At 49.6% G+C, this 69511-nt stretch overlaps 3 protein-coding genes across 3 annotated transcripts in view; all 3 read left to right on the top strand.

Annotated features, from left to right (window-relative positions):
- The window catches only part of Ihh (Indian hedgehog signaling molecule), a 6311-nt gene extending 1333 nt beyond the window's left edge, over positions 1–4978 (top strand). Inside the window, exons 2-3 of the mRNA XM_046440007.2 lie at positions 1569–1830; positions 3491–4978. Coding sequence (XP_046295963.1) covers positions 1569–1830; positions 3491–4149 — 921 coding nt within the window. The 3' untranslated portion in view covers positions 4150–4978. The remainder of the gene's footprint in view (positions 1–1568; positions 1831–3490) is intronic.
- A 12585-nt stretch (positions 4979–17563) lies between these two features.
- On the top strand, positions 17564–50784 carry Cfap65 (cilia and flagella associated protein 65). The gene is made up of 34 exons (XM_058577567.1): positions 17564–17621; positions 17930–18107; positions 21056–21227; positions 23114–23298; positions 25387–25489; positions 26138–26304; positions 26482–26681; positions 26893–27038; positions 27507–27729; positions 28082–28347; positions 29204–29404; positions 29628–29987; positions 31420–31557; positions 32817–33062; positions 33551–33775; positions 34605–34763; positions 34966–35116; positions 35537–35668; positions 36670–36883; positions 37192–37320; positions 40900–41076; positions 41344–41410; positions 41587–41697; positions 43877–44068; positions 44171–44329; positions 45464–45607; positions 45883–45996; positions 46162–46269; positions 47502–47546; positions 47773–47975; positions 48364–48492; positions 48988–49545; positions 50350–50487; positions 50603–50784. Exons 1-34 carry the CDS (start codon positions 17564–17566, stop codon positions 50721–50723), a joined length of 5919 nt encoding a protein of 1972 aa, XP_058433550.1. The 3' UTR covers positions 50724–50784.
- Positions 50785–66136: 15352 nt separating this feature from the next.
- Cryba2 (crystallin beta A2) lies at positions 66137–68936 on the top strand. The gene is made up of 4 exons (XM_046439524.1): positions 66137–66297; positions 66974–67115; positions 68237–68379; positions 68789–68936. Exons 1-4 carry the CDS (start codon positions 66137–66139, stop codon positions 68934–68936), a joined length of 594 nt encoding a protein of 197 aa, XP_046295480.1.
- The last annotated feature ends 575 nt before the right edge of the window (positions 68937–69511 follow it).

Below are 69511 nucleotides of genomic sequence, written 5' to 3'. Positions count from 1 at the left end.
TCAGCGTCCTCGGAACAGGATCCACGCTCCAACCCAGTGCAGGGGTGCAAACTTCCCTTCCCTGCAGCAGGGTGAGGCCAAGGGAGAGACCTCCTCTAGGGTCCCGGGATCTTCCTCCGCTAGCAGGCACTGGCTTTCTAAATCCTTTAGGGAAAGCAGCTAAAGCACGGCTTTCAGCATGCACCCTGGCGCCGGGGCCGGTCGGCCGATGTCGGGGCCGAAGGTTGGCTGGTGGCCGGGACGGGCCGGGCGCCGAGGAATGCAGATAAGGATCCGGGCCACAGGCTGGGCAATCATTGACAGCGAGAGCCCAGGCTCTGCACCCGAGGGAGGGGGGACTGGGGGAAAGAGAGGCTGGGAGCTGTGTCCTCGGGTGGACATAGGTGGGGGGCTAAAAGCCAGGCGGCATGGGCCAGGAAGGGAACACTTAAAGCTACCTCTTCGAGCAGTGAGCGTCCCAAGCCAGGCTGCCTGCCGGGAAGGCTGGGTCTGACTTTGGTTTGTAGCCGTTGGCTCCTGGGAGGCCAAGTCCAAGGGTCTATGGGGCCCCTGGAGTGGGGATAGGTTGAGGCATGAGTGGCCCACACTTGGTGGGGGCCTCACAACTCTGATTCAAGGCCTGGTGGAAGGCCCTTTTCCCTACAGGTGGAGGCCTGGGCTCCTTTGCCCTCTTCCCTCAGTCAGCTGCATGGTCCCTTTTGCTCTAAGGACCCTAACAGGGAGGTAGCAACAGTGGAAGTTTTCTCCTGGTCTTTCCTCAGCGGGGCTTCACCCCATTTGAGGAGGATCCTGAAGATATGGAGCCAGATCCTTGAGAGCAATGGCTCAGTTTTTTTGGGTCCCTTTTCCAAACAGAAGCAGTGTACCAATGGGAAGATGCAGAGGAGTCAACCTCACTCGATGCTTGCAGAGCGAGACAGTCCCTATTGCCCCCTATCAGGCCAGGGGGGCACTAGCCCACCAGCTGCTAGTTCTCTGCCCCTCTGTCTTTTTGGAGGGTGCTGGTGGGCTTGAAATCTTAAGAGGGTCCCAGCAGGACTGCTCAGTGGTACTGGAGGGATCCAGGCAAGCTTGGGATTTCCCCTTCAACACATCCCCTGCCCTATGCCCACGGGGCGCTCTGCACCTGCTGTTCCTCCAGGCTAATCATCCCAAGACCTCAGCCCTGAGGCTGCGGTGACACCTACTGGGCACCTCAGGCTTTGCACGCCTAGCAGGCCAGCCTCAGGCAGTAGACTCCACTAGTACTTCTTCCTCTGGCACCTCTAGGGACCAAACCCAGAACAGGGGAGAGACAATACTGGAGGGAAGGGTAGCTCCACCTAACAGAGAAGGGCACCTTGAAGGCACATACATCCTGCATCCCCCATATTTGTGGTACCACAATGTGTCTCAGTTCCCTGGGGGCACCTGGATGCTAGACTGGGAGGGAGCACTTTAGGACCTTCTCTTCCTAAGGAGGACAGACATCTTTCTGGCTTTTCCAACTCCGGGTGTAGTAGGAGAGTATGGGACAAGGTTGGCCACCTCCTGCTCCTCCAGCTAACTCCTCTGCCTTCCTCTCTCAGCGCTGCAAGGACCGCCTGAACTCACTAGCCATCTCTGTTATGAACCAGTGGCCGGGTGTAAAGCTGCGTGTGACTGAAGGTTGGGATGAGGATGGCCACCACTCAGAGGAGTCCTTGCACTACGAGGGCCGTGCAGTGGACATAACCACCTCAGATCGTGACCGCAATAAGTACGGACTGTTGGCACGCTTGGCAGTGGAGGCTGGCTTCGACTGGGTGTATTACGAATCCAAGGCTCACGTGCATTGCTCTGTCAAGTCGGGTGAGCCAATGCCGGGGGGCTGGACCCGGGGCCGGGGCCGCAGGGCATGGGCAGACAGCACAGTACCCTCTGGGGCCAAGAAGGTGAAGATGCCCACCAGGGGATGGAGGCTGGGAACTGGGGGAAGAGGACGTCGGCGGCGCTCCCTGCAGCTGCTCATGACTGCCTGTCCCTTGTATGCCTGGTAGTGTCATGGCAGAAGCCTAGGTTGACAGGGCCTGTCCCAGTGTTGCTGGGTGCTGACCTGCTGGTCCACAGTCCAGAGCCTACCACAGGACGTACAAGACAGAGCAAACTGGACAGATGGAGGAAGCCAGGCTGGCATGTGCCCCCTCGGTGCAGGAGAAGTGGTGGGGCTTGGGGTCAGAAAGGGCCCAAACATTAAGTATGCCTGACCAGAAGCCCTAAGGTTCAGAACCCACCACCCAGCTACAGGTCAGGCCTCCCAGGGTGGAGGGTGCAGGCATCCCCAACCTCTCTCCCAGAGCCCCGAAGCTGGACATTTTGGGGCAAAGCCAGCTGTGAGTGCCAAAATAAACAAAGTAGACTCAATAAAGTGGATTTTCCCAGATTAGCCGCCTTGTTGATCAAAATTGGCATGCATTGGAGCCTTGCCCTCTCCCTCACCAGAGTCTCACCAGCGTCCCTGTTACCTACATTGAACCCAGTCATGGATGCTTCACATGGCTCCTGTGTGAGTCCCAGCCTGCACCCCCTGGCTGCAGGCTCCGCCCTCCACACCAGCACAATGTAGTGATTGCACTCACAGACCCGGCACACAGATGGAGCCTGCTTTTTTAGTATTCCTGACCCTACTGAGGCTAACAGCAGTGATCTCACTCTGACCCCAGCCACGGCCTGACTCTTCTGCTCTGCACCTCCCCGACCACCTGTGTCTACTTCAAGTCATATCCACCTTCACCTGCAAACACTGGCCCAGGGTCAGCTCCCCAAGTGGCCACTTCCATCATTACTCCTGACCCCCAGATACTATTCTTCATCCCACCTGCTGATGTTGCTAAGTCCTATGCCCTTACAAGCACCCTGTACATGAACTAAGGTGGTGATTTTGTTCTTGCCCATGACCATCCCTGACCATTTACTAAGAGGCTGCCCCAGGAGTCTGTGTTTGCCCTATGGGTGGCTCTCCTCTCCCTTCCATAGACTCAAAGAACCAACTCTGTCACAGGGGGGGCTATTTTTTGAAAGTATCTGAGCAAGGGGTGAGAATTAACAGGATATCTAGACCTCAGAGGAGCTAAGTGACTTTCCTTCTCTATGAGGCTACAGCTTTCCTAGGGTCAAGTCACAAATGACCAATGCCTGGCTCAGCTGACCTCTGTTCTCTGACTCCTTCACAGCATTGGCAAGCTGTCAATATGGACGATATCACCTGGGCTTTGGGAGGGCCCTTTTCCTCACCCATTGGATCTTGGAGCCCCAGTATGCTCCTCTCATTGGCAAAGGCTGGGGAGAAGGGGGTCTGAAGATCACATTGTGGGTTGGGGGTAGGCTCTTACCTGCAGGGGTTGGGATACAGATGGGGGCTCCCTGGGAACAAGAGGAGCTCTGACTGGGCTAGGGTGGCTAGGGGAGGGATGCTATGCATGGGAGTCCAAGTTCCCCTGCAGTAACACCTCCATGTCCCTTCTTCCCACAGAGCACTCGGCGGCAGCCAAGACAGGTGGCTGCTTTCCTGCTGGAGCCCAAGTGCGCCTAGAGAGTGGGGCACGTGTGGCCCTGTCAGCTGTGAAGCCAGGAGACCGGGTGCTGGCTATGGGGGAGGATGGGAACCCCATCTTCAGCGACGTGCTCATTTTCCTGGACCGTGAGCCAAACAGGCTGAGGGCTTTCCAGGTCATCGAGACCCAGGACCCCCCACGTCGCCTGGCACTCACTCCCGCCCACCTGCTCTTCACTGCTGACAACCACACAGAACCAGTAGCCCGGTTTCGGGCCACATTTGCCAGCCACGTGCAACCTGGCCAGTATGTGCTGGTAGCAGGGGTCCCTGGCCTTCAGCCTGCCCGGGTGGCAGCTGTCTCCACACATGTGGCCCTCGGGGCCTATGCTCCACTCACAAGGCATGGGACACTGGTGGTAGAGGATGTGGTAGCTTCCTGCTTTGCAGCTGTGGCTGACCACCGTCTGGCTCAATTGGCCTTCTGGCCCCTGCGACTGTTTCCCAGCTTGGCATGGGGCAGCTGGACCTCAGGCGAGGGTGTGCACTGGTACCCTCAGCTGCTTTACCGCTTGGGGCGTCTCTTGCTAGAAGAGGGTAGTTTCCACCCACTGGGTGTGTCTGGAGTAGGGAGCTGAAAAACCCCCACCACTGCCTTCCAGGAACTGCCATGCTGGACCCAAAGGTCTTCCTGCCAGGAGGGCTGTGGCTCTGGAAGGGACCTAAGCTGGAGGCACTAGTCCCTGCTATTTCCTCCACAGGAGACACACCATTGAGACTTGACTGGGCAATGCTAATGTCCGCCAAAGTCCCCCAATGTAGTGATAGAGCTGAATGCTGAGCTGGCAAGGTGCAGTGGGCTAGCCCTCTACCCTAGAGACCTTGACACCCAGCCAGCTCTCACTGTGATTTTTCACACCCTGCCTCTCTCCATCAGAGGACCATTCCATCTGTCTTTGGACGCTTACTCCAGTCCTTCTCCAGCCTGGTTTCCAACTTCATTGTTGGTAATAGACCACAGTATGAAAAGATTCTGCCCATAGGCGGGCTTGCACCTCAGTTGATGCTGCTAGATTCCCTGGGAGCCAGCAGGGAGCTGGTTGGACTCATTGCTACCCAGAACCTAAAGGGCCACAGGGGTGGGGCAGCCATCCTGGCCATCCTGAGGCGTGACCTTCCACTGGCCACACTCCTCCAGACAAATCCTGAAACTGTTGCTGTCAGTGGGCAGAGTTCTGTGTTCTGGCCAATGTGACCATAGTACCTGGGACTCAGGGAGAGGGGCTGGATGTCCTTGCTAACCCTGCCCAGGCTAAGCTCCTTTTTCTGCTGAACCATGACCCCACCCCCTTTCCGTCAAGTCTCCCCCATTTTATTTATTGGCAAGAGAGGGAAATCCACAGGAGAACTTGGGGGATGTTTTGGTCTTTTCTTTCTTTTGTAATAAAAATTATTTAAGTTGTTAGAGTCATGGAGTCCAGGATGCTGAATAGAGTCAATACACAGAGTTTGGAGTCACAGATGGATCTGTTTAGGGGTTTGCTTTCCTCCTCCAAGAACAGACATCCAAAGCTCCCACCCACTCTGCAAGCTCTTTCTCACCCAGTAACTCTGCAAAGTTCAGCAGAAAGCTGTGCTCCACACTGGGCAGGGCCTTTGCATACTGACCCCCAAATTTTGCCCTAAACATGGTTGGATCAGAGAAATAACAGGGGTATCTAATCCACGGTTACTTCACATCTAGATCTATTTCATTGCGCTCTGATCAAAGTCATTTTGTATGCGCTGCGGTCCTTCTTGGAACCTGGCTTTCTGACTCTGCTGTTGGTAATGGAGTGTAGAATTCACATTTATCTTGTGGCCCATTCTAACTTCTTGGACAAGCCAGAATTTGGGTGTTTTTTTTTTTTTTTTTACCAGGGATTAAACTCAAGCACTCAACTATTGAGCCACATCCCCAGCCCTATTTTGTATTTTATTTAGTGACAGGGTCTCACTGAGTTGCTTAGCATCTCACTATTGCTGAGACTGGCTTTGAACTTATGATCCTCCTGCCTCAGCCTCCCGAGCCGCTGGGATTACAGGCATGTGATACTGCACCTACCAGTAGATCTTTTAACCACGTCAGAGACCCTTTAACCAAGTAGTTGTCAAACCTAAGAATGAACTCGGCAGTTGATTCAAAGATATTCCTGACCTGGTCTTCCGGATTCTGCTTTACTACATCCATTGTGAGACCCAGGAACTTTATAAATATTTCAAACATGTATCACATTTTGAGAAGCACTGTTAAATCTAGAGATGACCCCCTTCATTTTCTCTACTCTATCCAAGGCAAAAAAAAAAAAAAAAAAAAAAAAAAAAAAAATATATATATATATATATATATATATATATATATATATACTACCATAGATCAGCTGACATCCTAGGTCCGGCCAGTAGAAATAGGTGATGGTGGCCATTGGAACACCATGGAAATTGGCAAATGCTGCAATCAAGGTTCCCCTATTGCAGAAAGCCAGTTGTTAGCAGGCCACTGCCCAGGTTCTGTCCTCTTACGGAGATTACTATGTTGGAAATGGTAGGGATGAATTCCTCAGAGGAAAGCTCCAGGAGAAAAAACATTTCCTTGGGAAACAGGTTCCCACAGGCTATAATGATAACTGCTCTCATTTAATGATGACTAATCACTGGGCTAGGGTGGCTAGGGGAGGGATGTATGCCTGGGAGTCCAAGTTCCCCTGCAGTAACACCTCCATGTCCCTTCTTCTGAACCATGACCCCACCCCCCCCTTTCCGTCAAGTCTCCCCCACCTTATTTATTGGCAAGATAAATAAATAAATAAATAAATTATTCTAGATCTATATCCTCAGTAGCCCATTTAACTCTATGTGGTGTATACTTTAATACTATAATTTTCCAGATGAGAACATACCCAAGATTATACAGCAAGTGACAGAAACAGGATTTGAAGCCTTCCATTTGTCTCCTGGGTCTGTTGTTTTGCTACAAGGCCATGATTTGGTATACTTGGTCCCTTTCTGGAAAGTCATTCCCAGCATTTCAGTTCTGGAAATCTGCTTTGTCAGCACATCTAGAGTGGGCCTATCTCTGCAGCAGATTTTCACTGACCATATCAAAATGCCTATGAACCCTTGTGGTGGGAAATACGAGGTGAAGATCAAGATGTTCTTGTCTGCTCATGTGTACATCTTCTCCATGTAGACATTCGGCTTGGGAGATTAGATTATGATGACAGGTGATGAGTACAGATGCATAGGGTGGATGGTTCTCAGGTCATGGAGCAAGGAAAGAGGGAGATAAGAAGGAGAGAGAGAGCAAATCTCTCCTCTATGGGAGTCCAGCAGACACAGGGTCATTCAGCATCCCTGGATCTTTCTGCAAAGGAGACCTCCTCAGGGAAAACATCCATTATTCAGACAGAGAAGGCTAAAAAGATTTGGTGTATGTGTGGGAGGTACTGTTTGAATTCAGACTTTCAAAAGAACAAACTTAGAAAAATTTTTTTAAAAGACCAAACTTATTTTAGGGGTGTGGGGCCTGGGCCTACATCTGTTTCAGGGATCCCAGGTCCTAATCTGAGGTGAGAGGGGAACAGAGGTACAAGGAGAGACAGCTTGGAAAGTCCTTCTTCACATCTGCTGTGTGATGGCTCCATTCCCTCCCATCCCAAAGGCACAAGCACAGCAGGTAGCCTGTCCTCTCCTCGTGGGCACAAGCCCAGCCCCAAGGCTGCTGCAACCACCACTATGGTCCTCACTCCCAGTCAATGTTTTCTGGCCACCTCTGTGTCAGGTCCCATGCAGGAAGAGGCAGTGCCTGCCCTCAGCGATGAAGCATGGGAGACAAGGATGGCCATACCCTGTGCTAAGTGCCATGAGTGGCATCTTCACAGGGGCTTCGGGAGTGCCATGAAGAAGCTGGAAGCTAAGAAGTCTTCCTGAAGGTGAGGAGGCTACAATTTGGGCAAGAAGGAGTTGGCTGTCAGGCGAGCGGAAAGAGGGGACAACTTCATAAGTCCAAGGCGTGGAGGCTGGAGTGAGCCTGGAGGCTTGGAGGAACCACCATCAGGCCAGTGTGGCCACACCATGGGGGCATGCACGGCTTGGCAAAAACTGAGGTAAAGCAGTGGCAGAAGTAAGGTGACCCAGAGCCTGGGTTCCACGGATTTGGCCTAGATCCCCAGGACCCAGGAGTACGAGGAAGGTTTGAAGGGGGGCAGGTTTGTGACCAGACGGATTCTGAAAGCTCCCCTGGCTACAGTGGAAGATAGATTAGAAGACACAATAGTGGAATGGGGAGTCCATTAATTGGGCAGAGAAGCAGGTGACCTGGATTGGGGAGATGGCCATGGGGTCAGAAACAAGGTGACAGATATTTACATCTAGGGAATAGAATGGCCAGCAGTGAAGCTCAGGTTGGATGAACAGCAGGGTAAAAAGGGTCCAATTCAACATCAGTGTTTTTTTTTTATTTTATTTTTTTCATGGCGTGGGAGGGTGGTATTGAGGATTGAACCCAAGGGCACTTTACCACTGAGCAACCTCCCCAGACCTTTTTATTTTTTTTTACTTTTATATTTTTGGTACTGGGGTTTGAACTCAGGGGCACTCAACCAATGAGCCACATCCACAGCCATATTTTGTATTTTATTTAGAGACAGGGTCTCACTGAGTTGCTTAGCACCTCATTTTTCTGAGATTGGCTTTGAACTCACGATCCTCCTGCTTCAGCCTCTCAAGCTGCTGGGATTGTAGGCGTGCACCACTGTGCCTGGCTTTTATTTTTTATTTTGATATAAAGTCTCCATAAGTTGCCCATGCTGGCCTCCAACTTGCAATCCTCCTGCCTCAGTTTCCCAAGTTGCTGAGATTATAGGTGTAATCTCAAGCCCGACAAACTTCAGGGTTTTAAAGTATGAGACTCCACTCTCTCATCCCCAGCTCCCACCTTTCAGCTCTCCCATCCCCAGTACACTTGACTTGGGTTCTGCTTTGGCCTTAGTAACTGCACCTGCAAGAGTGATGCCCAGGACTTTTCCATATAGATATCCTCTCTCATTGCTTAAGGCTGGTCTACCTGGGTTTATGGGACTCTCCAGCCTCCTGCTCTTTTTCTGTCGCCCCTCTTAGTCCATTTAGTGCTGCTTTAACATAATTGTATAGCCTGGGTCTTTTGTAAGAAAAATACATTTATTTCTCACAGTCCTGGAGGCTGAGGTATCCGACATCCTCATTTAAACATCAGATGAGGGCCTTTCTGCTGCCTCATCCCATGGTGGAAGGAAAAATGGCAAGAGAGCAGGAAATGGCAAAAGGAAGGGGGTCAAACTTGTCCTTTCATCAGAACCCACTCCTGCAACAAGCCCACTCCCAGGATACAGGCATTAATCCACTCCTGAGGACAGAGCCCTCGAGTCCTAATCACCTCTTAAAGTCCCACTGTTGCATTGGGGATGAAGTTTCTAACACATAAGCTTTGATAGACACATTCAAACCACAGCACCCCACCCCCACCACATATCTCACAATTGTGTAGAGAAAAAACTTAAAGAGTAGCCCCTGATGGCTGGGCCTAGGCAAATTACAAGACCTACACCTAAGGCCTCAGGTCCTGGAGAAGACTGGAAGATACTGATACTAGAGTTTTGGGTCCCAGATACAAAGTGGGGGAACTTCTTAGTTGTGAGGTCTCTGTAACAGCCTGGGTGCTCTGCCCTCCCAAGAGAGCCCCAGTTCACCTTCACTCCCCTACCTGATTGCACCAGGACCTCTGGCAGCTAACCTCCTCCAAGCTGTCCTTGGAGAGTCAGTCTCTCTCTCTCTCTCTCTCTCTCTCTCTCTCTCTCTCTCTCTCTCTCTCTCCCCTCCAGTCATGGCCAAGCACTGCTCTTTGCCAAAGAGCTATGTGAACCTGCACCCCTCTCCCCCAACATAAGCTCATTAGGGTGCTATTTGCTTGAGGGCTTCCGGAAGCAAGTGGAGGCCCTGGGTTGGAAAAAGCTGAACCCAGAGTGACTGTCCTTCAGCCTTCCTACCTCCTGCTAGGCACTTGCCACCCCTGTGAGGAAACTGGACATAGGAATCCATTGAAATATTTAGGGGTGGACTTTGAGGGGCTAAGTAACTTGAGCAAGGGTAGTTGAATGGATCATTAGGAGCAAATGCAGGGAGGGGAAGTTTAGGCCATGCTCAGGGACTGGAGCCCATGTAACTGGGGCTAGAAGTAGCAAAAGGGGAGGCTAAGACATGGAGACACTGAGGAGGAAGGACACTGCACTCAGTGCCAACTGGACTGAGGGCCTTGTAGGAAGTGCCTCCAACAGGAATTCTCTCAAAGAGATCAGACATCAACAATGGAGACCTTTAAAAGCAGAGTGAAGGCCCTGCTTCCTACCTCAGAGGGTGCCTCCTCTGGGCAAACCTTCCTGGCAGTGGTAGCTTTCCCACCTGGTGTCCTCTGGCTCCTGGGTGTCAGTACCTCTCCGGCTCAGCTGCAAGTCCCACACACCAGTCTGGTTCTCAAAGCCTCTTTGTTCAACAGGCCAGGCCTGAATCTGATAAGGCCGCATTGCACTGGGTAGACAGCAGCCCTGCCCTCACTGGTACCCTGAGCCATACCCCTTGGCCTCGCACGCAAGCAGCATCCACCCCAACTGATACAGACACAGGGCCTTCTCAACCAGGTGGGGGCAGGGTTTGGTCTCCAGAACAGGCCTCTCTGTGGCCCATTTAAGACCTCTTTCATCCCTTAGGGAAGTAGGATATAATTATTATTCCCATTTCAGAGATGATTAAACTGTGCTCCAAGAGGGGAGACAACTTGACCACGTTCACTTCTTGCACAGTCAGGAACTCCTTTTTAGTCCTAAAAAGTTGGAAAGTGGGGTTGCTTCTAATTTCTACTTTGCACATGAAGAAACTGAGGCCCAGAGAGATGAAGTCATTTTCCCCAAATTACATATTAGTGGAGTCCAGATCAGAACCTAGGTCTCCTGCAGCAGCAGACACAGTTCCCATTCCAGGGGAACTGCAGGAAGGCATGCAAGATCTGATGGGCTGAGAGAGGCCAGATCTCTGTTAGAGAAGGTGGTCCTGGAATAATGGTTCTAGGTGCTGTCAGGGAACCCAGAATTGGGTGTGAGGATAGTTAAAAAAGGCCCACAAATTCCTTGGTGACTCCTACTCTGGAGAGGCTGGGTGTGCCTTGAATTCAGTCTATGGCTAGGTCAGAAACAGCCATGCAGCTTCTGTCTGTTCTACCCAAGACTGCACTTGGCCTATATAGATAGGTGTTCTGGTTCCTGACCTAGTTGAGCCCCCAGTCAATAGGCAGCATCAATGTCAACCATAGGAGTACCATCTTGGACACCCAGATCAGTGGAGCCTTCGAACGGCTGAAGTTTTGGCCAAAGTCTGATTTGGAAAAGATCCTCCAGCTAGAACTGTCTGGCCATGCTCTGAATTCTAGATCCACAAAACCGTAAGCAAAATAAAATGGTTACTTAGAAACTTGACATTTTGGGGGAATGAATAACCAGACAAACAGTGAAGAGGGAATGGGGACTGAGGAGGTCATCTCCTGAGGCTCTCCAGAAGCCTTTAACACAATTTGACACAAAGACTTTTAGAAATGGAGGCTTCGTGAGGCTGGAGGATGTGTGATACCCTTCAACATCTAAAAGGGCAGCCTGAGAAAGCACTGCAATGGAAAAAAATGGGGCAGACAGAGATGGAGGCAAAGGGGAGAGCTGGATGAGCGCATCTCTCCACACTCAATAGATCGGAAAATATATTTGTGCTGGGCGTGGTGGCATATGCATGTAATCCCAGTGACTCGAGAGGCTGAAACAGGAGGATTACAAATTCAAAGCTAGCTTCATTAACTTAGACCCTGTCTCTAAATAAAAAATAAAAAGGGTTGGTATGTGGCTCAGTAGTTAAATACCCCTGAGTTCAATCCTTGGTACCAAAAAAAAACAAAAAAAAGAAAGAAATATAGATTTACAATGATCAATTTTTGAGCGGAAATGAAGAGCCTTCAGGTGGTTTTGGAAGCAAGGATATCATGGATGTGGATTAGTGGGTATTAAGGAGTTATCCATCACCAAAAGGAAATGAATGTAATTAGAGATTTTTTAAACCCAACAAGTGTTGAAGAAAGTGCTCAAAGTTTGGGGCTAGACCTGGGAAAGGGGATGGCCATTCCTTAGAACAATTGCTAGCCACATTTGCGCAGAGTGCCCTACAGGCAGAAAATGTAGGATCTCATTAAGAAGGTCTATGAAGATGACCCAGAAAGCACCTTGTTGCCCTAAGAAACTCCAGGTATTATAATCTTGGTGACTCAGGAGGCAGAGGCAGGAGGATTGTAAATTCAAGCCAGCCTTGGCAACTTACCAAGAACTTGCCTTAAAAAAAAGTGCTGGGGATATTGCTCAGCAGTGAAAGTTCAGTCCTCAGTACCCAAAACAAGCAAATAAACCTGCAAGTCCTTCTGCTTCTGTATCTAGCTTATGCACAAAACTCTGAATGCTAGATTTAGGAAAACTCAGAGGAAAGCAACCACGTAGATAATAGGGAATGAATGTGGCTTGGGAGAATATTTGGGAGTGTGATGAAGGAAAGTTTAGAGGAAAGGTTTCAAGATCTTAATCCTAGAAAAAGATGGGCATGATGAAAATCTATCACATAGAGGGAAATAACAATATAGTGGAGAATCGTGAAAGACACCACTTTAGCCAAGTGGTCAAGGTTAATATCACCAACAACACATGGTGACACTATGTGCTCTCATATGCGACACTCTGAAAAGGACTTATCAATTCTGTGTTATCCTTCCCAATATGCAAACCTTATCTTAATCATGTGGAGACAAATGCAGGCTGTGGAATATTCTAAGAAATTACTGACAGTACTGTTTAAAAGAGTCAAGGTGCTGATAGGTGAGAAAAGACTCAGGAAGTGCCCCAGAGTGGAGGATTCCAAGGAGGAATGACAACTAAGTGCCAGATACTTGGGAGAAAAAGGACATTAATGATAAAATTTGTCAAACTTTAAGTTCTGTAACTTTTGTTAATAGTATTTCAAGTACCAAGGTTAACTCCTTAGCCTTGGTAAACATTCTGTGATCATGTAAGAGATTAATGTAAGGGGAAGATGGGAGAAGGAAGAACACCATTTTTGTGACTTTTCTGTGCAGTTAAAATTAACTCATCAAGTTATTAATGATGGTGGAATGTGATGATCATTATTATCCAAAGTACATGTATGAAGACACGAATTAATGTGAATATACTTTGTATACAACCAGATATATGAAAAATTATGCTCTATATGTGTAATAAGAATTGTAATGCATCCTGCTGCCATATATAAATAAAAATAAATAAATAAAATTAACTAAAAATTTTAAAATGTGGGAAAAAATATCTGCTGAAGACAATCTCATGGAGTAGTCAAAGGTGGGCTCCCTTGCCATACCTGAGTCTAAGGTGACTTCTATGTCCAAAGAGGCCAGCTGTTCTAGCTGGTGACCATGCAACACCTTTACTTGAAAGAGAGCCTTGACCAGAAATGGAATGAAGAGGGTTGGAGGGATTGAGTAGGGTGAAAAGTCACAGAATACTGGTGTTCTTCTTTTATTCAAAATTTACAATGAGCCGCACATTATGCTAAGTTCTTTAAGTCTCTTATTTCACTTAAACCTCACAACTTTTGTGGTAGCTGTTAAAGTTTCCACTATTGACAGATGAGAAGAGTGGGTTTTTCTTTTGCTTTCATATTCTGGGGATTAAGCCCAGGGATGTTCTACCACTGAGCTATACTCCATCTTTTTTATTTTTTATTTTGAGACAGGGTCTTGCTAAATCATAAAGACTGGTCTTGAACTTACAATACACCTGCCTCAACCTTCTGAATAGCTGGAACAGAATCATGTAGCCAATGCGGGGGCTGGGATTCAAATCCAGTTTGATGGCTCCAGACTTCTTTCCTAACCACTTCACTCTACTGTCTTCTCAGGGACACCCTCAGTCAGTTTATATCTCAGGGTTTCCCATCTGGGCGGTGTTGGGGAAGAGGAGATTGCCAGCAAAAGGAAGGAGGAAGGGTATGGGCGAGGATGGGCTGGGCAGCTGGAGCTGTCCATGGTGCTGGTACCTCTCTGTCACGGGTGAGGCGGGAAGGCTGGAAGGAGGCGGTATAGGAGAAGCAGGGAGAGCTACTGGAGAGACAAAGCCCTGCTCAAATTAAAAGGAAATGAGCCTGAGCTGTCAGATGTGGTGGCACCAATGAGAAAAATCAAAAGGGTGAGACTTCAAGTTTGGAGGACTTCATATGGAAATAAATAATTGTGTGTACAGTAGCCAGTGAGGAAGGGATTTGTCTTCAAGTCTGACTTGCAACCAATATAGTATAGCTATATTGGTTGTTAATATCTGGAAATTCCTTGGCACCATTTGGTAAGCAGTCACTGGCTGAGACCTCCACTGCCATGGCTGCCTTCTCAGTCCCCTCCCTGCACCCAGGCTTTCCCATAGTCCAAGAAGTAAAGGGACAAAGCCTGAGAGGGCATCCAGCATAATGTAGACAGGACACTTCTCTGGCTCTAAGACCAGATGACATCATTCTCATAGGCTAGTTGTCAAGCATTTTGAATTCTGTCCCCCTTTATCCCCATTTTACAAATAAGGAAAGGGAGGGTTTAGGAGGTTGAACAATTTGTCTGACGTTGTTCAAATACTAAAAGTTGGAAGAAAAAAAAAAGATGGGGGAAATAAACGAGAACCAGAACTTGAACTTGAGTCTTCTGAGATCAAATTTCATGTCCTTTTCCCGTACCATTTTTTTCTCTCCGTTTTTATTCTTAATTTTTCATATGTTTAATCATAAACTTTTTTCATTATGATAAACTAAATATTTAAATCATCTTGAAGAATCAAAGTTTTAGTGAAGTCAAATTAATAATTTTCCAAAACTCAACGGCAAATTATATGAATGGTAGGAAGCTGTGTCTAAAGTACTCATCTGGACTTTATTAAAAAAAAATTCAAGGGCTGGGGATGTGGCTCAGGTGGTAGCGCGCTCGCCTGGCATGCGCGCGGCCCGGGTTCGATCCTCAGCACCACATACAAACAAAGATGTTGTGTCCACTGATAACTAAAAAATAAATATTAAAAAAAAAAATAAAAAAAAATAAAGCTAAAAAAAAAAATTCAAGAAGAATCTGTCAGTCCATTCTAAAGGAAAAACGCACCACCTTGGAGACAGATCCTTTCAATTTAGTTACTATGCTGAGATGATTCAAACAAAAACTAATTTGTACTAATCATGCAGAGATCATATGTAAAATGGTCACTAATTTATTCCAAACTATTCCCTTACTGTTGACCTGTGTCTTTCTACCCTGTTATAAGGACAATGGATAGAGGTGTAGAGTTATCTAGGGAGGCTGGGTTTGTTCAGAGAGTTAGAAAACCCTATGGTGGCCCCAGGCAGGTTGGAGCTCTTTCCTTTGAATTCTCTTGCCATATGGCAATCTATGTGCAAACTCCTGCTCATTTTGTGCCCCAAAAGTGCATTCAGGCTGGTGATGCTGCCAATCTCTCGATGCCTTCCTATTCCAACAGCTACAGGGACCTTGCCCCGTGCATGCTCCTAGATCCATCCCTGAATACGCTGATGGCCCTGTCACTTTCCACCTCCAAGGCTGGACTGAGAAGACACGCCCCACTCATTTCTGAGACCAGGAGCTTCTGTGAGAGAGCCCACCACCCCACCTCCTTCCTCCAAATACACCTTGGATGCGGACCTGATTCCAGATCCAACAATCAGACTACAGCCATTGTTGCAGTGTGAAGGAAGACAGAAGGAGGGCACTGACAAGTGCTAGAGGACTTGTCAAGAAGAGAGTTGAGCACTCTGCTGATGGCTTTTGTCTTTTTCCACCTGGAGCAGCAGGGTAGCCTCCTTCTCAGAGAAACAAAAGAGGAGAGAGTGGTGAGGAAAACACCCTCTAAATGTGCAGCAGAGAGGCTGGGAGCTGTAGGAAGCAAAGGTGCACAGAAAACTGACTGACTTATTTTGGGGGACCTCTCATTTAAGGAGTGGGGTGTGTGTGTGTGTGTGTGTGTGTGTGTGTGTGTGAGAGAGAGAGAGAGAGAGAGAGAGAGAGAGAGAGAGAGAGAGTTTGTTGACTGCTTTACACAGGCTCAGTTACTCAACCTTCATAATACCTTTGGGAAATTATTCCCAAGAAACAAATGAGGAAACCGAGGATCAAAAAATGATGTGACTTTCCCTAAGCCACACAGCCAGTAAATAACGGTCAGAATGAATCCCAGATTCCCAGAGTCTTCTCTATTCTTTGGAGGAGAGGAGCAGCCATGGGAGCATGAAAAGACACTTAGAAAGCTTAGAAAGATATTTCGTGTGTGTTGAAGTCCAAATCACTGCGTGTACTTTACCTTTCTTACCCCCAGCTCTGGGTTCTGGAGGGTCTGAGGCTGCTCTGACCCATCCTTCTTCCTTTCACCCACATCCTGGGCTTCATCAGTTTTCCTAAATCATCATTCACTTTTGTTTACAGACTTGAACCAAACAACACTTTCCTCTGATGGCCTTTTTTTGGGGAAGGGGGTTGTCCAGGGAGGACATGATTACCAGGACACAGCAACTATTATTTCCCACAAGTACTAGGCTCCTGGAAAGGGGACTTCCAAAGCAAGCCAAGGTTCCACTTCCTCTCCTCAGGCTCAAATCCTAGCTGTGCCTCTTTCCATGCTATCCACCTCCCTGGGCAAGGTCCAGTAGGCAGACCTCTCCCTGAGACTCCCCACGTCAGTCAAGGTCACTAGCTGCAGAGCTCCCAGGAGATAATTAGAATCCCATAGATCCAATAGAAACCAAGACCACAGGGGCCCCTGCTGACAGGAGGAACCATCCATCTCCTTTCATCCTTCCAAGCCCAGAGTCCACCAAAGTGTAAGCCGGCAAGAACTCTAGAAGGGGGATCCCCCAGTAAAGACACAGAAGGACTCATGGCCCTACTCTGAATTTTTCTTCCTCTTTGGGGTTTTCCTGAGGTCCCCACCGGACTCTACTCCTAGGAACAATGCTTCCTATTTTCATTTTGGCCTAAAATGGAAAGGTCCATTTCTTTGTCCTTAAGGTCAAGCTGAGTCAGGCTGATCATGTCAAAAAGAACTTGGGGAAAACAAAAAGGAAATCATTATAGAAACCATAAACAGCATAAAAGTCATCATGTCCAAAGTACACATTTCAGATTCTGAGAATTCCATGAAAACAAGTGAAACACTCACTGAGTTCTACATTCCTTGATCCCAAGAAAACTCCAAGCCTAATCATGCTAGCATAACTTAACAGGCCCCTTGGCCTGCCCCTTGCCCCCAGTCCTGCGTGCCTCTGGCCATGTGATCGCCCAGGCCAACTCAGGCCACTATTATCTCAGCCACCTTCCACCTTTCACAAGTGAATCCTAACTTTCCAAAAATTATAGTTTATTTCCTGGTTTACTTCTAGACTAAGCTCTCTTCCCATAACCACAGCCCCCCTCTTCAATCTGAGGAGAATCCAGCTCACTGTCCTGGATAGTGAAATATCTTTAAATACCCACAAATGAACTTTGAGATTTCCAACCTCACCTACCTAAAGAGTCTTCACCAAGAAAGATTCTTCCTCCAAAGCACACATGGACAAGTGAACACGTGGGCTTCAGAAAATCCACATTATTGTATAGTAATTTCTTCTTCATACATTAACCTTTGGAACCCTTCAAGAGAGTTAATTCAATTTCAAAGAGTTAATTCATATTCCAAACAATATGCAAATAAGTTAGCAATTGCAATCTCCTGAAACGTGATTCTGGCTGGGGTTCTGACCCTATGTCAACAGCAGTTGTGGGGAAAGAACAGGAATGACTCCTATTTGGGTGTCGAGTCCAAAGAAGCAGTCCCCTATAAATCTGGTCGTCAATGATTGCTGGGACGTCAGGACAATTAAGGCATTATGTATAATAGCACGTTGCGATTGGTGAAAGCCCACAGTTACTACTACAGCAGGAAAAGTCAGGGAATAAAAACTGAGTAGTATGAGGATTGAAATTGGGTGACAGGGGCTGGGGAATGTACCTCAGTGGTAAAGCGCTTGCCTAGCATGCGCGGTTCCATCCCCATCACCGCAAAAACAACATCCAACCAACACACACACACACACACACACACACACACACAATCACAATAAACATTTGGGCGGCGCATTCGCCTACACTGATCTTGACCCTTTCGGGTTGCCGTCGTTGCCCTGGGATACCAGGAGACGCTGTGTCCTGTGCGTCCTGTATCTGTGGAGACCGCAATATGGCGGCGGTGTGAGTTAGGAGCGTTGGTCCGCTGCTAGCGAGCAGCCAGGGAAGGAATCTGTACCAGGAGACTGCCTTCTCCGGGAAGTTGTGGCCAGGGCCCCTTGGGGTCCTCAGACAGCCCCGTACGACTGGAAAAACTTGGGCAAGATCAGACCGGGAAGCCCAAAGACAAAAAAGGAACAGCTCTAAGTATATTTTGTTTCCTTCATTTTACCTATTTTTTCCTCAACTCTCCACGACGACCTCCACTTCCTCCACTTTTTTCTCTGGTCATCTTGAGAAATTTTAATATCGGAAATTAGGCAATTAAAGGTGGCTGGTGATATTTGTGTGTGTGTGTGTGTGTGTGTGAGAGAGAGAGAGAGAGAGAGAGTGAGTGTGTATCCCTGGAGATTAGAAGATTGGATTAAAGAAAAAAGTAAAACAAAACCCATAATTGCCCAGTGTCTTCACGATGATTGCAGCAGTGTGAAATCTTTTAGGAAAGTAGTGCAGGCTATTGTGGAAGTTATGATTGTTAGTTGTAGTAACATTGGTTTGTTTAATGCTTTCTCAAACCCCTTATTTCACATAAGCTTTACATGAATTGTGAAATAGGACAATCCTCATTTTATGGAATAGATTGACGTTCCGTGTGATGGAGAAACTTGCTTGTCCCAAGAGAGTCTGGGGAGTTAATGGAAAGCTGCTTGCCTTGCTTTCTGGCCAGTGCTCATTCAGTCCTTAGTCTAGGATGGGACTGTTTCTTACCCCATTACTCTCCCTGTGCACTCTTTGGGCTAATTCCATATGTTGAATGGAGACTTTTTCAGAAACTGCCTGTAGAATCCTCTGAAGTCAGAGACATCAATGAGTAGGGGCAGGACTCCAAAGTGATTCAGTGACAGAAAAGTAATGGTAATTTCCTCCCTGTCTCTTCAGCTTGCATTTCTTGGGTTACATTTGAATGTTTACTTTAAAATTGAAGGTAGGAGTCTTGCCTGTCTTGTCCCATGTCTAGTACAGTATCAGCTAATAGTAGGCACTCAGTAAATACTTTGTGAATGGATGAGTGAATGAATGAATACATGAATGAGTGGATCTAAGATAGTCCCTTCCAGAAGATTTGGGAAACCCTCTAGGAACAACTGAATCAACAGAATCTTTTGCTTTGGATGGGTGGTAGAGAAGGAATGGGAGAGTGTCTTCAGGAAGTGTAGAAATTCTTAAAGGTGATCATAAAATGTTTACGAAATTTGAGTGAGTACATTATAATAAGGAGCTGAACCACAAACATGAACAGGAGAATTAGGCTAAACAAAATGAAAGTCACTTGCAATTATAAACTGTTGTAAGGATTAAAGTACCTGTGAAGACTTTACAACACTGCTTGGCACATACATTCTCAGTGGATGTTAGCAGAAATACATACCATTTTTGATATTGTGGGGAAAGATACTGAGTTGTCTGTAAAAATATTCCTATGTTCAAAAAAGGTGTTAAGAGTGATGCTGCCCAAGGTGATAGCCACTAGTCAAATGTAGCCATTAAGTACTTGGAATAGGAGCAGTCTGAATTTGAAATATAAAATTGTATATTGGATTTGAAAAAAAATGTAAAATATCTCAATCATTTTCTGTCAATTACTTATTAAATGTTAGTGGGTTAAATAAAATACATTATTATTTCACTGGTTTCTTTTACTTTTTAAATGTGGCTACTAGATAATATTTAATTACATATCTGCCTTGCATTATATTTTTGGGGAGCAGAGCCATGTTTGGTGATTTCTTGGATTATTGCTCTGTATTGAGTGTAAAAGGAAATTAGAGCTGAGTGGATTTCTAAAAAATGGTACTAGGGGTTGAATTCAGGTTCTTAAGCATAATAGGCAAGGATTCTACCATTAAGCTACATCCACAGCCCTTAGAGTTGAATGTTGTGAGGTGGATCATTGTAGAGGTCTGGAAACCAGTATCATATGTGCCTGAGCAAGACTGGCTGTAGCAGGAGTGTCTCAGTGTAGAAGTTGCTATTCTCTTATATAGGTTACAAAGTCACATGTGAGTGTATGTGCCAAAGGAAACCTATTAAAGGAAGAAAGGATTTGAAGTGATGAAACCAAAAGTGGTCTAAGACACTTTGTATCCCTTAGAGCAAGGTCAAGAACTCTCTTTCACTCATTTGGTGAAAGCTGTGATTGCTCTTCTTGGAAAATAGCACCTGGGTATATGTATGATATCTCGCATATAATATACATGAAATTGTTTCATATTTTTGCATATAATTTTCAGCTCTGACCCAGTCCATTCAAGGATCCCTCTGTTCTAGAGGTTGTTAATCTTTTTTTTTTTTTTTTTTTCGGTGTTGGAGATCAAAACAAGGGTCTTGTGCATGCTAAGCAAGCACTCTACCACTGAGCAACATCCCCTGCCCCTTCATTTATTCTTGTTTTTTTTAAACCTTTTTATTAGTTATTGATGGACCTTTATTTATTTATTTGTTTATATGTGGTGCTGAGAATCGAACCTAGTGCCTCACACATGCTAGGCAAGCCCTCTACCACTGAGCCACAACCCCAGCCCCTTCTTCATTTATTCTTTAATTGATCTGTTATTTTAGTGAATGTTTGCTTTAAACTTGGTCTACAGGGTGGGTTCTGGTAGAGAAAACCCAGAAGATCACGAACATGCCATCTCATTTGCTTCTTTGCCCTCTATTTATCTTCTTATAGCTTATAAAACACAATTTAGAGGAAATAGAGAGTAAAAACAAGCTAAAGGTAAGGCATGTGCTTTGGTGACTGGGGACTTGCTAAGTAATGCCAATTGAGGCCATGGAGGGGCATGGCTGGATGGGCCTTATTCCCAAACCTCCAGTTGAGTGCCTTTCCTGAGTGGTGTCTCTCGGCCCCCAGGCAAAGCTCCAGATCATATTTCTAGTGTCGGTTCTCATGGTACTGCCTCCTCTCTTACCAGCGTTGGGAAGCAGTCCCTCTCTTCCATCTCAGTGATGGTTGTGGCAAGTCCCCATCATCAACCTCTTTTTCTCACATCCCTCCTGTCTCCCCTCTGCTCTCCTCCCCACTCCAGACTTGTACCTGGATCTGCAGGAACTCCTAGCTTAGTCAGAGTGCTTCCTTGGCATTCTTGTTCCAGGTGCCCATTGCTCATCCAGGCGATATCAGGTCCCACCGTGAGGCCCAGGGACAGCGGAGACTGCACTATGAATTCTGGTGGATCATGCCTGAGTACCATTACAATGGCTGTCCCCACCATCAATGACAGCAGTATACCCATGAGCATCTGCAGCAGCAGCACCAGTGCCCAGGTGAGAATGGTAGAGTAGAATATGGCAGCACCAGTCAGGACATGGATGGCAGGGAAATGGGGAAGGAATCTGAGGGACATGACTGTCATTTACCCTCCAGTGTTAGACCCTGCGTAGGTGGAGCACCAAGCCAACTGGAATGTCGGTAGCAGTGAGCACAATGTGAGAAGCATGGGGTGGGGCTCCACAGGGAGGAGCAGCCAGGAGTCTGGGCAGGTAGCCAGTGTTTCTCTCTTACCTCAGAACACTCCTTTGGCCTTGACCCCTGGGACTTTGTATTTGACCATCGTGTGGATGTTGTTTACTTTTTGTAACTCTTGTGGTTCTCTGTATGGCAGCACAGCTGTCCAAGGGTGTGACTATGGTGTATGACTTTGTGTTTGGTGCAACATGTGTTCATATTGTGTGTGGGTGTGTGGCGTGTGACTGTGGTGTGTGGGTGGTACAGGGTGTATGTTAGGTGGATGGTGCAGTGTGTGTTGTGTCTTGGGGGTGGTACCTGCTTCTTTAGATGTGACTGTTGTTGCATTTATCTCCCTATGGAGAGGGGTCTTCTTGGATGAAGGTGTCTCCTCCATCTGTGTCATTCTAGATATATTCGCCTTTGGATTTGATTGCCACCCTTCCCTCTGGACAGGAAAGGCCCCCTCCTCTCTCTCCGATTTTAGCACCATCTGCATCAGCATCTGAATCTCCCCAATGGCCCTTGTTCCCACCATAGAAACTTCAGGACTCCAATAACCCCACCATCTCCCTTCACCTGGGGGTGGTGGCTGCTTCTTGCTGATGTTCATTCCTGGATTACTTCTTTGCTCCTGATTGATAATTAAATTCTGTTTTAAATACCAGGATAGCTTCTGTTTTCCTGGTTGGATCCTGACAGATGCATCAACTGATATTTATAGTAAATTACCCTCCCTCATCCATGCCACCTTTTCTCCATGTGCAGTCAGGGAAAGAAAATACAGTGGCCATTCAGGACTCTCAGTAAACATTGAAACTGAGAATGTGAGCACTAAGTGAGAAGGGATTTGTTGGTCTTATTCACTATTGTGATCCCAGCACTTAGCACAGGGACTGGGGCATAATAGGTCAACAATATTTGTTAAATGAATGACTACATCCTTGTGGTATGTAATGATAAACCAGCTATAAAGTGGTTGAAGATAAAATGGCAATGAGTTGAGTGATCACACCAATGGCCTTGGTAGGAAGAGGCAATAGGTTCATCCTTTTTCCACCTTACTACCTAGGGAGGTTTCCGTCACTCTTCCTCCTTAGCTGTACAGGCATCAAGCATCAGACTGTGAAGGATCTTTCCATAGCAGACAGGGAAGTGTTAGCACATTGCATCTCCAGCATCACCAGGAACAGCACTTAGAGAGGACCCAGAAGGGGAGGGGCAGGGACAGCTCACACATGAGTTGGCTGCTTTGTTTTATTAGCCAGCTGAGGGGTGGAAGAAGGAACTGTGATGGGTCCTGTGATCTGGAAAAGTGCCATTCCACATAGGAGAGGCTTCTTCAGTGAGGAGGAAGTGGGAGGACTAGGTTTCTGAGAGAGAAGGGTCTGAGGTGAAATTGAGGAACAGAACTGGCCAGCTAAGACTGCATGCGTGTTCTGGATGGACTGGCTGGATTGGGCTGCCCAAAGGGAGGCTTCCAGAGACAGGCTGTCATTGGCAAACCATTCCAGTGACCTTGGGAGAGGACATATCTTCCTCTGGGGCCTGCCTGCTCCTCACCTCTCTCCAGACCATGCCCCTGGTGAGGGTTGTTGTCACTCTTCACTTGCTAGAGACACAGGGCTCTTTGTCCCTCTCTGGGCCTTTGTGTCCTACCCCTAATGCACCTCTCCTTCTTCCCCTTCTCCCTGCCACTGAACAGCCCAGCAGCCCCATAGACACTCAAGTGTGCCTCCCAAAGAAGCAGAACAAAGTAAAGAAGAGGGTCATCTGGGGCATTGAAGTGGCCGAGGAGCTGCAGTGGAAAGGCTGGGAACCTGGGAAGGAGACCACGAAGAACCTGGTTTTGAAAAATCTCTCCTTGAAAACCCAGAAGATGAAGTACAGGTACCAGAGTGAGGGACCAGGGACCCAGGTCCTGAGCCCTCAAGTCCCCAAAGTGGACTCTCTTTAAAAACAAATGAACTTTTGGGCTGGGGCTGGGGCTCAGTGATAGAGCACTCACCTAGCATGTGTGAGGCCCTGGGTTCGATCCTCAGCACCACATATAAATAAATAAAATAAAGGTATTGTGTCCATCTACAACTAAAAAAATAATAATAATTTTTTTTAAAAAAATTAACTCTTAAAATGCTGTATAAAATCAAAGGAGTGTTCAAAATGTGCAGTTTGAAGAATTCCAGAAAGTGGCACTCATGTAACTGGATGAAATCATGGAACAATGACAGTGTCTGAAGCCTCCCTTCCCCCATCCTGGGTCCCTCCCCCTCCTTGCTAATGAAGAAAACCACCATCCCGCCTTTTATGTGACTTCCTTGCTTTTCTCAAATGCGTTTACCAGCTGTGTCTACATCTCTAAATGGCATCCCTAAATTGATTTTACCTTCTTAGGAACTTTATGTAAATGGGAGAATTTGGTGTACCCTTTTAACCCTTTCGTTTCTGTCTGTAAGACAGGGTGACTAAGTTGCCGAGGCTGGCTTGCTCTTGAAGTCCTTTTGCTTCAGCCTCCTGGGTTGCTGGGATGACAGGTGTGCCCCATCAGGCCTGGACTGAAGTTTAATAACTTATCTAGTAATTATTTGGGGTTTCTTCCAGGCGCACATTCATATTTTATATAGAAAGTGGTGATTCTCTTTCTTTCTTTCCAATTCTTGTACCTTTTCTTTGCCTTTACTGTACTATTAAATAGAAAGTGTTGAGCAGAAGTAGTTATAGAAAACAGCCCTGTCTTGTTTATGATCTTCAAGTGAAAGATTCCAATGTTTCACCATTAAGCTGGATATTTTCTGTAGGTTTTTTCTTTTTTTTCTGGTGGACTTGATCATTTTAAGGAAGTTCTCTTCTATTTCTGCTTTGTTAAGTTTTTCTCATAAACACATGAAATATACCTAATTTTTATTGATTCTCTTTAGTTACATATGACAGTGAAATCTATTTTGATATATTTAAACAAGCATGGAATATATCTTATTCTAATTAGGACCCCAGTCTTGTGATGGTGAGATTTTTATTGAGATTATCATCTAATTTTTTCCCTCTCTTAACTCACATGGTAGAATATATTGATTTTCTATTTTTTAAATATTTATTTATTTTTTAGTTGTAGTTGGACACAATACCTTTGTTCCATTCCTTTATTTTTATGTGATGCTGAGGATTGAACCCAGGGCCCTGCATGCGCTAGGCGAGCGCTCTACCACTGAGCCACAATCCCAGCCCCTTGATTTTCTATATTATATCAACCACTTATTCCTCAAATAACCCCAATTGGTCACAACTGAGTATGCTTTCTATACGTTGTTAAATTCCTTTTGCTAATATTGCTAATTTTGTGTTTCTGCGTAAGCTTGTTTTTCTGTATCTCTAGGGTCTAGAGATCCTGCCTAGTCTCTAGGGTCTTTGCAATTTTCCTTCCTACTGTTTTCTTTGTGGAAAGATTTTTGACTACCTATTCCATTTCCTTGATGATTTCAGGTAGGATGCCATAAAATTTATTGTGCAATTCTTGAGTCAGTTTGGTTAGTAATATTTTCCTCAGAGTGTGTTTATTTCAGCATTTACAGGCATAGAGTCGTTGACAGCATCTTATTAATATTTTTAAAGTCTACAACATCTGTGACATTGGCCACCCTTGCACCTCCCTTCCCAGCCTTGATTACCCCAGATAAGAGCTCAGGGATTCTGTTAAATCAAGATAGCCAGTCCCATTCCTGTCTTCCTGGGCCATCATCCTCATCAGAGACACAAGTGTTGTTCTTTTTTGATTTGGGTAAAGATCTGAAAGGATCGTGGGAGTGGCTGTGCCCTCTTGTGATCAGACCCTATCTCCCTCCCCATGGACTCATCTCCTTTTTCTCCATGGTCCCACAACGCCAGCCCCCTCAGCTCTCTCTAGAGTCTGCAATTTTCCTGCCTCCTCTGGTTGCTATAAGCCCAGATCTGAAGTGCTCATCTCTTGGCTCTTTCCTGAAGGCCTCTCAAGACCAAGTTCTTCTTCACAGTCATCCCTCAGCCCATCTTCCTGAGCCCAGGCATAACTCTCATGCTTCCTATTGTCTTCCGGCCTCTAGAGAAGGTAAGTCCCACCAAGCAAACAGTAGCATGATGGGAGGGACATGGGAACAGGGACCTCAGAACAGGAGGTAGGACAGAGCAGCAAGGAGCTCCCCACACCACACATACACCCTGCCAGCTACAACTAAAACCCCAGCTGGGAGTCCCCCACAGGGCTCAGAGCCTAATCTCCTTAGACAGAGGGACATTCCCCATCAGATTTGGGGGCGTAAAGACTGCAATACTGTGTTGGTTACTAGAAAGTCCTAAATTTCTTGGCCTCTTCTTGCTCTCTGCAAGTTTCTTCAAAATTCTTTGTAACAACAACAACAACAACAACAATTTCTCTTTGAGATGGGGGATCTTACTGTGTTGCCCAGGCTAGCCTTGAACCCTTGGCTCAAGTGATCTTCCTGCCTCAACCTTTCTAATACATCTGACTACTGATGTACTGACTACCAAAATGTCCTCAAAATTCTTTGTTCCCCACAGAAGAGCCCCTCATCTCTGAGACCCAGACAGTATAGGAGCACAGGCTGAGCTAGTACGTCACAACCCAGCCTACTGCCAGGGGTTGTGTTGGGGGGGATAACTGAGGGTGGGTGGGATGTGTGGCCCCTAAACACTAGGAAGGCACTGCTGACTGCCTCCCCTCTCCCCTGCCCTACAGAGAGAGTACAAGGACCAGCTGTGGTTTGAGAAGGAAGAGGGGATATTCTGTGTGGAACTGAGGGCCACCCTGCCTTGCCACAAACTAGAGTGCCCCCCGTCCCTACAGCTGCCCATGTGTGCCATCGGGGACACGGTTGAGGCCTGTTTCTGCCTGGACAATGTGGGGTGAGGGGAAGGTGGCTGAAGCTCAGAGGTGACAAGAACAAGCACTGGGAAGAGAGTCCAGGGAGCAGGGGAGGCAGGCATGTCTCAGTGGGGAATAGGGCACCCCGGAGCCTCTACCTGATAAGGCCAAGCAGTAGTCAGATGTACAGTGACCCGGACCCACCCCCTGCCTCCTAGGGACCTGCCCACCTTCTTCACCTGGGAGTTCCCCAGCTCATTCCAGATCCTTCCCACCACGGGGTTACTGGAGCCAGGCCTGGCTTGTAGGATCAAAGTGACCTTTCAGCCCCTCATGGCTGTCATCCATGAAGTGGAGGCCACGTGCTGGTATGGGGAGGGCAGCAAGCAGAAAAGCAGCATCCAGCTGCAGGCTATAGGTGAGGCCTTCCTCTCCGCTGTCCCCAGTGCACAGCTGCTGCTGCCTGGGTCTCAAGGCCTTAGTGTGCCCCCACCTCCCACTCTGCCTCCCCACCCCCCCACACACAAGCTTTGCCTTTTCTTTGCTTCCATCATGTCACAGACTGTTTTCCCTGGGGACACATGTCTTCTAGGGACTGTTCCCCCAAAACTGCCCCATCTCTGCCCCAGCCAAATGTGCCCAGCTGGTGGTGAGCATAAGGCACAAGCGACCGGAGGACCAGGATGCTGAGGGCTCGCAGAAGGTGTTGCACTTCGGCTGCGTTGCTGTGGGCTGCACGGCTGAGAGGCAGATAAGGCTGTATAACCCATCTGTGGTAGGCACTGGGCAGGGGAAGGAGGGTGGCAGGAGGGGGAGGCAGGACTCAGGGACCCCAGGACTGGGTGTGCTTAAACTCCATTCCCTTTTCATAATAACCCAGAGCCTCCAGTCTGTTCCCACACACGTCAACAGCTGTCATTAGACATTCCCCTCTCCTCTCAGCTGGCACTGGGCTCATGTGACCCTAGCCTCTCAGAGAACCCCTGGAGTAGCCCTAAGAGTGTCCTGACCCCAGGACCATAGCTAGCCCCATAATGCTTTGGGAAGAACAAGACTCTGTTCTGGGCACACGGCATGGCCCTTCCTTCTTCCTGGTGGAGGCAGCTTCACCCACACCCATGCCAATCAGTACACACGGGCTAGATGCCAGCTGCCCCCACTACCTTGGCTGGACCCCTCTGTACAGTGCCCAGACTGCCCAACTCTGTGACCTGATCCTTTGCTTCCTCACCTGGACCCACAGGTGAATGCCCCTTTTAGGATCGAAATAGCCTCAGACATTCTGGCCAAAGACCAAGCCTTCTCATGTTCCAAGGGCCATGGCATCGTGCCCCCAGGAGAAAAGAAATATGTGTCATTGTTCTTCCACCCTGAGGCCTTGGATGGCAGAACTATGGATTACATTTCCATCATGTCTTCCGGCTGTGTCTCCCAAACTGTGCTCAAAGTCGTTGGTTTCTGTATAGGTAATGGCATCCCCCAGGCCAGGAGCAGCCCAGATTTAGGATTCCAGAGAACTCCTTGTCTGTTCTTAAGAGACCTTGCCTCTAGTCTGTCAGCCTGGGTGTCTGCTGCCCCCTCGTGGCCCAGTGGGGAAGCATTGTGGACACCTGGTGATACCATCCTGCCACTACCCCTAATGACATGGGTCTCTGCTCAGGCTGCAGGGATTCTGTGCCCATCCTCCTGCCCATCTATCACCAGGCAACAGCAACCCCAGCAGTGTCAGCCTTTCTGAGACATTCTCTGGGAGGCTAATACCCCAGCCCCACCCAAGTGGGAGGGCCCACTCGGAGGGACAACATCTCCTGTGCCCAGGTCCTGCTGTGGCCCTGCAGCACTACTGTGTCAACTTCAACTGGGTCAACCCTGGGGAGCACTCGGAGCAGACACTGTGGATAGAGAACCAGTCAGACAGCACAGCACACTTCCAGTTTGCCATCGACTGCCAGGAGAGCGTCTTCAGCATCCAACCTGCCTTCGGGACCCTGGTGGGCAAGGCCCGCATGACCCTGCACTGCACCTTCCGGCCCACTCGCCCCATCATCTGCTTTCGGCGGGTGGCCTGTCTCATCCACCACCAGGTGAGTGGTAGGGAAGGGGCTGAGGGGAAGGAATCCCTCAGCGTGAGAGCCAGTGAGGAAGGCAGGCCTCGGTAGCCATTCTCCTGTATTCTGAAACTTCCAGGGCCATCTCTCAGCCATCTTCTCCTTCAGGGCTCCAGCCCAGGCTGTTGGAGCTAGATTGTGGCCAGGAGCACCTGAGGGCTTACTCTGAGCCAACTGGGTGTGCCAAGCTTGTCTGGTTGCTACCAGGCCAGAGACTTTGGTGAAGCTGTTGCTGGTGGGCTGGGGAGAGAGAGGTTTCGGCGTCATTCCACACAGTATGTGCAAGGCAGAGAGTCTGAGATAAGAACCCAACTCCAGGCCTCTGGGCAGGTCATTCCCTTGGTGCCCTGACCTGAGGTGCCTGGCTAAGATGGCAAGCAGGGACTGAAATTTATCCTCAGATCCCTCCCGAGCAGGTACTCAGGCTCTGGGCTCTCTCTCTCTAGGCCTGGAGAGTGGGTGCCTCTTTCTGAGTCTCATGCAGGTGTAGGGTTCATGGGGGCCTTGGGATGGGAGGAAAGAACGAATTTGCTTTCTGCTCCCACAGGGAGGGCCTAAATGCTGGTCTTGCAGGCCCTTGGCTGGCAGTGGGATGGGTAGTACAAGGAATGCCCAGCGCCCGTGTGCAGCAGAGGGAAGGGCAGGCAATGGCTGAGTGTCCCACTTACCACTGAGTCAGCTAGGCGGCTGTCAGAATGCTCCCTCTGCCTACCACCCTGCAGCTCCATCTCTGCCATCCTGTTTGCCCAGTGTCCGTCCTCAGTTCAACCCCAGCGTACCCCCTTACCCCACCAACCCTCCTGTGCCCTGTCACCCATGGAAAATGTCGCAGGACCCGCTGTTCCTGGACCTGATAGGAACCTGCCACTCAGACAACACCAAGCCCGTCATCCTGAAGCCTCAGCACCTCACCTGGTACCGCACGCACCTGGCTCGGGGTCTGACACTGTACCCTCCTGACATCCTGGGCATCATGCTGAAGGAGAGGAAGCTGGAACGAGACAGGAATGGGGCCCTTATGATACCCATTGAGGTACCGTGGATCCCTTGGTGCCCATGGGGAGCAGGATGCCCTTTCCAGGTTCCAGCCCCCTCTAGCAATTTGTGAACAGTCCTCTGTTCCCGAGGTACAACTAGAGCTGGGGGTGACCTTCCTGGAGCTCTTGCAGTCTTTTTTTCCCAGAAGGGAGGGGCAGAAGGAGGGCAGCGGCAGGAGGAATGGCAGTTGGGTGCCATCCCTGTCTCTCCCCTTGCAGGACCTGGAGGATATGCCAGCCCCACAGTACCCCTATATTCCCCCCATGACTGAGATCTTCTTCGATGGTACCAATGACTTGGCCATCTTCCCCCCACCCGTCAGCATAGAGCCCATGGAGGTGGACTTTGGTGGCTGCCCTGGGCCTGAGCCCCCCAACCCTATCCCTCTGTGCCTGATGAATCACACCAAGGGCAAGATCAAAGTGGTCTGGACACGCAGAGATGACTGTCCCTTCTGGGTGACCCCAGACACCTGCGATGTGCCCCCACTCAAGTCTGTAGCCTTGCGTCTGCACTTCCAGCCACCCAACCCCAACTGCCTCTATGCTGTGGAGCTTGAAGCCTTTGCTGCCTACAAGGTGTGTGCTGACAGAACAAGTTGGGGAAGATGGTTCTCTGCCTTCCCCAACAGAGAGGGGCAAGGTGGGGTGACAGCGTGTGACACAGGGTCCTGCATGGTCCATCCTGTTCATGCCCGGCTTCTCCTACTTTCTCCTTGGTTGGACAGCACTCCCTACTGGTTTGATCTGGTCTAACTCAGGCCCTCTGATAATGTCTCATTCATTTGAGGCCTCCTTCTCCTCTGGGGAGGAACTCAGCTGGGATTTCCTTTGGGAAAATTGGGCTAGGGGGTTCCTGGCTTCTCTTCTAGTCCTCCAAGCAGGAAATGGTCCCTACAAAGGAGCTGTGAGCAGGCAGGAACCAGGCCTGGGAACTGAGTCAGGGTGCAGATAATGAAGTACACCAGGGAGGGGCTACTGAGTACAACTTCCCCTGTCAAGAACCTCAGTCCACAGCCTGTCCCCAGGCCTGCTGTGGCTGCTGGGCCTCTTAGTCCCTCCATGTTCCCAGGCAGCCACTTTCCCTCCCTCAGCCCTGTCCACATGCTGTTCTTCGAAGTTGCTAGCTCTGGACTGGAGAAGAGCAGCACTGAACAGTCAAGGTCGGAGTCCCTGACCAGCTCCGTGACCTTGGACAAATTCCTTCATATCTTTTCATCTGTAAACCAGGGGCTGTTTCAGAACTTTTAGGGAGGTTTCCCAAACAGAGTTTTTAATTGCCTCTGCTCTGGTGTCTTGGCAGTGGGGGAATATGGAGTTTGTAGAATAAGGCTGTAGATTCCTGGCTTGGCTGAGGCCAAGCACTTCAGGTTTAGGTTACAGGGTTACAGGCTGTATACCTGTAATAGTCTGATAAGGCGGCCAGCAACCACACGGGGCCACTGAACACTGAAAATGGAGATGTGCTATAAACATAAAATAGTTCAAAACTAAATTTCAAAGATTTCATACAAAAAGAAAGTAACATATCTCATTAATAATTTTATGATGATTATATGTTACAGTGATAAGATTTTTAGATCCAGTGGGTTAAATAAAATATATTATTGAAATTAATTTCATGCGTTTTACTTTTTCATGTGGCCACTGGGACATTTAGAATTATATTTGTGGCTGGTGTTTGTGGCTCATGTTGTATTTCCATTGGCTACTGCTCCTCTGGGCTCATTCCTAGAGAATGAATGCTGCTTTCAGATCCTGCCCCACCCGCCTCCTGGCTGTGGGGACTACAAGAGAGGGTTTGCAGAGCACTCCCTGTAGGGCCTGGCTCAAGAGGGGTGGGGGTGGAGGTGGGGGGTGTACAGCTGTTGTACTCTGCATGCACTATCTCCCCTGCGCCCTTGCCCCCTATCCACCCCAGCTTCAGCACCCAATGTAAGACTCCTGCAGCACAGGGGCAGGGAGGGGCAAGGTGGCTGCCTTCCATGGAACCCTGAGCTGCCTCCTGCAGGTCCTGTGGAGCTACAGCAACATCGAGGAGGACTGCACTGTGTGCCCATCTTGGTGCCTGACAGTGAAGGCACGAGGCCACAGCTATTTTGCTGCCTTGGAGCATCATGTCCCCCAATATTCCCTGGATGTACCCAAGGTGAGTGTGGTACCAACAGCAGTGAGAGAAGGCCAGGGGAGCGCTGGCTTCTACCTTGGCCTGCAGATCTTTCTTTCTCTCTATCTTGGCCTCAGAAACACACCCCTATACCCTCTCCAGCTGTCCTGGGGATCTGGGCCACTTAAGGACTTGCTCCTAGACCATGGCACTGGGACAGGGACATTCTGGGAGCTGGACACCAGTCCTCCCTTCTCCCTCTGAAATAGTCACCCGGTCCTCTGCCTCTCAGGTTTAAACCTCCTCAGCTCCTTCGTTGCCAGTGCCCTGTTGACCGAGCGCCTGCCCAGCCTAGGTCCTGGGCTAGGCTCTAGGGAAACAAGGACACAAACCATTAGCCCTGTCCTTGGGGGATACTCCTTGGGGGATCAGAATTCCCAGGTCTCTCACAAGGCCCTTGAGGCCCTTCAGGCCTATGAAGCAAAGTGTCGAAGAGCTGAAAAGTGTAGGGCCCGCCGCCAGGCCACCAGCTGCTAATTCTAGTTTGGCCTCAGGTGTCTCCTCCTGGCTCCCATCATCAGCTTTTCTCAATAGTCTTCTTGCCCTGGAAAGGTACTGCTCTGAGCCTGATCCTCCCACCAGCTCCACTCCTTTCCCCAATCCCAAACCTGTACCACCCCTGCCCAAAGCCCTCCCTGACTCAAAGGGTTCTCCTGCTGATGCCCTCAGCAGCCTTCCCTTGGCATGTCCTCAAGTGGTCTGTGGCCTTTCCCATAGTCCCCACATCTGGATGGGAGTTGGGTCCAGGATTGAGAGTTTGTGCTTTGTAGCCCAGTGCACTGTAGCCCAGTGCACGCCCCACCTCAGAGGCTCAAGAAGAGTTTGGGGGTTGGGCAGTTGGGGCTGGATTCCTTCAGTCACCTGCATGAGAATCATTTGCCCCTGAGCTTCTAGACCAGGATTTCCAAAAGCATCTTTCCAAAGGGTGGTTTGAGGGCGCTCTAAACAACTTTTCTTCTAACTGGAAGGACAGACCTTGGAGGCCTAAGTTTTTCTAGGACCTATGATTACCCGACCTCTGTTTCTAAAGGTCTCAGCAAAAGGGAAGACAGAGTATTCTTTGGTGCTAGACTGTGGCCTCCCTCAATTCCCTTCTTTTAAGTTGTTGGTTGAGCTGTGTGCGGGCATCTTGGATCTCATTGGAAATGGCCCACCCACACCCACATGCATGCCCCTGAGTGTGCATCCCAAGGGTGGGGATCTGACAGGGCTCCTGCTTTCCTCTTCTCTCCCACTCCCAGCTATTTCCTGCAGTGTCCTCTGGTGAGCCCTCCTACCGCAGCCTGCTCCTGGTCAACAAAGGCTCCTTGCTGCTGATCTTCAGCCTGGCCCCCAAAAGCAGCTCAGACATCACCTTGCGGCCTGCCTCAGGCCTGGTAGCCCCTGGGGCCCACCAGATCTTTCTCATCAGCACCTACCCTAAGGGCACCTCCTGGAAGCAGCACATTTTCTACCTGCAGTTCAATTTTTACCCCCAATATCTCAAGGTAGGAGGCAAGAATAGGGAGTCCTTAGAAGTGGACCCTAATCTGTGACTTCTTTTTTCAAAACCACTCTCTGGGGTTGGCTTGCAAGGCTCCCCTGAACTATCCAGGAAGGTAGTATCTCAGGGAGATGGTCCATTTGTGAGCTAGGCACCCCTCAGGGCCCTGCCCATCCACTTCATAGAATAAGACCAAGACAAAGGGTACAGAGTTCCAAGATTCACACCTGTGGGTGGTTGAGGGTGTTTGGGGGCAGCCCAGGGATAGGGTCTGGATGGTGGACCCATGTCTGACCCTGTGAACTGGCCTGTACATCCTTTCTGGGTCCCCAGGGGTTTTTTTAGTTTACCTTCTATAGAAACTGCCAGACTCAGGTTGGCAGAGGACCTTTGCTCCACCCTCCAAGAGGGGAAAGCTGACCATCCATGGCCTCTTGGACACTTGGGAAGGCCAGGACCATGAGGTAAGTTCAGGCACCACCCTCTTTGAAGGAGGTGAGCATGCAGAGCCGGGAGGAGCCACTGCAGCTGAAGCTGGACACCTACAGAAGCGTCTTCTTCAAGCCCACCTGGGTGGGCTGCTCCTCCACCAGTTCCTTCACCTTCCGCAACCCCTCGCGTCTGCCCCTAGAGTTCGAGTGGAGGGTCTCTCAGCAGCACCAGAAGACGCTGGCCGTCCAGCCTGCCAAAGGCCTCATCCAGCCCAATGAGAGCCTTGTGAGTACCCTGACCATTGCTGAGGGTGGTGGAGAGTGCCCGTCACCTTCACCTTCAGCGTTTCTTGCCCCTGGCTCTCACAGGCTATGCTGCACCCATCAGTCCACAGTCCCCTCTCCCAACTTGTGAGTGGGTATTATGAGTACCACCTTCATCTCCCCCACTTCACAGAGAATTGAGACTTAGTGGGAAAGAGCTGTTTACTGAGATCAAGGTTAGAAAGTGCAGAACTAAGTCTAGAACCGGGGTAGTCCATGCTCCGTCGTCCATGGTCCCAAAGCTATAAGATTGCCGGAAGGGTGGTGTGGAGCAGCTGGATTTGAGGCCAAATGGGTGGCTTTCAGTAGGGGTGATGATTCCCCGCTATAGAACAAAGTGGGCACAGTCTGGGACCCAAAACAGCAGACTTTGTCCCTAGTCTAGAGCCTCATAGGCTAACTGGGGAGGCTAGACTTTGGGTGGGGGGGAAACCAACACATGGTATCTACCTGTCAGAGCCCAGAGACAGTAAGCAGAGGGTAGGGGAGATCACATAAACTTTGGAATTGGCCAGAACCATCCCAGCTCCCACCCTCACCCGCTGTCTCACCCTTGGCCAGTTACCTTGTTTTTCTGAGGCTCTAGTTTCTCAGCCCAAAATGAGTCTTGAAAGTGATACCACTCACCTGCCATGGAAGGCAGGGTGGGGGGAGACATAATGTACCATATGGAGCACACACTCAAGGGCATGGCCAGAGCCTGACGCCCCACAGTGGGACCTCTACTGGCCAGGAGCCTGGGGAAGGGGGACGCTGGAGGGCCCAGGCAGGGATCATCTCTGTGACTTCAGACGCTGACGTGGATCTTCAGCCCTTTGGAGGAGACCAAGTACCTGTTCCGAGTGGGGATGTGCGTCTGGGAAGCTGGCCTGCCCCTGAATACCAAGCCCCCGGCCATCACACACTACATGATCCGCCTGGTGGGCATGGGCATCACCAGCAGCCTCTCTGTGAGTGGGAGTCCCCAGCAAAGTGGGGGGTTTCAGGGCACAAGTGGGACAGACTCCCAGAGGGCAGGGACAGGGTTCCTCCGGCTTCCCCACCCACCGCCCTGGACCTGGCCTTCCTTGGGGGATGCTCCAGGGATAGGAGTAGGATTATGGGACAGGGGACCCAAGGGAGTCCCCCAGCAGCTGGCTGACTGTGCCTCAGGCAGAGGCAAAGGAGCTGGACTTCGGAAACGTGCTGGTGACTAGCAGGGAGTCCAGGAACCTGGCGCTTCTGAACGATGGCAACTGCACCCTCTATTACCGCCTCTACCTGGAGCAACATAGTCCTGTGGGCGATGATCACAACTCCCCTGGTACTCAGACCTGGGCTGGGGCTGGGGTCAGGGGTCGGGGAGGTGTGTGTGTCAGGGAGGGTACTGTTTAAGATGGAGGGTACTGCTAACTGCATGATGGTCTTGGTCAGGCAGAACAGAGCTTAAAAACGTGGTGCTTCCACTTTAAGGCTATGTGGCTTTGTGCAGATGATTATCCTCTCTGAGCCCCAACATCCTTGTCTATAAAATGGGGCTACTGGTGGTACCCACCTCACAGGACTGCTAGGTGAAGAAAAGTACCTAGCAGGTGCCAGTAACCCATCCTGGAAGGAGGGCCTCCCTGTTTTCTGATTTGGGGCTCCTTTAGCCAGTGCCCTCCTGGACCAGTGAGGGTATCTCAAAAGGAATAGGAGAGACCAGGCTGCCTCTTCCCACTGACCCACCGGCATCATCCCCAAGCAGCTCTGGAGCTAGACCGTTCAGAGGGGAGCATGCCACCCCACTCCAAAGACAACATCTGCCTGACAGCCTGCCCGCAGCGCCGGTCCCAGTACTCCTGGACTATCAGCTACTCTCTCCTATCCCACAGAGGTACCTGGTGCCCGGCATGGAGAGTCAGGGCTGGGAAGGACAGAGGGGAGGGGAGAGAGCTGTGTGCAGCAGGCCTGTGGGGGCTGCTGAAAATTGAGACAGCAGCTTGGGCCAAGCTGCAGCATGCCTTTGGTATTGGTGTGTACGCTGCATCTGACAGTATGTGTTTGCACGTGTGTGCACTTGAGCTGTGGAAGACTCAACATGCAAAGTTAGATGTGCTGATTTCTTATGGGATTTTAAAACCAATCCACAGCCTCCCTTAGCCTCAGCTTTCTCCTCCATGAAATGGATCTGTTACTAGCCTGGAAGGTGAGCAGGCACCAGAACATGGACTCAGTGAGCTGGGATCCTAGATCCAACACTTAATAACTGCAAAGTCTTGGCAAATTGTTGCACATCCATGTGCCTCCGTTTTCTCATCTATATAATGGGGGTGATAATGGGCCACAAAAGTAGGGACACATGCCACCACCCAGATGGACCTGGAAAACATGATGCCTAGGGAAGTCAGTCACAGAAAGGCACATGGAATCATTCCATTTATATGTGACATCTAGAATAGACAAAAATATACAGACAGAAGGCAGATGGGTGGTTGCTGGGGTAGAGGGTAGATGGGGAGCAAGAGCCAATTGGTACCATGCTCTGCCACAGAGCTACTCCCAGCCCAGTACTGAGTTTTTTTGCAGGGTGATAGAAGTTTTCTAAAATTCAGTAGTAGTGATGATTGTACAACTCTGAATATACAAAAATTACTGAATTGTATGTTAAGAGGGTAGATTTCACAGTATATAAATTATGTCTCAATAAAGCTATTAGGGAAATTAATTTGAAAACAAATAACAGTGCACATTAAAAGCAAAAAAATCTAAGTGTGTAAAGCACAAGAATTGGCTGTGTTGTAAATGCCCCGGAGCCTGCAGCCTGCTCTCTCCCCTCCCCATCCTGCATCGCTTACCTGCATGCCCCGCCCCTCTCTTCCACACCCATTCTCCCAGATAACAAGGTTGGTGAGAAGAAAGAGTTGTGTCAAGTCTCTCTGGTGGCTGTGTACCCCTTGCTCTCTGTTCTTGATGCCTACTCCATGGGCAGTGCCGAGGGCATCACCCGGAAGCACCTGTGGCGCCTCTTCTCCCTGGACATGCTCAACAATTACTTGGCACGTGACCCCACACCCGGGGAGCTCACCTACCAAGTGCCCACCCGGCACAGGTAAGCTGGGCCAGGGAAAGGGGGACAGGGACTACTGGGAATGTTCGTGGAGCTACCTGCCCATATCCCAGCACCTATCTGAGAAGCTGCTTTTCATCTTTTGGGAGAAGTGACCTCCAAATTCTCACTCCTCCCTGGAAGGACCTGAAGAAGCAAGGATTGTCTCAGGTCTGAAGAGCTAACTCATCTTGAGTTCCACATTCTCCATTTCCCACCTGTGGGGAGATGGGAGTGCCCAAGCCAGCCACCCCTGGGAGCCCTTCCTGTCCCCATCCCCAGTTCTGAGCTTGTTTCTCTGCTTCACACAGCACGAACCAGACCCCCCCTGTCTTCACCCCTTTGAAACTTGATTTCAATTTTGGGGTAGCACCGCTCAAGGCCCCACCCTCTGTGGTACTCCTGGACCTGAAGAACATTGGGATGGTACCCTTGGACTGGTATGGCTGGCCTGGAGGAGGTGGCTTATGGGGGTGCGGGGGGGCCAGAAGGGTGTGGAAGAGTCACCTTCTCTTGCCAGTGGGAAACCTGGCTGTCTGGTCTGTGAGGAATGAGCCTCCCCATGGACAGGGTGTGCAGGCCCAGGTGGGACTGGGGTCACCCAATAGCAGTTGGGACCTGTCATTGGCTGAGACGTGTTGATAGGCTCAGGGCAGGGTGGAATTGCCCTGATGGAGACTGGGCACAGCCATCTTAGTAGCCAAATGAATGAGAAGCTTTTATTCAGCACCTGCTGCATGCCAAGTGCTGTCTTACCAGGCTTCAATCCACCAGTGCTCACAGCAGCCCTGTGAGAACGTTCTCTCTTAACTCCTCCCTTGGGCCTTTTTTACAAAGGGCACAGCTAAGACCACTCACTAGTGGGCAGAGCCAGGTTGAAATCCAGATGTGTCCAACTCCAGAGCAAGAAGGCTTTGAGTAGCTTCTGCACGCCAAAGGTATCCAGGTGCTAGGACCCTCCAAACAGCTCCCAGTACAGCAGGGCTGGGCCTGACTGGGTTCAAGTCAAGAGTCTCAGAGAAACAGGGGTTTGGTGCCACAGATGGACCTTCCCCCAAAGGGCATGACTTAGAAAATTTGTGGGGTCTGCTGGCAGGATAGAAGCTGGCTACAGAGCAGGCTGCACCTCAAAGATCCCAGGAGGCCAGGCCTGGAGACCCGAGCCCAGCAAGCTCAGCCTTTCCTGTGCTCCACTTTCCTCCCATTTGGGCCCAGAACTTGTGTCCTTTTGATGACTTCCAACTTTACTTAGCTATCAAGAGGTGAAAAAGAAGGGCTCCTATCTGGGTCAGGCTTGGGAGAGAGAGCTCCACCCCTCCCCAGGCTGGACAAGTACTAGAGAGAAAACTGCAGGTGGAGAATTTGTGATGCAAAACTGGTGGCCTAAGCAGGAGTCTTGGGGTAAGGGGGATGCCGGGGAGTGGAGGCCCCTTGCACTGACTGTCCCCTCCCCACCCTCCGTGGTGGAGTGAGATGGAGAAGCTGGCTTATGAAGTGGCTCTTGTCAGGGAAGGATGGGACTGTCAGCAGCCCAGGGCTTCTGGCCCTGAATAACTAACCGGGGAAGCTTGGCCCGGCTGCTGGCTGAGGTGGGGAAAGCCAGGGCCTGCCTTGAGCTCCAGATCTGCCAATCACTGGGCTCTGGTGGGCCAGGAGCCAGGCCCTATGGGGCTCAGGGTGTTGGCCTGTGCCCTGGAGTGGAGCAGGGTATTTGGTGGACCGCAGACTCTGCGTGTTTGTGTAGGAGCAGCCTAGCTCACACTCTCAGTGGACAGGGTCCAGGTGCTAGAAACAGGCAGAGTGCCTGCTGAACTGGACCCCTCACTGGTGGAGAGCATTTTTGAGGTATAGGAAGGAGTCTGTGCTTCTGGCAGGGTTCCAAGGGGCCTGACTCTTCTGTGCTTTGTGTTGTTTCAATTTCTTACAAGCTTTTTTTTTCTTTCTGTTTTTCTTTTCCTTTTTAAAACAAAGTCTAGTCTGTCTCTGCTTAGTTCATAAAGAACAGACGGAGGGTTTTATTTCTGCCAGGACCAGTTATATAGAGGGAGTACGGACTTGGACTAGAGGTAGCAGCAGACAGGATGGAGGGAGAACCCTAAGTGGGAGGAGAGCCGTGTAGCTGCCCCCTCCCCTCAAGCCTTCCCTTGACACCTCTGTTCTGCTTGGCCCCAGGATGCATAGGGTCTGCAATTAAAAGGCAGCCCACCAGCACTGTGGTGCTTGCCTGTAATCCCAGCGGCTCGCAAGGCCAAGGCAGGAGGACTGCAAGTTCAAAGCCAGCCTAAGCAACTTAGTGAGGTCATAAGCACTAAGAGAGACCTTGTCTCAAAATAAAACAACAACAACAAAAAAGGACTGAGGATGATGTGTCTCAGTGGTTAAATGCCTTTGGGGTTAATTCCCCATACCAAAAAAAAAGTCAATCACTTAGAGATGTCAGATATACTGGTTGATGTTTTTGTTCGTTGGTACGTTTTTATTGATTGGCTAAACCTTACTTCCTAGGTGGAGGCTCCTGGCTCCAGCCTGCCTTCCTAGAGCATAAGGAAGCTCAGCCTCCTGGTTGCCTAATGTGTGCTGTGAGGATAAGCGTGTAGCACTCAAATGGGGGCCATTGCTCATGTTTGTTTGCTTGTTTCTGGGAGGTGGGTAGGGATATCAGCAAAACTTCCTAGATGAAGCTACAGCTGAGCTAGACCTACAGCCTAGGATCAAGAGGCAGAAAGGCCGTGAAGACCCTTCCCACCAGAGGTCCTGGTGTACCCGAATGGGGCTGGAGCAGCAGGAGGAAGGGAGGAAAGGCCTCAGGTGAGGTTGGAGGAGTAGGCAGGGGCTAGGACATGCAGGGAACCTTTCTTTGGAGAGTTTGGATTTCTTCATAAGGGACCAAAGTGATGAAAGCTATGGGTGAGGCAGACGTAGTCAGCTTTCAGGACCTGTCACTCTGATCTCCAGGGAAGATAGGTTAGCAGCTTGCAGGACAGGTGGGAGCCATAGCAATCCTCCAGACTTGGGAGAGGGCACCCACTGGAGGACCAGTAGAGGACCTAGGAGGGAGACTGGATGAGGGCAGTGTGTGCAGAGAAGATGCTGAACCCAAATGGAGGACCCCAACATGGGATTTCTAGGTCAAGAAGCGAACACGTTTTTTCTTCTAAAAGATACTGCCAAAATTCCTTTGAAAAGACTATAACAGTTTCATTTCTCCTTACCTAAGGGTAAGGGTGTCTCTTTGTTCTAAACTTACCAGCATTGAACATAACTATTGTTCACATTGCCAAAGTAAAAAAAAAAAAAAAAAAAATTGAAACGGATTCCTTGTGAGAGTTTTGGTTTGCATTTCCTTGTTGAGGCTTTTGGGGTGTGTCCTATCTGTCTTCTTTGTTTCCCTCACCCCTGAAACTCTAGGGAATCTCTTTTTTTTTCTGGATGTTTCCTATTCACATTGCTGTCCTAATTTGCTGCTGGAGCCAGTTCCGTGCCATCTTTGAGAGTGAAGCGTTCTCCTAACCGATTGTGACTTCAGGACCCCTTTATTGATACTATTGTCAGCGAGAGCACACAGTCTATTTTTCTTCAATGCAAAGCACTTCCAGGACATTATTCCACGCTATGCCTAAGCTGGCCTCTATACTTTTCCTGTCAGGGACCCCTGGGTAGTGCTGCCGGCATTCTTGGGAGCCTCAAATGGCCCCTTCCTAAGAGTTTTATCAAAGAAGAGTTAGTGGCCTATGCTGAGTGGCCCATCAGTACAAGTGACCCACTCAACTCCTTGTTACCCACAAGGGGAGCCCCAATCTTCACTTCTCCTTTACTCACTATGGCCCCTATTCCATAGGGGACTGCTATGGAATAAGAATGCACAACAGCCACATTAGCTCAGCCATGCATGGAACAACCTGCCAAATGGGGGGAAGAAATGCAAAAGGTGTGGCAGAGGCTCAGAACTCCTTTCTTCTGATTCACCCATCCTGGCACAGCTTCACTACCTTTACTTCAAATCCCTCTTCCTCCTCCAGGGCCTTCCTCTTTCCAAGTGACCAGCAGATTGACTTGGAGCTATGGGCAGAGCAAGTAGATTTTGACAGCACTGAGCTCCACCAAATGCGTGCAGAGGACAACTGCATCTTCTCCATCAGCCCCAAGACTGGCAGCCTGAGTCCTGGGGAGGAGCAGATGGTGGAGTTAAAGTACAGGTGCTCCTCCTTCCCCCACCTCGCACCTTTGATCCTGGAGACCTCTTTCCTTGGCCTTTCACTGTGGGACTACAGGGCCATTCCCCTGTGAGGCCACCTTCCTACCTGCGGGGGAGGCCTAATGTCCTTCTTGCCCTGTCCCAATTCAAGTATGGGTCGTCCCAGGAGCTAGCTGGCTCAAATCCACTGGTATACCATGTCCATTTGTTCTTCCACTTTTACGAGGGCTCAAAGAACTCACTCCCAGACTTGTCCCCTCTCTTCCAGTCACCTGTTTGTTGGCACTGATCGCCTGCCAGTGCTCTTCAAGGTGTCACATGGCAGGGAGATCTTGGTAAGACCCCAACACCCTGGCCCTGCCCTGGGTCTCAGGCTGAGGGAGGAGTTCTCTGGACAACCAAGAGAGGAACTGGGAATAGTATCCACTGGGAGTCAGGATCCAGATCTTTCTGCTGGGTGTGCCACTTCCTCCCAGGGAAGGATGCTATCTCTGGGCTTTTTTATTTCCAGTTAAATTTCATAGGCATAACAGTGAAGCTGGAGCAGAAGTACGTGCTCTTCACCTCCACTAGCCACCAGTTCATCCCTGTCCCCATTGGCAACACGCTGCCCCCACGGCAGGTCAGTGGTCTATGTCATCTTGATCACCAAGAGTTCTAAGCATTGATCTCTGCATATCTGTGACAACCTTGATGGACTGACAAAGATGCTGTCCTCTAGAAGCACCTAAGAGGTAGGGTTGGCAGGTTGAAACCCCAAATTGGGCAACTGGGGAGATTCAAGGTGAGAAGCTTGTCTCCTGGGGCCTGAGATTAAGCCTTTTCATCAGACTCAGTTCTCATACAAAAGTGAGCGGTTTTCCCTCTGGCATAAGATTGTTCAAACTTCTCTGACCATGAACTACACTAACATGTTTTATATCATATATGCTTATACCCCAGTATTTACATATACATACAACCAAAACAGAAGTGTCATAAATATACACGTAGGCTACCACATGAAAAGAGCATTTATTCTGTTCCTTTTTTGTTTATTTTTAAAATATTTATTTATACTGGGGATTGGATTCAAGAGTGCTTTACCACTGAGCTACATCCCCAGCCACCCCCTTTTTTTACATTTTAAGACACAGTCTTGCCAAGTTGCTGAGGGTCTTGCTAAGTTGCTAAGGCTGGCCTCATTGTATGATCCTCCTGGCTCAGCCTCTTGAGTTGCTGGGATTATAGGCATGCACCACCATGCCTGGCCATGTTCCATTTTAAAAATGCTGGATAAGACCCACTACAGAACTGCTCACTAATAGGCGTCAGCCAGAGTTTGGAAATTACTGCAGCAAGGAGATATAAAGGATAGGAATGCCAATACTTGTTGTAAACTTTTCTTTATTAATTGGAGGGAATCAGGTACCTTTGCTCTGAAACTGTATATTGGAAGTCCCCAAGAGGTGAACATAAGATTTTCTGGAATATTTAGCATCTATGAAGTCTCTAAGCATTTAGAAGCCCCTGTGTTTCTGGGCAGGTGTTGCCAGATATTCAGCCTAGAGGCTGAGGAATGGGCTTCCTGGGCCTGAAGGGAGTCCCAATACCCAACTCCTTTCACAACCTTCTGCCCCTCTGACCTCCCAACAGCCTCATTCAGGACTGTGACAGAGAAGCTGGCTTGAATTACAAGGGACATGTGGTGCCATTTTCAGAAAGGAAACAAACTGGGGAAAGGAATCAATTTTAGAGTGAAGAGTTTGGTTTTGGCCAAGTGTGAAGCTCAAGTGAGGCCCCTAGAGGGCTTTTCAGTAGAAGTCAGTTACTAGTTTTCTTAGTCCATTCTGGCTGTTATAACAAGCTACCAGAGACTGAGTTGGCTTATAAGGACAGGTATTTCTTTCTTACAGTTCTAAAGGCTGGGAAGTCCAAGATGAAGGCCTGGGAAGATTCTGTGTCTAGTGAGGGCTTGTTCTCCTGGTTCATAGGTAGCATCTTCTCACTGTGTCCTCCATGATGGAAGAATGAAACACATTCCCTTGGGCCTTTTTTACAAAGGGCACAAATTCCATTCATGAGGGCCCCACCCTATAACCTAATCACCTCCTAAAGGCCTCCCTCTTTAAGACTTATGTTTCAGTATACGAATTAGGAGGGTGCTGGCAAAAATGTTCACTCCATTGGTCTGGAGATTAATAGGGTGGGCCAGGCTGAATAACTAAAGTGAGCATATGCAGGAGAAAATGCTGAGAAAGAGAAGGTTCCAGGACCAAATGCAGGCTAACCCTTCGTTCTCCCCGTCTTCAGTTTTCTCATCTCTAAAAAGTAGAATTGGATAGAAGGTCTCTGGTTTCTTCAGGGCACTCTTTGTAGTAGACCTTCCTTCTACCCCCTTAACTGCTTTAAGCAGTTACTCCCTCTAATGGCAGATGTAGAAAGTGACAGTCTCATGGGGGATTGGAATGAGAGCCTATAAAACAAAGAAGGGTCTGGATGGTGCATACGTGGACATTTTCCCAAGTCCCAACACTAGGCACACTCCCTAAAGTCCCCTTTTAACTTTGCAAGGTAAACTGAGGACAAATAAAATAAGCTGCACCTTTACAAATGGGATCACAGATTATCCTCAGAGGTCACAGGCTGACTATCCAGTTACATCCTTTCTAGATGCTCAAATCAGAGGCTGTTAGGGGAGTTCAGGGACTCTTCAGATGATATGGTGGAGCTCACTTGTCTTCCCACAGTACAGAGAGTCCTGGGATCTCTGGTCTGCAGTCCTGAGCTGGTGTGGAGGTCTCTATTCCTGTCCCCTACAGATTTATGAGCTGTACAATGGTGGCTCAGTGCCTGTGACATATGAGGTCCAGACCAGCGTCCTGTCACAGGTTCAGGAAAAAAGTTTTGATCACCCCATCTTCTGCTGCATCAACCCCAAAGGTGAGATCCAGCCAGGTACCACTGCTCGGGTCTTGTGGATCTTCTCACCCATTGAGGCCAAGACTTATACAGTGAGCAGCAGCCAGGATGATATAGGGTGGGGGTTGGAGCTGTGGCTTCCTTATCAGGCCATGCTATAACCAGTCCCCTATCCCACCCTCCTGACTTCTCAGGTGGACGTGCCCATACACATCCTGGGATGGAATTCAGCCCTTATCCGCTTCCAGGGAGTAGGCTATGACCCCTGCGTCATGGGTGACACAGCGCCATTCCACAGCATCTCGTCATGGGACAACAGCTCCATACACTGTAGGATGATGGTTCCTGGACAGGTAGGGGGAAAGGCACCTGGGAAAGCCTTGAGAACTTAGAGAGCCTTGGAGCCCAGAGTGGCCAGTTCAGAGGGGTGAGGAGGGAGGAAATGAGATGGAGTTGAGGAGGGACTGATGGAGAGGTGAGGCCTGGAACCAGCCTTCCTCCAGGTTTAGAGGCAAGAGCAGCTCCATGGGAGGCTTATCCTGCCACCTAGTGCCCACAGGCATTCTTACTCAAGCTCCTGTCCTTTCTGCAGGGTTTAGAAAGAAGCCCTCCTATTCCAGTTATTATCTTCATACAAAATAGTCCCTCCCCCGGACCTAGATGGATTTTGCTGAAAGCTATCAAGGGTCACTGTTACTACCTTTAGTTCATATGCTTCTCATTTTTGGCAAGTGTGATCTGTTCATCCATCCACCTGAACATCTACCTACCTATACATGCATTCATTCATCTATCAACCCACATACTCCTTGTTAGTCTATATATCCATCTATCCATCCCCCATTCATCCATGGGCCCATCTATTCAATCACTATCTCTACCTGTCCACCCTTCTATTCAGACCCTCACTGTATTCCTACTCCAGGATAAGCACTGTGGAAGCCCTGGAACACAGAAAGAACCAGAAAAAGTGCCTATTCTGAACACTCAGGGTCTGTACGAGAAGAAATTGCCTTTTCTGTGTGGCTTCAGTCTTTGCAAACATCCCTAAAACACAGCTCCTATTCTGTGCCCAGGAAATATGCTAATATCTGGTCATCTGTTCATTTACAACTACCCATCAAAGTCTCCAACAGTGTTGGCATTAATTCTATCTTCTCTAAGCTAATTCTGATTCAGCTCTTCCAAGCTTACTTTAATGGCTGAAATCATGGGCTTTACTATGAGCCTAGGTGGGTTTATTCTAGGTCTGCATGTGAGAGGCATTTAGAAAAGTTATTTATGCTCTCTGAACCTTAGAAGTACATCTGTCAAATGGGAATGAATGATAGTAGCACCTATGTCATAGGCCATTATGAAGGTCAGATGCATGGGTATACCTGGCTTAGTGCAATACCTGACCTATTGAACATGTCAGACTGATAGTGATTATATTGTTATTATCTCTTCACCTCCAAAAGCTACTGTTATGCTATCTCCACCAACAGGCTGTCTTCCTGTCCCAGTCTCATATATCCCTGGGAAACATCCCTGTTCAGAGCAAGTGTAGCCGCCTACTCTTCCTCAACAACATCTCCAAGAATGAGACAATTGTCTTTTCCTGGCAGCCAAGGCCTCTAGATTTTGGGGAGGTGAGAATCTTCTTTCCCCACAGACCCAGAACCTCTAGCAGGGCTTCAGACTTCTCCTGACCCATCCCATCTCACTCCATCCCATTCCATACCATCCTGTCCCATCCCATCCCATTATAATCCCACCTTGACCCATCCTGTCTCATCCTATCCAATCATGTCACAACCTGTCTCATCTCAACCTGTCTCTTCCCATCTCATCCCTTCCTGTCCCATGTCGTCCCATCCAATCCCATCCTTGTAGAACTCTAAAGACTCCTTCCCCAAACCAACAGATATCTGTGAGACCCATGATAGGGGAATTGGCTCCTGAAGAGACAGCTCCATTTGTGGTGACCCTGAAGACCTCAGTGCATGCTAGCTTTTACAGTGTGGATCTGATATGCAAGGTGGGAAACCAGCCCTAGGGAAATGAAGGTGGGGTAGAGGGAGGCTCTGAGATCCTCAGACCTCCAAAGAAAGGCAAGACGGTAGGGGCTGCAGCACAGGCCCAAGGTGAGCCCTAGCTGAGACCCTCCAGAGCTAGGCCTTCTCTCACCTCGTGCTGGGCCCAGGTGTACCGGCAGGAGCTCATGAAGCAGTACCACAAGGAGCTCCAGGAGTGGACAGATGCGAAGGTGCGGCAGGAGGCAGAATTTACCATCACAGACAAGAAAGTAAAGGTGAGGAGTGCTGAGTGGGTCTCCCAAACCCACATTTTCTAACTGGCCTCACCAGAGGGGACAGAGGTGGTGGGCTGAGGTGGTCTTCCATGCAAAATTGGCCAGGCTGCCCTAAGAGATTAGATTTTACTCATTGGACTCTTCTCTCAGCAACTGCGGGGGGGGGGGGCAAAGGCTGACTGACCATTTCCTGCTTCAAGAATGCCAGCTGTATGCTGGGTACTAGGGACACAGGGGAAACAACACAGATCTCACCTTCTTTGAGCCATAGTCCTGGTCCACATGTGTCTACTATTGGCTTCAGGTGCAAGCTCTAGAAGCATGTGGTACAAATTTGATTCCTGGTTTTTACCGCTTCTAGTTCTGTGACCTTGAACAAGTGACTTAACCTCTCAGTTCCCTCTACTATAAAATGAGGGTGATATGAACCTGGGATTTGCTTCAAGATAATCCAGAAGTAGGGACAGATGAGACAAGACTGGCCCTGGGTTGCTGATTGTTAAAGCTGAGTGACTGGGTAATGGAGGATTGTCACATTTCTTCCCTTTATGTATACAAAATAAAAGTTTAAAAGTATTTTTAATGTGAGTGAAGTATCTGCTTTGTAGCCTTATCATAAGGATTAAATGAGTTAATATGTGTAGAGTGCCTACAACGGAACCTGGCACCCAGTGAGCCTTCCCTAAACACAGGTTTTAGTATTTCTGGGGGGAAACTGATAGTAAACACTAGACAGTGCCTCCCAGTCTCACAGTCTGCCTGTGTTGGTGTTCCTGCTCCTCAGTCACCTCTCTGTTTACCACACTGAGCTCCTAGAAAGTTTCTGCTCCCTCTAAAATGCCAGCCCATCTGTGAATACAGATCCCTCCCCGGGGCACTGGGAGAGGGATTTTCAGACCAAGTCTTCATAAGGGACATTACTTTCCTGTCTCACAGAACCCCAGAGCTCCAAGGCACAAGAACAAACCCCTTTGGAGCATCCTGCCCACATTTGGTAGCATTTCCTTCTCTTTCCTTCACGTAGGTAACCAGATTTGCCACGTCTACAGGCAGTACTTTCCTAGGGAAGGTTCCAGAAGAGGGTGTGACTGGGAAGTGGGCAGGACCAAGAAGACAGCAGGGCCAGAAACTGGTTTCAGGTCTTCCATGTGCCAGAGAGAGGAAGAAGGGGGATACGGGCTAAGCCTCTTGCATCTTAAGCAAGGGTTAAGCAAGGGTCTCTCCTTCCACAGAAGAGAACATATTGTACTGCCTGTGAACCTATGAGGAGGTACAAGGTGAGGCATGAGCCCAGGCCCCTCTTCTTGTGGTAACTTGGGAGGGTCCTTGTTTGTTTCCAGAGATACTTCAACCCCATGGTCCAGGCTCCTAGAAGGGAAGGGTGAAAGGGCCATACTCCCATGTAGACCAAAAGGTCTGGTTGAGGGGCTAGGACAATGAACCCATTGGTGATGGGAGTGTGTTCTCCAAACCCCTGTCACTCATGCCTCCCCCTCCCCAAAGACACTTCCCCCCATCAAGAACAAGCAGTCTCTCAACTGGCCTGCCAGTTGGAACCTGAAGATCACAAAGGAGGAGACATCCTGGCCATGCCCCCAGCCTCCCACGACAGGCATGCTGTGCCTGAGCCTCAGTGCCCGAGCCCATCCCACTGACTACTTCTTGGACAACTTCTTCTCAGAGTTCTCCTGCCACTTCTTGCACAGGTGAAATCTTGGGAAGGAAGGTCCCCTCTCCTACCCCTGAACAGGGGCTGCCCACACCCAAGCTTTGGCAGGAGTTGGAGCAAGTACAGGGGCAGCAGGATTCAAGATGTACCCCGAGTGCTTGGGCCCTTATGATGAGGGGACAAAGCAACCAGAGCCCTGGGGAACCCACCTATGCCTCCCGCCCTTCCTTGTTCCCTCCTTTGCCAACTCAGAGACCTAGGCCCTGCCCCGCCCCGAGGGTTGGGCTTGGCAGGAGCACTACATTTGTGTTATAGCTCCAACATATCAATGTCCTCACAACTGGGCAGCTACCACCATGGCTTATACACCCCACCCCAGCATGGTGGCTTGCCCAGGCCACTCAGATTGTTATGGCCTGCCCCAGGGAGCTGCCAGGGAGGAAGACTCCCAGGGAAGAGTCAGAGGCTTCTGAAGAAGAATTCCCTAACAAGGGGACACTTGTCTACAAGCAGAAGAAGCAGCTCCTGGTTGACTGCCTTACCAACATCATCAGGTACTGGCCCAGCATATTTATTCTCCCGTTTCTCTAGTTTAGTTGGCCCTGAATTCCAGCACTTCCTTTCTTGAGGAACAGAACTTTCATGCAAGATCCTTCTGCTGGACTACCAGGATAGTACAGTGCTAATGGAACTGGCTGAGGGATCCTTGAGGCTTGATCTGAGTTCTGCACTGTTCCATGGCTATTGGACGAGGTCTGGAGACAATTCATTGTCTCCCCAGGGCTCCTTACCCCTTATCTGTGTCATTCTGACGTGTTGGCTCTGCCTCCATCCTATCCTGTTCCCCTCTAAGAATCCATGGGCCCCAACATGCCTTCCACCGAAGAAGGAAGAAAGGGGCAACTGACTAAGGGCTCTCCTCTGCTTCCTAGTATCTGCTTGTGAAAACAGAAGGCAAGAGCTGCCTCTTGGGGAGCCCCAAAGTCAGGAACCTCCAGGGGACTGCAAGGCCCCTCATTGAAGCCTATCTCCTCCTCCCTGCCTCCCAGGGGCATGCTGGAAGACAAGAACTTCCACAAAGCTGTGGACCAAATCCTGGTGGAGCAGGTGCCTTACTTCTGCCAGTTCTGGAACGAGCAGTCAGCCAGGTTCATGGTCCAGAAGAGCAATCTGTACTTAGTGCCAAACCTGTCTCCACCCTCCAGCACCTGCGAAGAGGAGAAAAGCAAGGAGCAGGAGAAGGACAGACAGGGGCTGGGGGAGGAGGACCAACGGGGGTTGGGGGAGGAGGACAAATGGGGGTTGGGGGAAGAGGATGAATCGGGGTTGGGGAAGAAGGAAGGGGGAGAAGAGGAGGAGAAGAGCAAGGAGGAAGAGGAGGAGTTGGAGGAGGAAGAGGAAGAAGAGGAGACAGAAGAGGAGGAGTTGGGCAAAGAGGAGATAGAGGAGGAGGAGATAGAGGGAAAGGAAACATCTGAGACCTGGAAGGAGATTGAGCCCACAGTTCAGCCAGAGTTCCAGACCTCCCTGCAGTGGCAATGGCGGCCAGACCTGAAGACCCTGGTGAAGGAGGAGCAAGAGCATGAAAATAAAGAGGCCATTGGAAGGTGAGCAGCCAGGCCCAGGTGAGGGTCAGGAGGGAGGCTGCCTGTAGAAGGTTCATAGGATACAGTGGTGCTGAGGCTGGCCCCTACTTGTGTGCACATCTCTTCCTAACTCATCGTTCTGTGACATCATGTTGGTAGCTTAAGGCCTGGGTTAGGAATATTTGTATAACAGCAAAACTGCAGCTTTATTTATTTTCTTCTGTGCAAGCAGATGGTTAGCATTTAGCCAGCACTACAGGAAAGTGGTGACAGTCTTTAGAGTCTCTTCAATGAATGTCTAGAGCCAGAAGAAACCACTTTCTTCTGGCACCAGCTTCCCCTGGGCCAGCTATGGGGATGCATTGTCTTTTTGGGGGATTACCATAGGTCCCACTCATCCCTTCTGCACCCACTCATAACTGCCTTCCTCCAAATCTAGCTCTGGGATGCTGACTCTATTACCTAGATTTCAATCCCACCACTTCTATAAGTAGCGCCCCACCACCACCCAATCCCAGTTACTGGAGATTGAACCCATGCTAGGCAAGTGTTTTATTTCTGAGTTACACCCCAGAACAATCCTCCTACATCAGCCTGAGTAGCTGGGATTATAGGCCTGTGCCACTAAGTTGGTCTCATTTGGCTATATATTGAGCATCTGTGAAACTGGATCAGGATGCCCCAAAGTGTTGCGGGGTGAGCGACAGGGAATCTGCATAGAGCCCCTTTCACACTGTGCTGCACCGAGGAGGTGAGCGGACAACCAGCACAACCAGCACGCAGGTCTGTGGCCTCTCAAAAGCTGTCACCCGCTCCCCCTCACAGGCTACCCGCTTTCGCCAACCTGCAGGAGGCGCTGCTAGAGAACATGATCCAGAACATCCTGGTGGAGGCGAGCCGCGGGGAGGTGGTGCTCACCTCGCGGCCGCGCATCATCGCTCTGCCGCCGCTCAGCGTGCCCAGGTGGGGGGCCAGCGACCGCACTGACCTCGCTGGAGAGGCTTGAGCGGCTGCAGGGGCGGGCCGGCACGGTCGGAAGCCCCGCCTTTACCCCTATCTGGGGCTTTCTGTCTTCCAGGAAGCCGACCCTAGACCCTCTGCTGCCCAAGCAGCAAGAGGAGGTAACCGTCCCAGTGGCGCCACCTCCTCCCGACTCTTTGCTGGCTACCGTGCCCAGCCTCTCTGACATGCCAACCTAGGACCCGCCAAGCTCCCTCTCCACCGCCCTGCCAGTAAAGCATCCAGCCCTTTTTCTCTCTCTACCTGGACTTTATTTCCCCGACGAGGGGGAAACGCGCGTGCACTCTGAGAGGGGTGGAAGGAGGGAGCGGCCAGGATGGAACCGCAGCACCACTGGGCACTTAGGGGCTAGAAGAATGTCCTTCCTTGCTCCACACCTCAGTTGGATGGCAGCTCTCTAGCTGCCGGGCGCTGGACCCAGTCTGGCCAGCGGAGGGCGCTCCGGGGCAGGGCGTAGCTGGCCTTTGCCCGGGTGTAGCCTGATGGACAGAAACTCAGCGCCAGGCCTGGGCAGCGAAACAGGTGGCCATGAGGCGGGGCGAGCACCCCTTTCTCATTGCCCCCACTCGTCTGCTCTGAGGCTCTGCACCCCCAGGCCAGCTTTTTAACATTTGCCGGTCTCCTGGAACTCAGATTGTAAGGGAAACTGAGGCACGCCGCAAAGGGCCAAGAACTAGGTTCTGGGGCACCGGTCAAAGTCACCATCGGGCAGCGGGCCACAGTCCCAACTAAGCGATTCCCACTATGAATTGACCCCTAGACCAAAAGATGTTCCACTTTTTCTAGAACGTCCTCCTCCCTTTCCTCTAACCCCCGCCCGGCAGCCTCTGTCCTCTGCTCCTCGGCTCCTCCCAGCCCAGAGGCAGGTGGGTGGAAAAGTGACATCTGGTGTTGTTCCAGAGGCGCCCAGGTCCCCGGCACCCTCCCCTTCACCCCCGCCGCCAAGGCCTCGGAGGAGCTCCCGTCTCAGAGCCGGAGCCGGGGAGAGGAGGGGGGCGCTCCTCCTCCATGAGTCAATATTTGCCCCGAGCAAACGGGCGCCCGGACAGGTGTGAGTGTGCGTGTGTGCGTGCGTGTGTGTGTGTGTGTGTGTGTGTAGGGGCGGGGACTGGACCTGCGGTATAAGAGTGCGCTGAGCCCGGGTCCTGGCACAAGCTTCGGGGCGTGGGCTGGGGACGAAGCCAAGCAGGACCGCGCAGGGCAGAGGGGCCAGGAAAGCCGGGCGGAGGGTGGCCAGGAAGGGAGGGGCGGGCCAGGTGTGCACCTGTGGTGGCTGCCGCGGCCGCCGACGTGTCAGCCACAGTTGTGCGCAGGTGAGGGCGGTGGCTAGCGGAGCGTTGAGCTGCACTGCGCTCGCGGAAGACCAGGACCAGGAGAACACCGAGGGCCACCTCCAGGCCCCGGGCCCTCCGCTCCCGCCCCGCGACGAGCCCCTCGCACAAACCGGACCTGAGCGTTTTGTTCGTTCGGCTCGCGTGAGGCAGGGGCGGCCACTCAGCACCAACCCCGGGGCCCAGCCGGATCGCCACGCAGGCACCTGCCTGCCGCCGCCGCCACCATATGGGTCGCAGAGGGTGCGCCGCTCCCCGGGGAGATCCGGCTCCCATCCGGCCCCGCCCTCCTTTCCCGCAGATTCTGGGCTGCCCGGCTTGATTCCGGGTAATGCGGGCTGAGCACGCTCCAACAGGGTGGCGGAGGGGGCTGTGGTTTGGGACAGATGCCCTTCTGGAGGTAGAAACTCAGATTCTAGTCCGTCTTGAGCAAGTCATTTCCCAGCCTCTCGATTTTCCCATTTGCACAATGAGAGTGTTGGTCTGGCCTCCCACAGGGTGATGGCCTTCCCTGCCTCCCTATCCTGGTTCCTGGACTTCTAGCCATACTTTGAGCCCTCCTGATGGGGAAGATGGAGGCCCTGCCGAGGTTGGAGCCAGAGCTATGAGGTGTGGAAAATCTGGGGGGGGCCAAATGGGGACTCAATTCACCCCTCAGATCTCTGGGGCTGCTTGCTGATGGCCTGAGATTTCCCTTCCTGCCACCCTCTGGTACTCCTTTCAGTCCAGCGTCTTAGACCATCCTAAAGACTGAAAAGGACAAAGATAGGGTTCCAAGATACACAACTCACCTCCCTAACTCCAATCCTAGGGCCCTTGTTCAGACAATTGGGTGGGCTAGGTCTAATTAGTTCCCAGCTCACAGCCAGTTTCTGGATCGTTATCCACAACCCACATCTAGAACAGGCCCTTCCCCCTTTCATTTGCCCAAAATGCAAACATGTAACCTGCAGGAGGGGGAATGGAGATTGTCAGGCCCTGGCCTTCTGCTTGAGGAGCCCGGAACTAAGGGCTCCATACAAGTCCTAGAGTCAGGACAAGCCAGAACTGAGTCTCTGCCCTGTGAAGTCCCCCCTGCCTCCGGACAATGCACAGCCAAGCTGAGCTAGCACCAGAGGGGCCAGTAGCATGTAGGAGTGGTAGAAGGGTCCTTGGACAGAATTAAAGAGCTTCTAGTTTCCGTTTGAGATGAGGGAGCATCACCCGAGGGAACTGCATCCCCAGGCAGAGAAAACCCCCAGGGTGCTGGGGACCAGGGTCAAAAGTGGTTCCAAAATTGAATGTTTCTGGAGATGCTAGCTTGTCCCCTCCACCACCTCTCTCACTCTACTGCCCTCCCCACCCAACTACCCTGAGGTCCCACAGGATCTACTGAGTCCCTGTCATGGAAGTTGGGGGTGGGGTGGTGAGACGGCTCTGACAGATCCCAGGCAAATCTGGGGAGAAGGTGGGCTCTTGGGGGAACAGCTCGGAGGTGGGGGAGGACCCAGGGGCCTCCAGCTGGGTGTGTGCAGCCCCCATCTTGGCCTTCCTGACCAGGCTTCTGTCCTGGCCCAGCCTCTTCCTCTTTGCCTGGTACTGAATGATTTACCTGTCAGGGGCCTGGCCTGGCACACCTTCCCTGGGTCTTAGAGGGTATCCCCTCCCCTCCTCTCCCCAACCAGGGCAGGGAGCTACAGCTCCCCTCTGATTGAGATTCCATGCCCTGAGGCTGAACAACAAAGAGGTCTCCCCTAGGAAATGACCCCCCAGAAGCAGTCCTTGAAGGGAGGGTCTAGGGCCTGGGGATCTGGTGATAGAGACCATTGTTCCTGCCCCAGGGCCCCATTTCCCCAGACTTCCACCCTGTACCCATCCCCAAGTCCTGCATTTCCTGGCCATTACCCAGGATCTGGTCTCTCCTCCAGGTCCCTCCTCCCTGACTGACGTGAGAGGGCGGAGTCTCCAGGCGCCTGCCAAGCCTGCAGGTGCTGGGCTGCATGGGGAGGGGGGTCCTTAGCAGCTGGTGTTCGGGCGGCCCCTCCCCCCTCCCTGCTCTAAGCCAGAGCCTGCTTCCTGTCATCCCTGTCAGCACCCTGGATGGGGGAGGGAACAGGTAGTGGGAGAAGAGGGAAAAGAACTGAGCAGTTGGAGTGCAGTCATGGGGGGACTGGGAAACAGCCAAAGAGAAATAGCAGTGGGGGAAGGCCGAGAAAGGGGCCTGAGAACAGGGGCAGAAAGGACAGAATGTGCATCCCAGAGCTGAGTGAGAACACAGGGGAGATTCAGGGACCTGGGAGGTTGCAGACCCTCAGACAGTGAAGACGTGACTACAGGGAGACCAGAGACAGAGAACCCAGGGAAGGGGAACAGAGACATAGGGACAATCTGAAGGAACAGGAGATGGACACTGCAGAAAGATGTAGGTTTAGAACATCTTGTAACCACAGGTGGAAGGCACAGTGTGGGTGGAGGAAGGGGTCACTGTGGACATATCGAGGTGCTGAAGTGCCCCTCCACTGAGGATATAGAGGTAGGCTGTGAATAGGGACAGCTGGGCTGGAGGTGGGGCTATTGGGGATGCCCCTCCCCCTTTTGGAAGACCATTCTCCTATTAAAGGACTGGAGGTAAAAAGGGACCGAGCTCATGCCACCACTAGACACTGAAGGGCAGGAGAAGTGATGAGCCTAGATGTGACTCCATCTCTCCCCTTTTTCTTTTTGGTCACAGTGGACAGGCCAACAGCTAGGGAAGCTGCCTTGCCCTACTCTATTAAATTCTGACCTGGCCTTGGAACTTCTGGGCTTGGAAGCCATCCAGAATCTATGTGAGAGTGGGGAGACCAGGAAGGGGGGCTCATACCCAGGTGCTAATCCCCATCCAGCCAAGGCAGTACCAGAGCCTCATTGACCTTCTTGGAGATTAGTCCCCATGGAGACCACTGGCAACTCGCCCCCTCACTCTGGCTGGGCCAGGTGGGTGGCAGGGTGGGGCAGGCAGAGGCTGGATGGGGAGGGGAGTGAGCCTTCCTAAGGCATCACAGGATCACAGCAGGCAGGGTTAGGAGGCCCCTCCAGGATCATCAACCAGTTTAACTTAACAGGCAAAAAAAAAACCCCAGAGGCTCCAAGAGTGAGAGTGACTGGCTAAAGGCCACAGATGGAGCCAAGAAAAGCAATGGGAGCAGAAGCCAGATCTTTGGTTTCATTCCCAGGTGTTTTTTCCTGGAGAGCAGAGGCCTGTGCAGGAACAAGAGAAATTGGGACACCTGCTCTGACCTTGTCAAAGAGGTCATGAGCAGGCAAGGTGTGAAGGTGCACCATGCTGAGTGCGTGCTGGCCTTCCCAGGGCCAGGAGGAGGAGGAGGAGACAGATCCCGGCACCCTGCTTGCTGCCTGGACCACCTCTGATCCCAGCCCAGCCTCTGGTGGGGCGGTGGGGAGAACCATGCCACAAAAGCTGTTATAACTGCAGGCGACAGTAACCTTTAACATTTGTTGGGCACATGCTGTAGGGCAGTTTTCTGTTTTGCATGTATTTAAATCTTCACAACAGTCTTTAATAAAGACAATTATACCCATTTCACAGAGGAAAAAAAAAAACTTGAGAAGCACAGTGTATCACCCGACTTATAAGCAGTGGAGTTAAAATTTGATCCCGGTAGCAGCCTGGCTCCAGAGCCCACTCTTTCTAGCCTTTCTGTGCCTGTACAACAATGGCTGGGCAGTTCCAATGATGTCTCTCTGGGCAACTGCAGAGTGGGCATGTGTGCATGTGAAAGTGCACAAGGTCATGGTCACGTGTGAATCCGACACCCCACACAGTGCCTTGCATGTGGTACATCTTATTAAATATTTGGGGAACAAGTGAGTGAACAAACATCTGTCATAAATGAGTATGACATTAAAGTGTCTATCTACAGAATCCTAGAACAAGGCTGTTCACGTGTGAAACGTGTGGTATCTTATCCGTGTGCCTGTAACTATGGATGGCTCTGTCTCCATCTGATTTCGAAGGTGTGTGTTATGTGGCCCCTCCCTGCAGCCCTGTGGCCTTGTGTCTGAGTGAACAGGCAGTGGCTGCTTCCCATCTCCTTGGATGGTGGCCAGTTCTCCAACCCTACTGAGCGGCAGGGAAGAGGGGCTCCGCTTCTGGTGGGAGGGGACCATGGATCTGGCTAGGCGGGGCTCCCTCCAGAGTCGGCCTGATCTGGGCTGCTTTCTGCACTGAGTTATCTCCGTCTCCCAGGAGACCAACCTTGCACAGCCCCAGGGAAGGAGTTCATCTGCCTGTTTCAGACCTGGGGTGGGGCGGGGACTAGAGAAGCCAGGCTGGAAAGGGACCAGGGTGGCAGCGGGCAACATTCACAGAATTTGCATCTTCAGTCTCCAAAGCCCTGGATGATTTCCCAGGGAAATGAGGGGAAGGGGTGGGAGCAGACCACTTTGAGGAAAAAGACATTGGCCGCCAGCACCACTAAGCGGCCCAGCAGTACTGAGAAGCTGAGCTATTCGTGGGAGGGGCTCTCTACTTGGGGGAGGTGTCACTTCTCTGGGGTTTCTCAGGCCCTTTTCCTGGGATGGAAACCTGAGTGGGATCTCAGGGTTGAGTCTGAGGGTTTCTCTGTAGAATCTGCATGTCCCTAATGTGGGATGGGTGTCTGGTTGGAATCTGAGAGCCTTGCTGAGGGGATTCAAATCTTAGGATTTCTCTGTGAGGTCTTAGTAGTTTGTGTGGGATGAGTGTTTTGGCAGAATCATGGGTTGGGGTGTGGCATGGCAGGATCCTTAGATTTCTCTGTGGGACCCAAAGGTTCCAATAGGAACGAGATGAAGAGCTAGATGGGCTCAGAGTGAGTTGGGTTCTCTGAGGGTGATGAGATCCCTATTCAGTCCTGGGATCAGAGGATGTTGGGGGGCAGTTAACTCCCAGTCCATGCCCAAAGGCCAAGTCTGTGGAGGAGGTAGGAGTGATGGTGCTGAGCTGGCAAACAAAGCCACCTGGGCATCCATCCTTCAGGAAGCTCTGAGCACAGCTGATCTGGGAAAACAAACAGGGACAGCTGCTGGGCTGGGAGGGGACCCAAGGGGGAGGCTGAGGGACCCGGCTGGACCAGCCTGCTTGGGAAAGGAGGAGACGCGAGGGTTCCACATCACAGGACAGGATGAGCTCCCACAGTCCCATTCTGGCACCCCAGGGTGGTAATTCCTGAGAGCCCTAAAGCCAGGGGAGGGTCTCGGGGTATGTGGGACCCTGAAAGTTCTTCTGGACCAGGGGCTGTAGGTGATGTTGGACATGTGGTGTGCACATTTTTAAAAAAGCTGGTTGTGGATAGAACTAAAAGCCAAGGGTGGGGTGGAGGGACCTACATATTTTCCGGAAGAGAAAACCAAGGTACAGAGAGGGGAGAAGCTGGCTGGTACCAAGATTAGAGCTGCCAACTGGAGTGGGATGGGGGGCTTCTCACACACCCCAAATGGCCCCGCGCCAAATCCCAGATGGATGCCTAATTCTGACCCAGCTCTAAGCTGCTACCTGGCCCCGCCCGCTCCCCGACCCACAGACACACCCACGCACACACAAACCCCTCCTAAGGAATACTGTCATCTACCAACACCTGGACTGCCCCCAACCCCAGGTGGAGCCGGTTCCTCAGCGGCATGTCCAGACCCTGGCCGCAGAGCAAACAGAGCCTCGGGGCTAACACACTAGGGCCGCATCACCGACAGCGCAGACGCACAGCCTGACGCATTCGCCACCAGCCCCACTGGCCCCTCCCAACCTCAGCGACCCACCAACTCCCCCGCCCCATCGCCTGAGCCTGCTTTTGGACCAGCGTGGCCTGGCTGCGCCCTCTGGTGGCAGAATCCAGAATTGTTTACTGAAGGAGGGAAAGTGAGAGATCTGACTGCTCACGCCTCATCTTGGCCTTCACCCAGGCTTGTGAAACTGAAATCAGAGGCTGGGACATCAAAGCTCCAGAACTCGCTATTGTCCCATTCTGTAGTTTGGATTATACTTGTAGCTTGAGGAAAATTATATCCCATTTGTGTTTGTCTTACCCTCTCCAGGGACTGGAGAGGACTGGGTGTGGTTATGGCCCCACTCCCAATCAGACCTAGTGGTGATTGTCCCTTCTCTGATCCCCATCCCTCTGACTTGGACTCCACCTCCATGCCCAGTTCTAGGGCATTCCTCTTCATGAATATGAGCCCTGACAGCAATTTTTCTTCTTTTCTTGAATCTTTCCACATTTTTTATTGTGCATTATAGTTATACATCTGACAGCAATTTTTCATGAGTGCAAAGAGAGATCCAGCACCCAGAACCCCGTTCTCAGTAACCCAGGACTTCAGGAGTGAGGAGGTTAGCAGGATGGGCAAACCATCCAAGCCCTGCTCCTACTGGAGAATTTCCTCTACCCTGTTTCCCCCATGGACATTTGGCCCACACCTGACCATCTTGCTATTTACTCAACAGGTTTCATTGAGTGTCTACTATGTATCCAGAATTGTGCCACATTTGAGGATAACAACAAAGAACAAGACATACACTGTCCCTGCCCCTTTGAGTAGAGCTTACACTCTTACTAATAAGACAGACATTTGTACACCTATAAACAAACACAAAATGAAAAAGGTATGTTGACAGAGTGATAGACACTAGGGAGAAAATATGGTGATGTAGGGGATGCCAGGAAAAGCATCACCCAGGAGATGCCAGAGGAGCTACAAGGACAAGATCTTGTGACTAAGATATTCCAGGGAACAGGAACAGTAATTTCCCTCTCCAATGCAAAGGCCCTGAGGTGGGAATGGACTTAGCAGGTTGTGAAAAAGGATAGAAGGTGGCATCATGGGCTTCCAGAAACTGGGACAGTCACATCTGCCCTTTTGTGGAGTCCTTTTGGTCACAGGAGTTGGGTCAAAGTTGTGGCAGAGCCCTGGCTTTGGTTTTTGATTTGTTTTTGTTTTTGACTTAGTTCTGCTCTTGCTCTCGAAACTGGCTACTTATGTGTTAGAGATACTGGGGTGCCGCAAGGAATCAAACACGAACTAAGAAGCAGTTTAGCAAGGCCAACTTTACTTCTGCAGAAGGGTGCGCTACCAAACAAAGTGCAGCAAGCAAGCACACTTGGGAGGGCAGTTCGCTTGTTTTTGTGTCTAATGCAGCCCTGCCCCTGCTCTGATAGAAGCTTGGGTTAAAATCTACAAGATTGGCCAGTTTTTAAAACGGGGAGGGCAAAAGGAAGGGTTATAGTTAAGATGGCTAAGATTGGATCTTACTCCCAATTAAGGCTAAATACTATATTCTGAAAATGGACCATGGGACTTTCTATTTCCTCACAACCCGCCCCCCCGACTTTTCTTTTTATACCTTTTGGCTTCCTTTTCACTTTTGTTCTTGTACCCTTTGGTATTGCCATTCATCCTAGATATATTCACTTTTTAGGTGGAAATTGACCATGCAAATGAGCTCTCCTCTTTTCAGCAGTCTGGATATCCATGCCAGTGACCAGGAGCACTTGGTAAGGTCCTTTTCAGGTCCTTCTTTTAAGGTCCTTCTGTTGAAGCTTGTCTTCTTTCCACATCCTGATTAAAATCAAGTGGCCAGGCTGGAAGTGATGAATTGCAAACTTCAGAAGAGGAGTCTGAGCAGCAACTATAATAATCATACCAGAAAAAGAAACACAGATCTCAAATAGACTCAGAACAAAGTTATGGCTCTGACAGAACTTTTTGTGGCATTTATCAGGCACCCTATATAAAAACCCTTCCTTTATAACCTCCCAGTTTAATTTCTTTTCAAGAGGGCTGATACAAATGTACATCTCAGGTAACAATAAAAGAATCATTGTCTTATCTTTTAGATGTCCATTAAAGGCTATGTTTTGGTTATACACTTCTGCTGGGTGTTTAAGACCAAGTTGGTCAAAATTGTCCTTTTTCCTCTCTACTGTTATAGTCAGCTGAAATTTGTCAGGGATCATTCTTGGGAACTTGTGAGAAGCGTCTTAGCTCCTTTAGTTTTTCCTCTACCAGTTATATCATCTGCCAGGAAGTGTGAGGGCCTTGCTGACCCATGTGGCTTCCCTTGGAATCATCAGGGACATTCCCCTCTCCCATGAACCTCCTCTTTGCAGAATGTTTACTGGTTGGCTTCCTGTTCTCTAGGGTCCTCTCAATCCCCCTGATTGGGAGGTCCTGTGACTCACTAGAGTTGCAGGGCCCTTAGAGGGGTCCCCATGATTCCCTGGGTTCTGGCCAACCTAAGAGGGCAAGGACCAAAATATTGGCTGCTTTTTCCTTGGCCCTTTTACTTCATTAACTTTGGTCTCCATGTTTTGGTTTTAAACACCCAGCATGTCCATTTCACCAGTCTTGAAATAGAAGTACTGGGTTTTAATTTCAATGCCTATAATTTTATAGTTACTCCTTCCATTTAATAGGGGTATCAGTACTAGAAGTCAGCTTTATATCCTATCTGTCCTATAAGTGATGGTTTATTTTCTCAAATTAACTGAGGTTGTTCTGTTAGAAGCATTGTTTCTGCAAAACACTAACAAGCAACAGTTGTAAAGTTTTACAAGGAAAATACAAAATAAAATTAATAAGAGCAAAAACATACTCAGTTTTTATAATAGCTAAGAACTAGGAAACATAATTTTTATAATTCCAAACCCTCAGCTATGTATTATATCCACTGCTTATTTTGAGATCACAGTAACACAACTCTCTCTCTCTCTTCTCTCTCTCTCTCTCTCTCTCTCTCTCTCTCTCTCTATATATATATATATATATATATATATATATATATATATATCTTTTGAACATAACTGTGAATGTGCTTATAATTCTGGCTTACTTTGGAGCCATCCTAAACCATGGAGTAGGGTGAAAGACAGAGCCTTATCTCAGATAAGGTAGGATTCCTGACAGATCTTAGGTAAAGTGCTTTATTTCTGAAGGTGATATTTGTCTCTTTCTTAAGTATCATTTACAAAGTTCTCACATATTACTTCCTGAATCCATCTGAACATTAGTTAACGTAATATATTACATCTGAAACATTAATCAAATAGAAAACCTAAGAGAATTCTTAAACAAATCAGACTCTCCTTGTTACCTTTCAAAATATGTTTAAATCCTCATCTCAGTGAAAAGAGCAACAGAAAATTATATATAAAATTATATATATACATATATATCTTATTGATAACAAGTTATCTTTTTTGAAAATATTTATTTTTTAGTTGTAGTTGAACACAATACCTTAATTTTATTTATTTACCTCTATGTAGTGCTGAGGATCGAACCCAGGGCCTTATACGTGCTAGGCAAGCGCTTTACAGCTGAGCCACAACCCCAGTCCCACAGGTTATCTTTATCCAGTTACAAAACATTAAATGACATAAATGCCAACCAAATTGGTTATTTCCATGTAAATCTGAAAGAGACTATTGCTATGGACAATTTTAGTTTGGAGAATACCAACTTGATTAAATGCTCTTAAGCTTTACATTTTAAAAATCTTGTATGTTTGTAAACAGGTACAAACCCTAATCCCTTAAAAACTTAGTTTCCCTAAGTAATAAAACCCAACATACACAGGAAATTCTTTTGATAAGAGCAGATCAATGTTTTAAGGAGCCCTAATTGTTTCTAAATAGAGAATTTGCATTAAAGGTTAACCTTAGGGGGAAAAAACCTTGAATAACTTGGACTATGCTGTTTATAGCCAACTTAATCACATATGCAAGCTTTTTGAGATTTACCTTCCACAACCCTTTTGCAACTTACTCAGACATTCTACAGCTTGTTTGCATCCTTAGTTTTGTCCTCTCTTTCATCTTGGACTTTAGCATGAGAATATTTCTTTATCATTCCCTCTAACTTTTCATACTAAAATATATTTCCATACCTATAACTTTCTTCTATCTCTTTTCTGGTTTCAGGCCCTTTCTTAAATGTACATTCTGAAACAATCCTTATGAAATTTCTGAATTTAGACAAATCACTCCTTTTTTTCTTTTTTTAATTTGTTTTAATTAGTTACACATGACAGTACAATGATCTTGACAATTCATACATTTGAATCAGATGGGGTATAATTTCTCATTTTTCTGAGAGTACAGGTTGCAGAATCACATTGGTCATACAGTCACATATATACATACAGCAATAATAATGTCTATTTTATTCTGCTGTCCTTCCTATCCCCTCTTCCCCTCCCCTCCCCTCCCATCACTTCTCTCTACCCAATCTAATGTGACCCACTTCTTTTTTTTTCCCCTCACATCGTCATACCTGTATTCTGTATAACAAAGGGAGTATCCTTCCCTGTTCCATGCAATTCCCCTTCTCCTTTCCTTTCCCTCCCACCTCTCTTCCCTATCTAGAGGTAATTTTCCTCTCATGCTCTTCCTCCCTATCCCATTTTGAGTCACCTCCCTTATATCAGAGAAGACATTCGGCATTTGTTTTTTGGGGATTGGCTAACTTCACTTAGCATAATATGCTCTAATGCCATCCATTTCCCTGCAAATGCCATGATCTTGTTATTTTTTAGTGCTGAGTAATATTCCATTGTGTATAAATTCCACATTTTTTTTTATCCATTCATCCACTGAAGGACATCTAGGTTGGCTCCACAGTCTAGCTATTGTGAATTGTGCTGCTATAAACATTGATGTGGCTGTGTCCCTGTAGTATGCCATTTTTAGGTCTTTTATGTATAGTCCAAGAAGAGGAATAGCTGGGTCAAATGGTGGTTCCATTCCCAGTTTTCCAAGGAATCTCCATACTGCTTTCCAAATTGGTTGCACCAATTTGCAGTCCCACCAGCAAATCACTCCTTTTTAAAAAAAAAAAAATTAGTTGTAGATGGACACAATATCTTTATTTATTTATATTTATGTGGTGTGAGTTTTGAACCCAGTGCCTCACACATGCAAGGCAAGTTATCTGCCATTGAGCTACAACCCCAAACCCTAAATCACTCTTTTTTTAATGAGGTAAAAATCTGTTTCACAGTACTTAAAACACAGCTGAAACTTTTGTGCTCTTTGCATATAGAATTATACCTGTTAGAATTTTAGCTCTTCATAACCTAGCTTTCAGTGAAGACCCAAAACAAAGCAGTCTTAAACTGTTTTCCCATTTATCAACAACTTATAAAAACACATTTATGAAGATTAATCCTATTTATGTTAAAAATCATTTACACATTTTAAACTTAAGTTACCCATGAAAACCAAGGTATTAGACAAGTATAGTTAACACTTTAAATTAGTTATTCCTGCCAATGAAAAAAAATCCTTTTAAAAAAACCCAGACATTATACTTTAAATATTTTATAGAAATCAATGCTCTCTTGATTGGCTGGCTACCTAGAAAACCTGTAGATTCATAATCTAAGACCTCTTTACTCATATCTACTTAACCCATTTAAGTCATATGAACTGAAAGACATTTGGAACCATTTTTTTAATGTATAAGCATTCATTTATTTATATACTAATTTTGTACTATGTAACTGATAGAGACACAAGCACTTATGTAGACACAACATACAATACAGGGTGTGCATATATATACATAAAACAGGAAACAAGGGTTTATAGCTTTTTGTTTTGTAGGTATTAATTCCCTACAGATAGGAGACAAAAGAACTATCAGATTTAACCTTTTAGAAATCAAAATAGAGTCTATCACAGATTTTTACAGTATCCCCAAATTCCCTGTGTGTGCCATGAGACCAAATGAAACAGTATTTTATCATCCTTGATTTCTTTTTTCCTTTCTTCCTAGGACTATCTTTCCAGTACTTGAACATAGGGCCTAGAGGGCTATCTGGGGGAATTCCTGTGTCTTCCCCTGTAGAGTTTTCTTATTTAGAGGCTCAGCCTCCCCACTGGAGGTTTCTTGTTCTGTGTGTCCCCATCCTGCTCTCCTGGGTGTGGTCCCTCATTTCTGATGGTCCCCTATCCATTTTGGAAGTTTCTTGCCCTCACAGCTCAGTCACATTTATAAAACCTCAGGGATGTGCTGAGGGATGTGCTGACCATCAAGGAAGTACCTCTTTCTTGAGAATAGATTTTCCTACCTTGGTCCAGCATGGAGTTACCTGGTCACTGAGGTGCTTGCTTGGGCCCTTTCTCTGTGTTGAAGATCCACTTTTGGTTTTGGGTCCATTGTGAGCCACAGGGACTGAAGGTTCCCTCCTCCACACCTAAGTGCTGCAACAGGGCAGCAGGACTCCTCTCCTCTGAGGAAGGAGTCGTCACAACCCTCTAGCAAGGTATGGAGCCCTACATTGAGCACCAAAATTGTTAGACATACAGGGTGCTGCAAAGAATCAACATGCTCAGCAAGGCAAACTTTACTTCTGCAGAAGGGCATGCCACCAAAGTCTGGCAAGCAAGCACACTTGGGAGGACAATCCACCTGTTTTTATCCCTAATGCAGCACTGCCCCTTGCTCTGAGAGGAGAAGCTTGGGTTTATAATTTATAAAATTGGCTAGTTTTTGCAATGAGGAGGGTAAAGGGGAGCTACAGTTAAAATGACTACGACTGGATCTTACATCCCAATTAAGCTAAATGCTATATTCTGAAAATGGGCCACTGAGTTTTCTATTCCTCATGTATGTGAATTTGGGCAAGGCCCTGTACCTCCTTAAGCCTCAGTTTCCACATGCAAACTGACTTCCTTGAGTTGTTGTAAGTCTATAAAGGAAAGCACTTGGCTCACAGGAGCAATAAAATCATTAGCTCTCTTCACACTCACCCTTCACTCTTCTGCCAGAATACCCACCACCACCACCACCATTAAGAAACACAATTTTGCAAGAAACCTTTGTGTCTCCTTAACAGCTACAATGGTTAGGAAATTCTGCTACAGGTGGTGAGGAAATCCTCCTTGGAGCTACCCCTTGAGGGTCCAAGCCTTTTACCTGTCCTTGTCTCCTTTTTCCCCTCTCCCCACCTCACATGGCACTAGGATTGTGTGGGCAAGAGCCTAGAACCTTCACTGGAAACCCAGGTTCACATCTCAGCTGAGTCACCTTTGACCAAGTCCTGAACCTCTTCTGGGACTCTGCTTCTTCCTTTGGAAAATGCTGGACTGTAACAGCGCCCACCCCTTCTGGTCCGTGTTAGAATTTCGCTGAGACCACACAAGGAGAAACCTGGGCAGAGCTCCTGGCCTGAACTGAGCGCTCAATAATAATATTTCCTAGCTTTCAGGCAGGCCATCATCCATCACGACCTTAGCTCCACACCCTAGAGCTCTGTGCCCTCAGCGTCGAGGATCTGGTTGTGGCGGGGAGGTAAGGTTGAGATGTTCTATCTCCTACCACAGTTAACCCAGGAGGGGTCCCTGGGTTAGTGTTATTCCTAAACTCGCGTCCTTGAGGGGAGGTTCTTGTTTCCTGAGTTAGCGCCGCCTTGTGGTGAGTCCTGGTCACCTCCTCCTAATCTCTGAGAGCGAGAAAACTCCGAAAGCGTTTGGCCAGGGATCTGGAAAAAGAGCTTAGAAGGAAAGGGACCCTGAAGGATTGTTCCTCCAGGGGAAGGAAGACTGAGGTGCGTGAGACGAGTTATTTGAGGAGAGCCTCCTTCACCTCCGGCCTAGCATCAACCAAAAAAAGGTTATGACCTAGAGCTGAAGAAGAAGTGGAATTTAGACCTTGGGAAGTGCGCGGTGCCTCAGCTCCAGTGCGGTCTTAGCGGGAGGCCACAAGCAGGCCTGGTACCTTCATGCCTGAGGGTCTGAGCCAGGGATCCTGCGTTTTACCCCGAGGTTGAGCGCGCCCTGCCTGGCCCGGCCCGAAAGAAAGAAAGCGCAGAGTCAGCCCGGGCTCCGGCAGGGGCGCGATGTGCACCTCAGCACTTTCTGTTGTAATCCCCGGGGACTGGGGCCAGATCCGCGGCTTCGGGAAAGGCCTCGGCTCCCCAGGGAAAACCAGGGCAGACCACAGCCTGTCTGCTGACTCAGGTCCCCCACCCCTGGGAGAGGGAGCCAGGCGGGGACCCGGCCTGAGTATAAAGGCCCGCGCGCCAGGCACGCGCGCAGCCTCTGCATTTGCCTCGCGTGCTGCGCTCACCCACCCGGTGAATACCCTATGCTGGGGTGGGGGAGGGCTAGAGGAGGGAGAGCTCTTGGCAGCCCCGATCCAGCCCCGGGGTCCTTCACATGCTACCCGGGTTGGGCAAGCTCTGGTTAGACAGAGGGGCTCTCAAGAGCTGAGTGCGTGGTCCCATCCTTCCTGTCCGCAGCAGCATGAGCAGCGCCCCCGCGCCGGGCCCGGCGCCCGCCTGTCTCACGCTCTGGGATGAGGAAGACTTCCAGGGCCGTCGCTGTCAGCTGCTGAGCGACTGTGCAAACATCAGCGAGCGCGGAGGCCTACGCAGGGTGCGCTCGGTCAAGGTGGAGAACGGAGTGTGAGTGATCTCCCGGTGGCGTCTGGGCTGGGTTGAGGGGATGCCAGGTTCCCCTCCCAAGCACAAATCCTGGGATCTCAGCCTCCACCCCTGTAAACCCTGGGGGAGAGTCACCAACATGGGAAATCCCTCGGCCTCTCCAAAACTCCGGACCCTGACACAAGACAAATCGTGGGAGAGTTGTGTCCTCATGCCCTAAAGAGAAAAAGGCAAGAAGCCATCATTGGAGCCAGCCCGAACGCCAGCGAAATTTCCATTTTAGTTATATCCTTCCCACTTCTTTTCTCTGACAAAATTATATAGCTCTGCACTTTAACAAAATAAGCCAAATCCCTTCGGGTGACACCACCCCAGCCTCCTAGAGACCCCAGCCTGGGGCTTTTGGGAAAGTGAGATTCTATGCAGGTCCCGAAATCCTTGAGGTAGAAGTGCTTGGGCGGATGATCTTTGTAACCTAAAAAATTCCTTTCAACCTGGGGTGCCCTGAGTGGGAAGCCTGGGTCCCACAAACCCCAGATAGCTGCCAGTTTGGAAGTCTTCAAGAGAGGCTGAATTCCCGGCAAGGGGTTGGAGAAAGAGATTGGGTTTCTTCTTTTCATCCACAGCAAATAAAGGGGAAGGGGAGGAAGGAGTGAAGCTGCGCAGATGCCTCCTAGTTCCCCCTCTCCTTTTCCAGATGGGTGGGCTTCGAGTACCCTGACTTCCAGGGACAGCAGTTCATTCTGGAGAAGGGAGACTATCCTCGCTGGAGCGCCTGGAGTGGCAGCAGCGGCCACCACAGCAACCAGCTGCTGTCCTTCCGGCCAGTGCTCTGCGCGGTGAGCACAGCCCACTTCCCCTCATCTCCTGCTTCCTGGCTCCAGGCCCTGGCCCCACCGCGGCGGCCAGGAAGGGGCATTCGCCCCTTGTGCGGGGGTGTGGAAACACACTCCTAGACAGGTGGTAATGGAACCAGAGGGAACTAGACCCAGAAGGGTCTCTGAACATTGGAACTGGGGCACCAGATGCCTGTTAATCAGCACCACGGACAGCGTCGAGGCTTGCCAGTCCTGTGCGCCCTGGTTCTTCACATCCAGTCATCACATAGCCCTGTGTGGTTGGGGCAGCTATTCTTAGTTCCATATGCAGTTGTGGAGATAAGGTTCAGAGGGACAATGTGATTTCTCAAGGTTACAAAGGGTTAACTTGGAGATGAGACTAGAATTCAGTCCAGGGATCAAGGTTGAGAAGGTCAGTCTCAGTGTGTGTCTGTGTGTTGGGGGGGGGGGGCGTAATTAATCAAATACACTGGGGAGGAGGACCTCCCTTTCCATCCGTGTTGACTTAGGTACTGGTACAGCCTGGAGCTGGGGGTGGAGGGCACAGGACATAGCCCAGTCCAGCTCTCTGTTTCAAGATGCTGAGGAGCACTGTAGGGGGAAGACCCTGGCACTAGGGAAGCCAAGAGGTAACAAACACTGAGGCCCCGGCCTGTCTGTTCTGCCTCTGCCATCTAGCACTGATTAGCTGGGCCTTGCCTTGAGAGAGGTTGCATCCAAGATGCTGGGCAGGGGGTTGGGTAATCAGTGAAGCCTTTAGGGAACTACTTTGATTAGTGGGCCAGACGTCCTTTAGGACCTCTGATTTTCCTATAAAACAAAAACAAAAAAAAACAGGCTTATGTCACAAGATGTCCTTTACTCCTGATCTGAAAAGGTCCCTGGGGACCTCCCCCATATACACAAGTCTCATCAGTCCAAAGCCACAGGAGGGGCCATGTGGGGCCTCTGAGCATCCCAGCTTGTCAGACTGCCAGGGAGCTGAAGGAGTGAATTCTGGGAGTGTTCATAGAGTCTGTACAGCTTGTGTTGGGCAGGGGATGGGGGAAATGGAGCTGAGGGTGTATTCATCAACACCCTTTCAGGGGGCTGATCTCTCTGTCCCCCTTCTTGTGCTTCAGAACCACAGCGACAGCCGTGTGACACTGTTTGAGGAGGACAACTTCCAGGGCTGCAAATTTGAACTCAGCGATGACTACCCCTCCCTGCCCTCCATGGGTTGGGCCAGCAAGGACGTGGGTTCCCTCAAAGTCAGCTCTGGAGCGTGAGTCCTGGAACTGAACAGGGAAAGTGGGAAGAACAAGGAGGCAGTGGGAATCAAGGAGGAGATGGGGGGAAATAGTGGGGGCTCTAAGAGACATGGGGACCTGAGGCAAGGGGAAGTAAGGGGGTGGATGGAGGAAGGAGGGAGTGAAGAATGAGAGCCAGCAGAACAATGAGGATGAGCGAGGGCAGGAGGCAATGGAGGTTGGGAATAGAAGACTGGATGGGACAAGTGATAGGAAGACCCAGAGGAGTGTGTGGGGCAGGAAAGAGATCCAGGGAGGGAAAGTTAAGCACTAGTTTTTCAGCTGAGGGGAGGGTGCTGGGAGCTGCAAAGGGGAACTGCTAGTGGAGGGCATGGGTCGGGGCAGGAGCAGATCCTACTCACCAGGGTTTCCTCACTGGCCTAGGTGGGTGGCCTACCAGTACCCAGGCTACCGAGGCTACCAGTACGTACTAGAGCGGGATCAACATAGTGGGGAGTTCCGTAACTACAGCGAATTTGGCACACAGGCCCACACTGGGCAGCTGCAGTCCATTCGGAGAATCCAGCACTAGGTTCTACAGCCCCAGCCACCTCCCCAGAGGGCTGTCAATAAAGAATCCTGAACCTGCCTGCCCCTCTTGCCTCCTTCTTGGTGTCTTCCTTTGTGATCTCCATCATCACACTCTGAGGGCTACAAACTGATCCTCCCCTCAGCCCCAGGATCCTGGACTATCAAGCATAACTGGGCTTAGGGTGGATGTGGGTAGGCATTGGGGGGCTGAGGAGATGCTGGTAAGAGTTGTGGGGATCCTGTTAAATACATTCTCATACCTCTTATTGATAAAGTCCTACCAGGGTGGGTCAGGGGACTGCAAACCCGGGGGCACACTTGTCATCCTCTGGACAGTGTGGATATACCCCCACAGCAGGGCTTTTAGCTAGATTTCAGCCTCTACCCACACTCGGGACCAGATACCATCACACAAGGCAGAATTTCCTTAAGACTATGTGGAAGATCTGTTGGTTTCTCTTGAGCATCCACCTTTTATCTCTTCAGCCATTATCTTCACCCTGGTTCCCCATCCAGCCAGAGAATACTACCAGCCTCCTTCAATAGTCTCCTTTCCTGCATTCTCAAGACAGGAAT

The sequence above is a fragment of the Marmota monax genome, unplaced genomic scaffold (genome assembly GCF_021218885.2).
Source record: "Marmota monax isolate L192 unplaced genomic scaffold, Marmota_monax_Labrador192_F-V1.1 WCK01_AAM20220418_F8-fsc00041, whole genome shotgun sequence".
Lineage (NCBI taxonomy): Eukaryota > Metazoa > Chordata > Mammalia > Rodentia > Sciuridae > Marmota > Marmota monax.
Note: the sequence above shows the minus strand (reverse complement) of the source record. Positions and strands in the feature narration are given on the sequence as shown.

Excerpts from the sequence above, each read along its gene's own strand:
- Cfap65 (XM_058577567.1), top strand. The coding sequence starts at position 17,564 with ATGTATAATAGCACGTTGCGATTGGTGAAAGCCCACAGTTACTACTAC. Across the intron at positions 26,305-26,481 it reads TTCTGCCTGGACAATGTGGG|GGACCTGCCCACCTTCTTCA; the intron begins GTGAGGGGAAGG and ends CCTGCCTCCTAG. Across the intron at positions 44,069-44,170 it reads TTGAGGCCAAGACTTATACA|GTGGACGTGCCCATACACAT; the intron begins GTGAGCAGCAGC and ends CTGACTTCTCAG.
- Cryba2 (XM_046439524.1), top strand. The coding sequence starts at position 66,137 with ATGAGCAGCGCCCCCGCGCCGGGCCCGGCGCCCGCCTGTCTCACGCTC. Across the intron at positions 67,116-68,236 it reads TCCGGCCAGTGCTCTGCGCG|AACCACAGCGACAGCCGTGT; the intron begins GTGAGCACAGCC and ends CTTGTGCTTCAG. Across the intron at positions 68,380-68,788 it reads CTCAAAGTCAGCTCTGGAGC|GTGGGTGGCCTACCAGTACC; the intron begins GTGAGTCCTGGA and ends TCACTGGCCTAG.